This window comes from Rhinatrema bivittatum, unplaced genomic scaffold, assembly GCF_901001135.1.
Source record: "Rhinatrema bivittatum unplaced genomic scaffold, aRhiBiv1.1, whole genome shotgun sequence".
Classification (NCBI taxonomy): domain Eukaryota; kingdom Metazoa; phylum Chordata; class Amphibia; order Gymnophiona; family Rhinatrematidae; genus Rhinatrema; species Rhinatrema bivittatum.
In genome coordinates this window covers 455-72,543 of record NW_021820828.1, presented here as the reverse complement: position 1 = coordinate 72,543, position 72,089 = coordinate 455, and the positions used below count along the sequence as shown (strand labels likewise).

The window sequence follows — 72,089 nt, the reverse complement described above, 5'->3', positions numbered from 1 at the left end:
CACTGTACAAGAAAGAGCTTTATCTATTGCCGGTCCCAACCTTTGGAACTCTTTACCACTACAGCTGAGGATGGAAACGGATATTGGACTTTTTAAAAAAGGAGTCAAAACCTGGCTTTTTAACCAAGCCTTAAACAACAAGGATTGATTTCTTTTGTTTATAATTTTTAGTGATATACTTTTAATGTTACATTTTGTATTTTAAGATGTGTTTGATCTATAGTTTTATTTGTATTTTTAAGATGTCTTATGTTGAGACAGATTTTATATTTTAGATGAACCGTTTTAAAAGTTACCCTTCTTTAATACTCAAATGTAGTAACTAACACTTGATTTATGTTGTAAACCAACGTGATATGTATCAACATGAATGCCGGTATACAAAAATCACTAAATAAATAAATGAATGCATTTCCTCAAATTCCAAAGAAACGTGAAGCACTTCTGTTTATGGGTGAGGGAGGGCCTGAAGTGGAATTCACTGTATAATGCCCTAAAAATACCGGCTTCCAGTGGCTAATGACTAAAACACATCAAGTCTCTGAAGAGAACCAAGGAATCTGTCTCTTCTTAATCATTAGGGTATTCCTCAAAGGAGCAACCGTATCCAAGACTACTGCCAGTGAACCGGTCAAAGCCTCAGACAGAGGGCCTATAATTATCACTCTTCAAAGTGTCCTTCAGATCTTGCCAACAAGATTCATGCGTTTATGCCACATGGTTATCGATAAGTACCAGAGTGGTCTTGAAGGGCTTTAAGGAGGGATTTCTAGTACCATTTGCTGTGAACTGAGACAGATTGTCATTCTGGGAAGAAGGTGGCGGGGCACAGTGTCAACAGGCGAGGCTGAAGGACTGAGTTGCACCCCAATGACTGGCCAGGGATGCCACGTTTAATTCTAAACCAAAAAAACGTGCGGAGGAACCCTACAGCTGTCACAACCAGATCTGAAAGTAAGAGCCCTGCGGAAGGTAATCTTGCCTTCACAAAAGCTAATTGTCAGTAAAAGGCACCGTAACAGCTGCTAGTGGGTGCTCTTTAAGTGGCAAAGCAAGGAGAAAATTAGAATTGCAAAGTCAACGGCCATCTCCAGCACTTGTTTGTTCCCAGGAAAGGGAGCTGGTTGTACTGTCTAGTGCCCAATTTGTGTAAACCTGTTACTTTATTTCAAGTGCTAATTATCTCACTGCACATACACAGCCTTCTCCCTAGCAATTATTGGCCTTACAATAGATCATCAACAGCAACGTCTGCCAAGGAGCAAGAAAGGGGTTGCCTTGGTTACATAACCCAAAATACCTTAGCCTGTTTTACATGTTTCTAACTAGTATCCCGACCAGCCAAAGCGCTGTTCAGAAAAGTCAAGTTACATTAATTCTTCTTTCCCTGCTCAAATATAAACAAAAGGCACAGACACCAAGTGTGTACATTAGGAAGAGACAGTCAAGGACGCAAGCATCCATTTTACAAGGCGGTAGGGTCTGGGCCACCGCGCTTTGAGCAGAAAATACTGTTTTCCTGCGGGGGGAGAGGGAAGAGGGACGGTCATTAATAATTAGTAAAGACAGGGCATGCATACATTGTGTTCCCATTTCCCCACTCGGATAGGTCTCAAGCAGCTATTTACCAAACAACAATTATTATTACACAGAAAGCAGTGGCACAAAGGGACGTTATACTTCAAAAATGGGCATAAGATGGCCTAATTCATGTTTAGAACTATTTTGTGCCAATAATGTGTCCATTTTGCAGTGATAAAGCAGCATAATTTTAAACTGAGCTGGAATGTCAGCATTGGCAAGAGACCAATTTAGTTACATTTTATTCATCCGGATTCCTTGTAGGTTACCCCAGCATAAGAATTACCCAAAGTCTGAAGGCAGTGTTCAGAGCCCCTTGTTTGGGAACGGGATTTCAGCTGTTGCACACTCGTGCACCTAGTGGCCAGATTCAGGGTTTATGTGGCCCAGGTTGCAGGAGATCCCCAGGCTGTGACCCCTGGCCCCTGGCAACTACAATGGCTGAACTAGATGGAAGGGGCAAGAAAGCTAAAATGCGTAAACAATTCAGGCACATGCGAATGACGTCTTGGAGGGTTGTAAGCCCCAGCAGAGGTCGGTTCTGACTGAGCTGTCAGCCCAAGAAAGCAGAAAGTTCCCAGGACAATCAGAAAAAAATCACGAGGTCCTTTCCTTAGGCTTTGCTGGGATTGAGTGGCTCCAGATCTCCAGGTGTAAGCATAAGGAAACTCACTGTCTGTGGGAATGTGCGTGCATCCTCCATCCTAAACCCCTCAGCAAGATTCTCTCTCATCTCCTCTGTCTCCTGGATGTGGTGACTGACTACGAGGATGGATAAGCAAAAATCCCCCTGTTTGTCTCCCACCTCTGTTTGCCTCTAGCAAAAATCAAGAGTTTGGATATTTCCAAGCAACTTCTTTTAAGGCCATGTGAGCCATAAAGCAACAGGGCACCAGTGAAAATCATGCAACACAGCGGTAAGTGGAGAAATGCAAATGTGGCTTATATTACATGTTTTGTTTGGATTTCTCTTACTTTTTTTACCCCCCAAAACTATGCAGAGCAGCAGGGTAGAAAGGAAGGAGAAAAGCAATCTATCTGCCCCTGCGTTCTGGGTTCCATACCATGAACATAAGACATTAATAATGGAGAGGGCAATTCTGAAACTATGCAGAGCTGCAGGGTAGAAAGGAAGGAGAAAGGCAATCTGCATGCCCCTGCCTTCCTGGGTTCCATACCATGAACATAAGACATTAATAATGGAGAGGGCAATTCTGAAATTATGCAGAGCTACAGGGTAGAAAGGAAGGAGAAAGGCAATCTGCGTGCCCCTGCGTTCCATACCATGAACATAAGACATTAATAATGGAGAGGGCAGTTCTGAAACTATGCAGAGCTGCAGGGTAGAAGGTAAGGAGAAAGGCAATCTGCGTGCCCCTGCCTTCCTGGGTTCCATACCATGAACATAAGACGTTAATAATGGAGAGGGCAGTTCTGAAACTATGCAGAGCTGCAGGGTAGAAAGGAAGGAGAAAGGCAATCTGCGTGCCCCTGCCTTCCTGGGTTCCATACCAGGAACATAAGACATTAATAATGGAGAGGGCAGTTCTGAAACTATGCAGAGCTGCAGGGTAGAAGGTAAGGAGAAAGGCAATCTGCGTGCCCCTGCCTTCCATACCATGAACATAAGACATTAATAATGGAGAGGGCAGTTCTGAAACTATGCAGGGCTGCAGGGTAGAAAGGAAGGAGAAAGGCAATCTGCGTGCCCCTGCCTTCCTGGGTTCCATACCATGAACATAAGACGTTAATAATGGAGAGGGCAGTTCTGAAAGGTGTTGGCCTGACTGAAATTTTATTTTTATTTTATTTATTTGTATTTTTCTATACCGGCATTCAAGGAGTTCGTATCATGTCGGTTTACATAAAACAAGGGGTGAGAAATACATTATAACGTAAATAACTAATAACATAAGAGTATACATTAAAAAGTAAAACAAGTGCATGGAAGAAAAAAGTTACAATAAAACGGGGGTCATTCTAACTGGGATTAGAGTTAGAGGAAAGATAAAAAGTTTAACGAGAAGTAAAACATTGTAATGATTGGTAGATAGAGACTGTTTCAGTTTAATAGGAAATGTTCAGTAATGCTGCATTTGATGGTAGTGAATCTTTAAGGGTCCGGAAATGCTTTCATGAACAGCCATGTTTTCAGTCTTTTCCTGAAGGTTGGAAGACATGGTTCCTGTCTTAGTTCTAGGGGGATGGAGTTCCACAGTGGGGGACCTGCTGTGGAGAAGGCCCGATCTCTCAATGTTATATGTTGGGTGGTATTGTTGTGTGGTACCTGTAGATATTCTCTATATGCTTCTCTGATGGGTCTGTTGGAGGAGTGTTTTTTAAGAGCTATTTGTAGATGGAGTGGAGCCAGTCCATGGATATTCTTGTAGATTGTGGTGAGGGATTTATGAATTATTCTGTAGTGGATTGGTAACCAGTGTAGGTCTTTAAGGACTGGTGTAATGTGATCTCTTCTTCTTTTGTTTGTTAGAATTCTTGCTGCGGTGTTCTGTATCATTTGGAGAGGTTTAGTATGTGATGATGGGATGCCTAGTAGGATCGAGTTGCAGTAATCAATTTTCGCAAATATTATTGCTTGGAGCAATTGCTTGGAAATCATTTGCAGATTGCATTACAAAGACGCATTTCCATGGGGCGGGTTTAAGTTGGGGAATAAAAGAGCAAACGTACATTGGATTTTCAATTGTCTGGGCACCGTTCTGCCCCTGCTCTGCCTCCCACGCATTAAGCAACGTGTTAAATGTGCTGGTTGTAGTTGAGAACTTCCCCTACACCGTATTATTGTGGCTTATTCTAATATTTATGTAAACGGCCAAGTCCCTTCTGGTCTCCTTCTCCTGTAGAGATGTATTAGCATATCCTTTACTTTGTAGCACCTGTTCAAAGCTAGAAAAACATATTTTGGGGGTTTTCCCCAGCATTCTTCTACCTCTCTTTCACAATTGCTAAGCCTTCCAAGAATGTAACAGGGGGAATGCCTCACGGTGTGATTTTGAGATGCTAAAATAGCAGCCAGAAGCAGAAACAGCGTGTGCTACAGCGCTGCCATCTAAGTGGACGGGTGGGCTACGTTTGGCTTGTGAGAGTGAAGGCTGTGTGCAGTACTCGTGAACGTCAAGGGAGGCCCAACTTGCCATTAGTAGATATCAACAATAGACTCCTTAAAATCATAGAGCGTTATCATGGTTAATGCAGCGTTAAAATCAGGGAAACGCTGACAATCCCCGGTAACTCACACAGCATGTGAGCTAGGAGCCTGCCTCACACATTTAAGCCAACAATGAATTGTCAAGGCCAGAGCTGCCTGGAGATGGCCTTGACGAAGACAGAATATCGCTGCCCTGGTCACGAGGTACGTCTTCTACCTCTGGCATTACTAATGATCTTTAGCAGGGATAATAAAACATGATTCCCCCCATAACCACCCCCTTTTAATCAAGCACGTGCAAAATTATCATAAAACAAAAGCCGTTTCCCTTTGTGTCTGAGTGTTCTCCAGCTGCACTCAATTAGAGGAGAGCCAGCTGAGAAAGCTACCTGGCAACACTTCGTAATTACTGGATGCAAATGAGAACAAAATAATAGTGCCGCTCAGTGTTATTTAAGCAGAGCCACCTTCGGCTGCTCATTAGGCTGAATATCCACAAGCCTCAGGTGGGTTTGGGAGCCAGCAGCCGAAGCCTGGTGCTCTCAGAGACAAGCAGGGCCCGCTCACAGGTACGACCACTGGCACGTTCCTGGAAACGTCAGAAGCTTTTAAGGAAACATTGTCTGGCATGCCGGCCCTCCAGCTGACCCTGCTCACATTTCCTATGTGAAACGTACTAGATAGAGCAGCTTTTAAACTAAAGCAAGGTGGAAAGCCGACAGTCGCTCAGCAGCGCATGGTTCGGAGGGAGGTATCTTCAAAGGATACTAATGAAACAGGAGAGTTAGGGCATCCCGACAGTGAGGTTCCAATAATAAGAAAAGTAATCCAAGTGCCTATAATTAAAAACTCATCTGAGCTAAAAGATTTCACATTATCCCTGTCAACTTAAAAGCAGGTTGTTAATACAAGCAAAACACACACTTTGAAATGTCTGTATGCCATTGCCAGAAGTCTAAGAAGTAGAGATGTGAATCGTGTGCCAGATCGTCTTAACGATCAGGTTCGGCTGGGGGGGGGGGGGGGGGAATCTGATCGTTAAGATATGTGAATTGGAATCGTTTCCGATTCCAATTCACATCATTAATTTTTTTTTTTTAGGGAGCGTCACTAAAAAAAAATCCACCCGACCCTTTAAATCGACCCCACCCTCCCGACCCGCCCAAAACCTTTTAAAATTACCTGGTGGTCCAGGGGGGCCTCAGGGAGCGATTTCGCGTTCCCAGGCATCAGCTGCGCTAAAATAAAATGGCGCCGATGCCCCTTTGCCCTTACCATGTGACAGGGTATCCGTTCCATTGGCCGGCCCCTGTCACATGGTAGGAGCACTGGATGGCCGGCGCCATCTTTAAAGATGGCGCTGGCCATCTTTACTCATCAGCCCCTATTATACTATACTCTATAATTATACTATACTCTATAATAGGGACTGATGAGTAAAGATGCCTTCCTTCCACCTTTCTTAATGTGTGGAATACATGTGGACTGCGCCTCTAGGATTGTATTTTTAAACAATGTCCAAGCCTTTTGAACACTTTTAACCTTTGCAGCTGCACCTTTCAGTTTTTTTCTAACAATTTTTCTCATTTTATCAAAGTTTCCCTTTTGAAAGTTTAGCACGAGAGCCTTGGATTTGCATACTGTTCCTTTTCCAGTCATTAAATCAAATTTGATCATATTATGATCACTATTGCCAAGCGGCCCCACCACCGTTACCTCTCTCACCAAGTCCTGTGCTCCACTGAGAATTAGATCTAAAATTGCTCCCTCTCTCGTCGGTTCCTGAACCAATTGCTCCATAAAGCTATTATTTATTCCATCCAGGAACGTTATTTATTTATTTATTTATTTATTTATTTTTGGTTTTTATATACCGATCTTCCTACATTAGATGCAAATCAAACCGGTTTACATAGAACAAGAAGAAACTTGCTAAAAAGGCATTACATAAAACAATGAACAATTATGCAACATTAAATAACATTGTCAAGAGAGTCAACTAATTATACAAAATTGAATTAAATGGTAATCAAAGTGAACATTTGATGTCCTTGTGTTGAACTTAGATAGGTTGAGAGTAACTGAAGGATTCTTCCAGGGAACTAAAATCACCAAAATACAATGCAGCTATGCTGTCTTCTTCTGTTTCTTCTTTTCATTTTCTTCCTTTTCTTTCTCAGTTTCTGCAACATACTTCTCAATTTCTTCCACGTTAAGATCTTAAGTGGCTGATCTCTTCTCATGACCGCTAGTTCTATGTTCTTGCCCCCTGACTGTACAACTTCAAGAAGACCCTTGATAACGAGTTTAATACAGAGATCATCCGTTTCGATAGCTTCGTCAGTGTAATTTTTCTCCAGGAATTCTCGCACGGATTTGGCTCCTCTGCCAATGGCATTAGCCTTCCACGCGTGGTATGTGCCAGAGGGGTCCGTCTGGTAGAGCCTGGGAGTCCCATCAAAGTCAAACCCTACAATCAAGGCAGATATCCCAAAGGGTCTGCGCCCATTACTCTGGGTATAGCACTGCTTAAGGCTGGCAATGTAACGTGTGATATATTCCACTGTGACAGGATCTTCCACGGTCAGCCTGTGACTCTGGCATTCTACACGGGCTCTGTTTATAACTATCCTGGCATCAGCTGTGAGGCCTGCAAAAGCCATGCAGACGTTTTCATCAAGGGCACAGATCTTCCGTACTGTTCTCTCATCCTGGAGTTTAGCTACCGATTTCTTCTCAACTCCAAGGACAACTATTTCTTTTCCTCGTACGCCAACCGCGGTGGAGCCTTTCTTCACGGCCTCCTGCGCGTACTCCACCTGGAAGAGGTGCCCGTCCGGGGAGAAGACGGTGATGGCGCGGTTGTAGCTCATGTCCGGGCGGCAGGAGGAAGCGGCGACGGCGATGCTACACCGGCGAAAGGGCCGGAGCAAAAGCGAAAGCTCAGACTCTCTAGCGTGTCCCGATGATACATTTACCCAGTCTATATTGGGGTAATTGAAGTCTCCCATTATTACTGCATGTTAGGATCTGTGGGTTAGTGGACCCTTGGCCCGAGGTGAGAGTTGGTACCGCCCACGGGGAGGAGCCCCACTGGGTATCACTGTTAGGAGGCGAAGTCTGTAGCAGCGGGAGAGTGTGGCACAGTCTCTGAAGTACACGAGGCGCTGCCCCGAGGAGAGGGGGAGCGTGGCACAGTCTCTGAAGTACACGAGGTGCTGCCCCGAGGAGGGGGGAGTGTGGCACAGTCTCTGAAGTACACGAGGCGCTGCTCCGAGGAGGGGGGGGAGTGTGGTACAGTCTCTAAAGTACACGAGGCGCTGCTCCGAGGAGCGGGGGAGTGTGGCACAGTCACTGAAGTACACGAGGCGCTGCCCCGAGGAGGGGGGAGCGTGGCACAGTCACTGAAGTACACGAGGCGCTGCTCCGAGGAGCGGGGGAGCGTGGCACAGTCACTGAAGTACACGAGGCGCTGCCCCGAGGAGCGGGGGAGCGTGGCACAGTCTCTGAAGTACAAGAGGCGCTGCTCCGAGGAGCGGGGGAGCGTGGCACAGTCACTGAAGTACACGAGGCACTGCCCCGAGGAGCGGGGGAGCGTGGCACAGTCACTGAAGTACACGAGGCGCTGCCCCGAGGAGCGGGGGAGCGTGGCACAGTCACTGAAGTACACGAGGCGCTGCCCCGAGGAGCGGGGGAGCGTGGCACAGTCTCTGAAGTACACGAGGCGCTGCCCCGAGGAGCGGGGGAGCGAGGCACAGTCTCTGAAGTACACGAGGCGCTGCCCCGAGGAGCGGGGGAGCGTGGCACAGCCTCTGAAGTACACGAGGCGCTGCCCCGAGGAGCGGGGGAGCGTGGCACAGTCACTGAAGTACACGAGGCACTGCCCCGAGGAGGGGGGAGCGTGGCACAGTGACTGAAGTACACGAGGCGCTGCTCCGAGGAGCGGGGAGCGTGGCACAGTCTCTGAAGTACACGAGGCGCTGCCCCGAGGAGCGGGGGAGTGTGGCACAGTCTCTGAAGTACACGAGGCGCTGCCCCGAGGAGCGGGGGAGTGTGGCACAGTCACTGAAGTACACGAGGCGCTGCCCCGAGGAGCGGGGGAGTGTGGCACAGTCACTGAAGTACACGAGGCGCTGCCCCGAGGAGGGGGGAGTGTGGCACAGTCACTGAAGTACACGAGGCGCTGCTCCGAGGAGCGGGGGAGTGTGGCACATTCACTGAAGTACACGAGGCGCTGCCCCGAGGAGCGGGGGAGTGTGGCACAGTCACTGAAGTACACGAGGCGCTGCCCCGAGGAGGGGGGAGTGTGGCACAGTCACTGAAGTACACGAGGCGCTGCTCCGAGGAGCGGGGGAGTGTGGCACAGTCACTGAAGTACACGAGGCGCTGCCCCGAGGAGGGGGGAGTGTGGCACAGTCACTGAAGTACACGAGGCGCTGCCCCGAGGAGCGGGGGAGTGTGGCACAGTCACTGAAGTACACGAGGCGCTGCCCCGAGGAGCGGGGGAGTGTGGTACAGTCTCTGAAGTACACGAGGCGCTGCCCCGAGGAGCGGGGGAGTGTGGCACAGTCTCTGAAGTACATGAGGCGCTGCCCCGAGGAGGGGGGGAGTGTGGCACAGTCTCTGAAGTACACGAGGCGCTGCCACGAGGAGGGGGGGAGTGTGGCACAGTCTCTGAAGTATACGAGGCGCTGCCACGAGGAGGGGGGAGTGTGGCACAGTCTCTGAAGTACACGAGGCGCTGCCACGAGGAGGGGGGGAGTGTGGCACAGTCACTGAAGTACACGAGGCGCTGCCCCGAGGAGGGGGGGAGTGTGGCACAGTCTCTGAAGTACACGAGGCGCTGCCCCGAGGAGGGGGGGAGTGTGGCACAGTCTCTGAAGTACACGAGGCGCTGCCCCGAGGAGCGGGGGAGTGTGGTACAGTCTCTGAAGTACACAAGGCGCTGCCCCGAGGAGGGGGGGAGTGTGGCACAGTCTCTGAAGTGCACGAGGCGCTGCCCCGAGGGGCGGGGGGAGTGTGGCACAGTCTCTGAAGTACACAAGGCGCTGCCCCGAGGAGGGGGGGAGTGTGGCACAGTCTCTGAAGTACACAAGGCGCTGCCCCGAGGAGGGGGGGGGAGTGTGGCACAGTCTCTGGAGTACACGAGGCGCTGCCCCGAGGAGGGGGGGGAGTGTGGCACAGTCTCTGAAGTACACGAGGCGCTGCCCCGAGGAGGGGGGGAGTGTGGTACAGTCTCTGAAGTACACGAGGCGCTGCCCCGAGGAGCGGGGGAGTGTGGCACAGTCTCCACAAGGCGCCACTCCGAGGAGCGGGGGAGTGTGGCACAATCACTGAAGTAGAAGGGCAATGGCCCGCAGAGCGTGGTACACCAATGCTGAGTGTCCAAGAAGCAATTTAGTTCCTGGAGCGACCCCAAGGAAAGGGAAGCTGGCAGGTAAGACTTCCGAGGCGCAGGGCTTTCCAAAGAGTGGATAGCCAGAGACAAGAGAAAGCCCCCAAGGAGCGGGTACCTTGAGAGTGTCTCACTCCAGGAAGTGCAGGACACGAGAATCACGGTCCGAGGAGACATCAGCAGGGATGGAACTCATTGCCAAGTCGATTAGAGCCAGGCCCCGGTGGTGCTTAAGAGTCCAGGGCTAGTGATGTCATCAGGAGGAGGCGCCCCTGAGGTCCTGCCCTAGCGTCCTTAAAGGAGGGCTGAGTAGCGAGCATGCGCCCCTAGGGAGGCCCAGAAGAGACATGGTGGTCGGCGGCATCCTTGCCACCATGTGGAGTCCCAGACCAGGGCAATAAGCGTCAGAAGCGACTAGCCATAGGCATGAGTTCACCCAAGGAAGAGAGGGCGGCAGTACATGATGTGAGTAAGAGCGGTCGCAGCCATCTGCGACCGAAGGTCATAACACTGCACTGCCAAACTGGTTTGCGTCCCTGATTTCTCTTAGCATTTCATCATCTGTCTGACCATTTTGTCCAGGTGGATGGTAGTATACTCCTGTCACTATACTCTTACCCAACACACATGGGATTTCTACCCATATAGATTCTACTGAGCATTTAGTCTCTTGTATGATCTTTAGCCTGTTGGACTGTGTGCTATCCCCCACCGAGCTGATCCTCCCTATCATTGCGATATAATTTGTACCCTGATATAGCACTGTCCCATTGGTTATCCTCCTTCCACCAAGTCTCTGTGATGCCAATTAAGTCTCATTCACTGCTATACATTCTAATTCTCCCATCTTACTTCTTAGTAGGGATGTGAATCGTTTTTGAACGATTAAAATTATCATCAGATAATTTTAAAATCGTCCTAAATCGTCAGAGTGCACGATACAATACAAATGCCCCCGATTTATCGTCATAAATCGTCCTAAATCGTTAATAGGGCACGGGAATTATTTGGGGGAGGGCGGGAAAACCGGCACACCAAAACAACCCCTAAACCCACCCCGACCCTTTAAAACCAATTTCTTACCCTCCCCCACCCTCCTGAACCCCCCCAAAATGTTAAATTACCTGGTGGTCCAATGGGGGGGTCCCGGCGCGATCTCCTGCTCTTGGGCCATCGCTGCCATTTTGGCTGCCACTAATTAAAATGGCGCCGATGGCCCGATAAAAAAACCCCCACCCGACCCTTTAAATTGACCCCCCTTAGCCTCCCCCACCCTCCCGACCCCCCCAAAACCTTTTAAAATTACCTGGTGGTCCAGGGGGGGCCTCGGGGAGCGATTTCCCGTTCCCAGGCATCGGCTGCGCTAAAAATAAATGGCGCCGATGCCCCTTTGCCCTTACCATGTGACAGGGTATCCGTGCCATTGGCCGGCCCCTGTCACATGGTAGGAGCACTGGATGGCCGGCTCCATGACGATTACTGTCATGGTTAAAAGGTGAGGTGAAAGAGGCTATTTTAGCCAAAAAAACATCCTTGAAAAATTGGAAGAAGGATCCAGGTGGGAGGTTACATTGTCCAGGGCAGCAGAGGTGAAAATTAATTTGGGCCCATAGTAGAGACTGGTTCCCAGGAGCATGGGCAGGATGAGCTCTCCTCCTCAGGGGAACGCTCCGGATCTGGATTCTTTCGCTGTCTCAGCCACCGTCAGTGCCCAGCGGTCGAAGAAACCTTCATGGAACTCCTGCCTGAATGGGAACTCAAGCAAGCCCCCAGGCTAGAGGCCTATTTGGACCACACATGGACTGCAGCCTACAAGTCCCACAAGTCTAGGGTTGCCAACTGCCGGGTTTTGAATCAGACGGTCCGTTTTTCTGCTCACTTATAGAGAACTAAGGCAGAAGAGCCGCATGGATGGAGTTGCAGCCCTGCCTTATCTTCTCTCCCCGTGCTGTGAGCGCACTCTCCTTAGCAGCTGCTCTGGGGCTCTTTCCCCCACTGTGAGGGGAAGCTGTGGGGAGAGGGCATGGGAACACAGCTCAATCTCTCCCCCCTCTCGGCTGCTCTGCACATCTCAGCAATGCCTGAGGAGAGAGAGAGGCATAGAGGAGGCAAAAAAGACGGGAGAGAAAATAAGAGGATACAGGGAATGGAGAATAGAGATCCAGGCTGGGGGACGGGAGAATACAGAAGGAGATGCACAGGCTGGATGAGAGAGCCGGAGGAGAGACATGGAAGGAAGGAGGAGGAGAGAGGAGGCACAGGGAATGAGAGAGGGAGAGAGACGAGGAAGGCACGGGGGGTGGAGGAGGAAAAGAGTCAATAGGGCTCAGGAGAGGCTGGAGGAAGAGAGAGTAGGGGCAATGGGGCTAAGAATGAAAAGAGACAGGAGGGCACAGGAGATGAGGGGAGCGAGAGGGGACACAGGGCCTGGAGGAGGCTGGCACAGGAGACAGGAGGGAGAGGGATGAGGGGCAGTGGGAAGTGAAGGAGAGACAGATGAGGCACAAGGAACAGAGGGAAAAGAGAGGAGACGTGAGCAGGGCACCTGTCAGAAAGGATGGGACATCCCCCTCCTCGCAATCCTCAAGTGCCCACTCATGGTCTGTGGAAACGTTGGTGACCTTACAGAGTCACTGAGAAAGGCACAAAAAACCCCCAGATGATCTGAAGGCGAGGACAACTCGAGCAAGCTGCAGGTGCAATGCTCTTTACGAAGGAAGAAAGAAATCTGTGCCAGGCTGCACTGTGCACTAGGATCCCTAGTCCTGGGGGAATTCTGCGCAGAAATCGGCAGAGGAGACCACGGCATGCCGCAAATGGAAAGCCCGAAGATGAAGGCCCCTGTGTGCTGCGGGATGCGCTCCTTTCACGGCGACGATGAAGGAACTGGTGAGAGTGAATGTATGTGTGTGTATGAGAGGAGAGGGAGAAGGATGTGAGAAAGGGGAGGGGGTGTGAGAGGAGAGAGGAGAGGGGTGTGGAAGAGGGGAGGGCTGTGAGAAAGAGGAGGGCTGTGGGCGAGGGGAGGTGAGAGAGAGAGCAGGGGGGTGAGCAGGAGGGTGTGAGAGAGAGCATGGGAGGTGAAGAGCAGTGGGGGAATGCTTGCGTGTGGGTGCCAAAGAGAGGGAACCTAGATGAGGAGATTGTGAAGGAGTGTGTATGTGTGTGAGAGATAGGGAGCTCATGTGTATGAAAAAGGGATTGTGTGTACGTGAGGGTGCAGGCCTGTGTGAAGGGATTGTGTATGTGTGAGAGGGAGCCTGTGTGAAGGGGTGCGTGAGAGAGAGGGAGAGACATAGGTAGCCTGTGTGAGGATGTATGTGTGAGAGAAAAAGGGAGCTTGGGAGAGTGTGTATGCAAGAGAGAGAGGGCCCTGTATGAGGGGATGTGTGTGAGAGTGATGGAGCCTGTATGAGGGGGTGTGTATGTGTACTAGAGAGAGGGAGCATGTGTGTGAGAGAGGGAGCCCGTGTGAGAGAGAAAGGGAGCTTGTGTGGGTGTGTATGTAAGAGAGAGGGCCCTGTATGAGGGGATGTGTGTGTGTGTGTGTGTGTGACAGAGTGAGGGAGCCTGTATGAGAGTTTGTGTATGTGTATTAGAGAGAGGGAGCATGTGTGTGAGAGAGGGAGGGACAGAGGGAGCCCGTGTGAGAGAGAAAGGGAGCTTGTGTGGGTGTGTATGCAAGAGAGAGGGCCCTGTATGAGGGGGATGTGTGTGAGTGTGTGTGACAGAGTGAGGGAGCCTGTATGAGAGTTGTGTATGTGTATTAGAGAGAGGAAGCATGTGTGTGAGAGAGGGAGGGTCAGAGGGAGCCTGTGTGAGGGGCAGTACTGAGAACGGGGTCAAACTCTGGGACTGGTGATAGAGTGGAAGGGGTTGATCCTAGAGGTGGAGGGGAGAGATACTGGCAGGTGGAGGAATTGGGGCCTGAGAGGGTAAAGTGTCCAGTGAATAGGGACAGCAAGTGGAAGGGACACTCCTTACAGTGAATTTCTAGGGAACTTCTGCTCTAAATATTTAAAATTCTGCATCTTTAAGGAATAACATTTTTCTGTATTAATCTAAAATGTAATTACTTAAAGACTGTCATGTAAATTGTGTTATTTTGACCAATATAAAGTTTGCAGAATTTTAAATTTCTTTGCGCAGAATTCCCCCAGGAGTAACTAGGATCCACCAAGCGGCCGGCAGAGAGAAACCTTGAAAGAAGCGGAAAACATAAAATAAACACAAACTACCTTAAGGTATATAAGGAAAAAAACAACAAACTGGGAGGGCCCTGCTAGAAAAAAAGGAGAAGAGCAAAGAACCACGTCTTCCAGGCTCTGCGGATAACTCGCAGCGCGACCGCTCGGCCCCACAGAAAAACGAATCGCTGCGGAGCTCTGCCTGGGAGGCAGGGAGGCGGCTGCACATGCTCAGTAGGGCAAGCTGAAAGCTCTAGAATCTTTGACATCAAGGTTCCGTGCCGGGCTCCGTCGGATGACGTCACCCATGCTTGAGGGCGGCCATCCTTGCTTGTCCTCAGGGGAAAAAAAACAAATGATTTATCAACGTGGGAAGTTTTGCAAGAATTCCTTTCGCTAGTAACGCTCATTAAGCTTGGGATAAAGAGGTTACGGATTTCTCTCTGATGTACTGGGTCCACTTTCTGGGTTTCCTTTTCCTCTCCCATGCCCAGGTTTGCGGAGAGCTTCTTGAGTGAAGTGTCTCCTCTCTGACTTCTAACACTTCTCAGGCTTTGCTGTAAGAATACTGCAGGTTTTCGGTTCCTCCATTTAATAAGATTTCATCAGATGGGAACGCCTCCCGCCCTCGCCCTCATGGGAAAGTCAGATCTAATTAAAATGATGTTTTCCCGCTTACTTTATATTTCAGCCAGATGTTACCTCTGGTCATTTCCTCAAAGAACCTTCACATAGTTGTAGAAACTTTTTATTGATTCTCCTCTTGGGAGATAAGAAACTGAAATTTACAAGGTGCAGGAAGTGCAGATTTATCTTTTGCCAGGCTTAACCTTTCACAGTATTGCTGCTTGCTGGTTTAAACATGCCAGCGATTGCAGAATGCACGTCCTCTGGCCTGCTTTGCGTCCACCTTCAGAACCTTTTTTTTCCGTAGAACCTCCTCTCATTCAGGGGGTCCCCAAGACACAACGCAGTCCTGTTTCCCACTCTGTCTCGCACCAGCCTATCCCAGACTGGATTTACAGTGGCAGGGGCGAGTATATATTATTGGCCATTGGTAGGGATTTATTGACGCATCGCTGTTACGGTCCATGCCGTCGCACCGCGCCTGCAGGGAGGAATCTCCAAACTGGGTGCGCACGTTACCTGTGGCTTTTGCTTTACTCCTCATGGGTGCTCACTATGTGGAAACCGCTGCACCGCGCAGGACGCATGGTCTCTTGGGGGGTGGGGGGAAGGTGTTTGCCTGGAAAGTCCACCTGTAGATTTGAAAATGTGATCTACTTGTGACCTCCAGATGCCCCCCCATAACTTCTCCTAACGTGGCTGAAGTCTACGGTTCTGCATGGCGGGGACTTTTGCGCAAGCTGCAGGTGGGACGATTTATGAGGGCCAAATATTTTTTGACCCTTGGCAATTGCTTTGAAATTTGGCCTCCCTGGCTCCAGACTCTTACATCTCACGGTCCTCGACAATGGAGTTTTATTTCTTTTGATCCATGTTGATGCCTCTTCTGGGCATCCTCTCCCTTCCTGGCTGCAAACTTCTAGACCCGGATAAAGTTACTTGGGAACCTTTAGGACAGGTATTCTTCTGACAAGACCCACCTGAAGAGCAGCGCTCACTGCCTATAACTTAACCCTGCTCCCAGAAAGCCTCATCGCTGCCTCTTTTTATGCAGCTACATTTTGTGACAAAATCTAGCTCACATTTCCAGTTTTGTGCAGGGAACTCTAGACTTCACCCGGACAACGCCCGATGGCAGGACGGTTCTTGGTCTCTCTCTGGAGAGGAGCTCCAGACTCCTGCTGGAGTTTTCCGCTGCAGCTTACATCGTTAGTCAACAAGGCACATTAAAGGAAACACCAAACTGTTAGTAACTTCCATCTGTATTTTTAAAACCAGGAAGAGGGTGAATAGCATTAGAATTAGCATGGACTGGGCTGGCCCAGCCCTTTGGCCATGTGAAAGGCTCAGGTTTGACATGGGAACCCAGCCTCTACTTTCTGGGCTGTGGTGAGGGTGGCGCAGGCATCGCACGGCAGCCAGATTCAGCACGCACACGTACCAGGCTCTGGGGGGGGGGGGGGGGGGCGTAATAAAACGTGAAAAATCCCAGGGAGTAGCGAATGAAGATTATTGCAACGTAATCCAGAAGAAGACGGTTTTGACTGCAGCAAAAGGGAACCGCTGGGCTAGGAAACAGAAGTAACAACATTGTTTAACCTTTGTGATTTTATGAGCCTGAACCGAGTTTTGCATTCCCTACGGGGAAGACGTTTCTCCACCCACGCGGCCCTGCGTGACTCACATTCACGGCCACCGCCACCAGGGCCATCTTCGTGTTCGGAGGAAGATGCTGATTGCTCTAGAGCCACAGCCTCCATGGCTACTTCCAATGCGCTGACCTTACAGATAGTTTTCCAAGAGGAACTGCCCGGGTGCTTCCTTGGGCGAACGACGCGCACCCACGCTAACGACCCAGGCACCATGCAGGTGGTTGAATGAGGGGTGAAGCCGCACACCGACTCCCCTGACCTAAACCCGCCCTGGCAATGCCTTTTTTTTTTTCTTAAAACCCTGCTGAAACTGCACACGGGCTTTTAGCCAGATAGGAGGGCAATTCTCAGACTCATGTACCTGAATAAATGTCTTTGAAAATTGCCTTCACGGAGTGTAACGAGACAGTGCCCGGAGCTGCCACGTCTCCATCTTCAGAAGGAGAACGTCTCCGTGTCTTGCCAAATTTATTTCGTAATGAACTCAAAAACTATTGTGCTCCTTAGGCTTATAAATCCTCTCTATTTAAATCTACAACTAACTAACCCCCATGTTAGAGGAACCTGTCATTCACACTTTCTTGATGTAAACAATCTGAAAAATATTGGTTCAGTGTAAGAGCACATTGTTTTCTGATACAATACCCCACAAATATTTTGGAGATTGCTTACATCAAGAAAGTGTGAATGACAGGTTCCTCTAACATTGTGGTTAGTTAGTTGAAGATTGCCAAATTTATTACATTTCCCATTTTACCCCTCTCAAAATATTCCCTGATTGATGTTTTCCTTTTCTCTTCTTTCTTCTAAATTTTAATGGTGGTCTTGTGTGACCCTCTGCACCCATGATCATCTGGGCCAGCCCCTTTTCACTGCCTCTGAGAGGTGCCACGTGCTGCTGCTGCTACCCATGGACCAGCCCCTTTTCACTGCCTCTGAGAGGTGCCACGTGCTGCTGCTGCTACCCATGGACCAGCCCCTTTTCACTGCCTCTGAGAGGTGCCACGTGCTGCCGCTGCCACCCCTGGGCCAGCCCCTTTTCACTGCCTCTGAGAGGTGCCACGTGCTGCTGCTGCTACCCATGGACCAGCCCCTTTTCACTGCCTCTGAGAGGTGCCACGTGCTGCTGCTGCTACCCATGGACCCGCCCCTTTTCACTGCCTCTGAGAGGTGCCACGTGCTGCCGCTGCCACCCCTGGGCCAGCCCCTTTTCACTGCCTCTGAGAGGTGCCACGTGCTGCTGCTGCCACCCCTGGGACAGCCCCTTTTCACTGCCTCTGAGAGGTGCCACGTGCTGCTCCTGCTACCGCTGGGACAGCCCCTTTTCACTGCCTCTGCAAGACACCACGTGCTGCTGCCGCTGCCTCCCCCTGGGCCAGCCCCTTTTCACTGCCTCTGAGAGGTGCCACGTGCTGCCGCTGCCACCGCTGCTGTCTTATTACCATTGCCTCCATCATAGAGAATACCACACAGAGATGAAGATGAATTTTACGCCGCTGAGATTTTTTTTTTTTTTTAGCATTTGTTCTATATGAAAACATTACTAAATTATGTTTTTAAGCTACTTTCAATGAAATCTCATTTTCAGAGCATGAACTGAACATTATGGATTGTAACCAAGAATCCTGTTCTATCACAAACAAATGAGAGGACGCCGAATACCTTTCCAGACATTGAAAGATATAATTTAGATTTTGACAAGTAAAGCAACGCCACCTTCATGCTGATTTCTTCACCACAGCTCTGAAATATCATAGCCGAGATGACAATTGGAAATGCATTTTTATTTGCTGTCATGTTTTAGTCTGAGTGGTGGAGCTTTCCAGGGTCAACAGCAGCTTCCAATTTTTGGAACAGGCTGATCCAGGCCTGGTTTTACAACCATGCACGCAATGGGGCTAAGCCAGGATTGAGTCAGCCTTTCCTGGAAAAACGGGGCAAGCTAATAACCCCAGGGTTTGCTAACTGGCTATGAGCATAGGACGCAGTCATTACTGCACACATTTACAGCACAGGATGCGCCCATTCCATGACAGGCAACCTTCTGCTGTACTTTACTACACCAATAAAATGTTACAGCTACAGCGTTTTACTTTAAAAAAAAACCAGATTTATTACAGTAATTCTGGAGGCATCCATCTTCTGACATTCCCCATCTTAGGAAAGGCATCGTAGTCCATGTTTCAGCCTCACCCAGCTTCACGCTGTGCTCCTCTCTCTCTCTTATTTTGAGAAGAGTGCCTCTCTTACAAATAGTAATAGTAATTGTAGATCTTTTTTGCCTCTTTCCAGAAAGACGACAGGCTGTAGCTGGCTTCTTGCCACTCTTCCGTGCTTCCGTTGGATCTTGGGTTTTTCACGCCATAGGTAGGTCATGGTGAGCTGCATATCTCCCAGTCACGTGATGATAAAGCTGGAAGAAAAGAAGGCTTTGTGTATTAAAGTTTATTCCACCTTAAAACTGCGTGGCTTAAGCTTCCTTAGTAACGCTGGTTCCTGCTGTGGAACTGCCACGCTACAACACTTTCCAGATTTGAAAGTTGCACAGTCACATAAGAAGAAGAGGCCTGCGAGGTCGGAAACTTCACAAACATCACATCTTTTGATTGTCCTTTAACAGATGTCACAACCCTCAAAAGTTGGATTTGAAAGCAGCGATGTGAGTTAGTGATCAAGTCCCCACTGGACAGGAGTTCCTAACCAGCACTACACAGCATTACTGGCTGTCAAGCTTTCAGTCACCATGAAGTCCATAAGAAATTGCCATGCTGGGTCAGAACAAGGGTCCATCAAGCCCAGCATCCTGTTTCCAACAGAGGCCAAACCTGGCCACAAGAACCTGGCAATTACCCAAACACTAAGAAGATCCCATGCTACTGATGCCATTATTAGCAGTGGCTATTCCCTAAGTAAACTTGATAAATAGCCATTAATGGACTTCTCCTCCAAGAACTTATCCAATCCTTTTTTGAACCCAGCTACACTAACTGCACTAACCACATCCTCTGGCAACAAATTCCAGAGCTTTATTGTGTGTTGAGTGAAAAAGAACTTTCTCCGATTAGTCTTAAATGTGCTACTTGCTAACTTCATGGAATGCCCCCTAGTCCTTCTATTATTTGAAAGTGTAAATAACCGAGTCACATCTACTCGTTCAAGACTTCTCATGATCTTAAAGACCTCTATCATATCCCCCCCTCAGCCGTCTCTTCTCCAAGCTGAACAGCCCTAACCTCTTCAGTCTTTCCTCATAGGGGAGCTGTTCCATCCCCTTTATCATTTTGGTTGCCCTTCTCTGTACCTTCTCCATCGCAACTATATCGTTTTTGAGATGCGGCGACCAGAATTGTACACAGTATTCAAGGTGCGGTCTCACCATGGAGCAATACAGAGGCATTATGACATTTTCCGTTTTATTCACCATTCCCTTCCTAATAATTCCTAACATTCTGTTTGCTTTTTTGACTGCTGCAGCACACTGAGCCGACGATTTTAAAGTATTATCCACTATGATGCCTAGATCTCTTTCCTGGGTGGTAGCTCCTAATATGGAACCCAACATTGTGTAACTACAGCAAGGGTTATTTTTCCCTATATGCATCACCTTGCACTTGTCCACATTAAATTTCATCTGCCATTTGGATGCCCAATCTTCCAGTCTCATAAGGTCCTCCTGTAATGTATCACAGTCTGCTTGTGATTTAACTACTCTGAACAATTTTGTATCATCCACAAATTTGATAACCTCACTCATCGTATTCCTTTCCAGATCATTTATAAATATATTAAAAAGCACCAGTCCAAGTACAGATCCCTGAGGCACTCCACTGTTTACCCTTTTCCACTGAGAAAATTGACCATTTAATCCTACTCTCTGTTTCCTGTCTTTTAACCAGTTTGTAATCCACAAAAGGACATCGCCTCCTATCCCATGAATTTTTCTCCAATGAGCTCTCCAGAATAAAGCATTCAAAAGAAATGTGATTTTATTTTAAACAATATATATTGGGGGGGGGGGGGGGGAGGGTGTTATTTGTTGACTAAGAAGGTCAGGTTCTGAAGCAAGTGTGGTTTTCAGCTGAGTCCCAGAGACAAAGGGGAACAAAGTGACTTGCCCGAGGAGGAGGAGGAGGAGGGTGTCAGGGGCAGAGAAGCGTCTTAGACTCAGGTTGCAGCTCCTCTCCTGAATTGTTCACTGATGTTCTAAGCACTAAAAACACTCATGATCCTAAGGTTACTTTTTGAGACCTTTCATGTAAGGCTTCAGTGCCACCCCTAACACCCGTTCAGGGTAACCCTATGGCCACTCGGAGGGTCCTGCCCAGGTCCCCCTGCACCTGCACAACATCTCTTACACTGGCAACCTCCTGCCTGCCTCTGGGCAACTTCCCCGCCCGCAATCTATGTCCTGGTGGTTTCTAGGGACACTCAGACCCCTCACCACCAAGGGTCACACCACAGACCAAATACACAGACAATACCGGGATCGATAGTCAGTCCAAGAGAGGCAGAGCTAACAAACTAATAAGTTTATTAAGAAAAAGTAAGAACAGTGCACGGATGGAAGATTTAAACTACAAACAGAAACAGGTAAAACAACAAGGATTAAACAGTAGAAACTAGCTAAACGCTTTTCACTACTTGGTTAGTGCCTGGGGAGGTCAGGAAAAAGGCTGAACAGGTCCTCAGCACAGAGCTCTGATCCCTCTGTACTCCCGGGCAAGACTGGAGAGTTTCAGAACCCTCAGGGCAAGTTCTCTGTCTCCAGGGCCAATCAGGGCACACAATACTAACGGCTTTATGGCCAATGGCACTGCAGGGTGTTTCAGTGTTGCGTGCACTCAGGGCTGCTGGGATGTGTATGCTGATCAAGCCACCTTCCAAAGCCTCTGTTTGAACGACAGTGCAGAGGTCAAACACCACCTGCAGACAGGAAATGAGCTCGCTGGGGGAAAAGGGTCACAGGCAGAACAATAAACCACAGAGCATGCAAAACCTCTGTTTCACCACAGGGCCTATACAATAAAACCTGTGCTAAAAATCTTAACGAGTGAGACGGTAAAAATGTAATGTGGAAGGGAAACAGCACTTAAGATGGAATCCACGTTTCACCAGCTGCACGTTCGGAGCAATTTAGAACAAAGTCCGCAGAGACTTTCTACTCTCGGATGTTGCCCCGCCATTCAAATCGAAAGAGCGCGTGTGCTGTCACTTTCACACTTGCCATGGGTGGAGCAGCTGCTCACTCTGCGGACATGTGTTTCATGCAACTGAAAACGCAAGCTGCGCACACTCGTTCCCTCTCCTGACCAAAGTGCACTTATTGTGAGGGCACGCTTTCAGCCCCATTAAAGCCAGGGATTTTCAGATCCCCCTTTATACGGAGAAGTTGCTTCTTACCCACATAAAACTGCCTGTAAGTTTCTGCCACACCAACATGGCCGCAGCTGTAACACACGCCTGGCAACAAAACAAAATCTACCAGGCTCACTAATCACCTCCTGAAATCCTCCCCCCACGCTAACCGGTCCCGCTTTCACTCTACCACAATGTGCAAGGTCCCCTCACACACACACACACACACCTGCCCGGCACCAAGAAAAATGGGCCTCCGAGCCCCGATCCTCCCCCAGCCCTGCTAATCCTGGAAGGCCCCCTCACGGTCTGCCCCGCACGCACGATCTGTTGCGGCTGCACTGCACAGACCGCTCCCCTCTGCACGCACCAAGACCCTTAATGTGCGGGTCCAGCTCTACTGAAGAGGCTCCTTAGCCTCCCTGCACTCGCCAGAATGATGGCTACTGCCTGGAGTCAATACCCTTATTCAATAAACATACACATGCTTACTGTGACTCCAACATCGCTCTAAGCTTCAACAGCAAGAGGTAATGGAAAAAAGGATTTGCACTCACAAAGAGGGGAGTAGCTGGCTTGTTACGGCGGTTACTACCCCAAACCAAATAAGCCTGATACTTCACTTTCAATGCATATACAGCAAAGTTCTCTGCTTCAACGGCAGGGGAGAAGAAAAAAGGGTTCGCACTCACAAAGCGGGGAGTAGCTGGCTTGTTACGGCGGTTACTACCCCAAACCAAATGTGCCTGATACTTCACTTTCCATGCATATCCAGCATGGTTCTCTGCTTCATCGGCATGGGAGAAAGACTGATACATCACGCATTTCCAGCATAGCTCTCTGCTTCAACGGCAGGGGGAAAAAAAAAACAAAAACAAAAAACTGATGCTTCACGCATATCCTGCATAGCTTCAACGACAGGGGTGAAGAAAAAAAGGATTCGCAATCACAAAGCGAGGAGTAGCTGGCTTGTTACGGCGGTTACTACCCCAAACCAAATGTGCCTGATACTTCACTTTCGATGCATATCCAGCATGGCTCTCTGCTTCAACGGCAGGGGAGAAGGCTGATACATCACCCATTTCCAGCATAGCTCTCTGCTTCAACAGCAGGAGAGAAGAAAAACTGATTCTTCACGCATATCCAGCATAGCTCCCTGCTTCAATGGCAGGGGAGAAAAAAAAACCTGATACTTCACGCATATCCAGCATAGCTCCCTGCTTCAACGGCAGGGGAGAAGAAAAACAACCAATAAGGGCTGTATAACATAGTCTGGGTAAAACAAATAAGCATGGGTGTAGCTTGCTTATTGCGGCGGTTACTGCCCCTACTACCCCTAACTAATCAAGCTAGATATTTCACTTGGATGCAGCTCCATCACTGCTCTCTACATTAATGGTGGGGGTGGAAGGGAAATAGAACCAAGAGCTAAGAGAAACAGATAAGTATGAGAGAAAAGATGTGTGAAGCTTGCTGGGCAGACTGGATGGGCCGTTTGGTCTTCTTCTGCCGTCATTTCTGTGTTTCTATGTTTCTATGCACAGCATTCAGGCAGCGCACGCACGAAGGAGTCACCGCTTCCGACAGGCGGCAGGCATCAGGACGGGCATTTAGCAGAACACCACACCGCATCTTCAGAGAGGAAGAGGGAAGAGGAAAATACTGCTCGCGATCTTCAGAGAGTTTAACACGCACAGGCAGCTTCCTTCCCAGGCGCGAGAACTGCCGTGCATTGTTAGAGCGGGCACAATAGAAAGAGAATCGCTTCACTGACTCCGTTGTGAAAAATCTTTTCACAGTTTGTCACAGGTCTGTCTCTTTAGTCAAAATAAGGGTGTTAAAAAGAAAATGATGAGTGCGAAGCTGCAATAATGCTCTCGCTGGGAGCTCACGGTGAATTTTAATCTTTTCAAAAGGATCTTTATGACATATTAATTGTCCCACCTACTGAATTTTCGGCTTCTGACGTGTTTACAAAATCCTGAGTGGAAAACCTGGATTCTCTCGTAACGGGGGCAGGAAAACGCTGGGAACGCAGATGCGAGCGAGGACAAGATGGTGGTTGAATTGGTTTCACCTCTTTCATAAGCCGTGGCAAAACGAACATGTGGTGACTCCAAGACCTCTCTCTCCCTGCCCCCGCTAATTTAGAGGTTTTGGGTAATGACTGAAACACCAGGACCTGCTTGTGCTTTGCCCCCTGCCATCTCTGACTGCACAATGCATGAAGTTAGGGACTCGGGGAGTGAGGGAGGCCCTTCAGCCACGCAAAGTCTACACGGCCTGGATTTTTAATCACATTCCAGGAAATGCCTGAAGCAGACGCAAGGTTTTGGGTAAGACACTCATCTCTAAATATTCATCCGGTCAAATCTCTCTACTTTCTAATCTACAAGGCTTTTCCATTCCTTTTTTTTTGTTGTTTGTTTTTTTAAAGATAAAGCCCAGTCAGCTTTACAGGGGTTTGTGCATCAGTAGGAAAGATTGATCCCGCAGATATGTAACGTAAGTAATCTTTGGATTCTTGGCAACCAAGAGGTTTAGCTGAATAAATTGGATTTGTATTTCAGCTATTAACAGATTTCAAATTTGACTCTTACTTTGATAAGGAAATCAGAGGTTTGGATGCAGTCAGCATCACATGATCTCTGTGATGTAAAAATAACCACTTTTTCAAGTACATTTCAAGCAAAACGCCTGTGAGGGAGCCAGCCGGGCCGCCAGATGACCGAGGGGTATAAGGGTGCTGAAGGAGGTCGGCAAATAGCAGAAGAACAGAATTAATTCTTTGCCTCACTCTTTACTGAGGACGTTGGGGACAGACCCACACCTGAAACATTCTTGGGGGGTGATGATTTTGAGCAAATTAAACAGATCTGTGCGATAAAGGAGGATGTAACAGATCAAACTTGACAAACTAAAGAATAACAAATCACTAGGACCAGATGGCAATCACTTCAGATTCCTCAAAGAACTAAAACAAGAAATTGCAAATCTGTAACCTATCATTTAATATAGCCATGAAGACTGAACACTGGCCAATTAGCACCGTTCTTTAAAAAGGGCTCCAGAAGTGATCCAGGAAATTATAGACCAGTGAGCCTGACGTTGGTGATGGGCAAAATGGTAGAATCTATTCTCAAAAACAAAACATTGGCCCTATAAATAGGCCTGGGTTAATGGGGGAGAGTTGACATGTTTTTAGCAAGGGAAATTCTGGTCTTACAAATCTTTTAGAGTTTTTTTGAAGGTGTAAATGTACATGAAGGTGATCCGGCTGATATTTCAGAAGGCAGAAATAAAGTCCCATATGAGAGACTCCTCAGGAATATAAAAAGTGATGGGATCGGACTCTGAATCCTTCGATTAAAAGGCTGGAAACAGAAGCTAGGCCTAAATAATCTGTTTTCTGAATGGAGAAAGGTTGCAAGGGGAGATTGGGACCTGTGCTATTTAACACACTCATAAATGTTCTAGAAAAGGGAACGACAAGAGGTGAATAAATCTGCAGGTGAAACAAAATTATTCAGCGTTGTCGGAGACAGGATGCTGGGTTGATGGACCTTGGTCTGACCTAGCATTGCACCTCTTATGGCCTTCCAGTGGAGGTGGTGAAGCCAAACACAGTAACAGAATTCAAGCAGCCTCGGATAAGGGCAGAGAGGATCTTTAGTTGTGAAGAAGTGAGGGGAAAGCCAGAGATCAGCTGGGGTCGATAGCACTGCCACACGCCTGACATTGGGCAGATCAGATGAGGTTGTCGGTCCCGATCTGCATGAAGTGGATATAGTTCTACACTAAGGTTCACCCTGTTAGGCCTCCTGGCCCACCTGTAAAATCCTCTTCCCTGCCCAAGCTTCAGGTCACAAATCATCAGCTGACCAGTTCAGCATCACTTCCTTACAGATCCTCTGTATTTGTCCCATGCTACCTGAATTCAGATACTGGTTTGTCTCCACCACCTCCACTGGGAGGCCACTCCATGCATCCACCACCCTCTCTGTACAGAAATATTTCCTAAGATTACTCCTGAGTCTACCCCCCGTCACCCTCATCTCATGACCTCTCATTCCAGAGCCTCCTTTCCATTGTAAAAGACACCTCCTGTGCATGGAAACCTTTGAGATATTTGAATGTCCTCATATCTCCCCTCGCTCACCTTTCCTCCAGGGTGTACAGGTTTAGATCTTTAAGTCTCTCCCCGTCTGCCCAGTTTAGTAGCTCCCTCTGGAGCGACTCCATCCTGTTTATATCCTATGAAGGTGGGGTCTCCAGAACTGTGCTCAGTATTCCCAGTGAGGTCTCACCAGGGACCTGTACAGGGGCAGGGTCACCTCCCTTTCTCTGCTGACCCTTCCTCTCCCTGTGCAGCCGAGCATCTTTCTGGATTTTACCATCACTTTATCCTCCTGTTTGGCCTCCTTAAGATCATCAGATACAATCACCCCAGATCCTGCTCTTCCTTTGTGCTTAGAAGAATTTCACCTCCAATACTGCACCTCTCCCTTGGGTTTCTGTGCATCCTGAATGCATTACTCTGCATTTCTAGCATTAAATCTTAGCTGCCAGACCCTAGACCATTCCTCGAGCTTTGCTGGATCCCTCCTCATGTTCTTCACTCCTTCCTGGCTGTTCACCCTGTTACAGATTTTGGAATCATGGATAAAAAGACAAACCTTCCCAACAATCCTTTCTTTATGTCACTCACAAAAGGTTAACACCTCGCTTAAAGTTTCCAGACTCTTGCAGTTTCTTTTTTTCCATGCCAGCATCTGATGCTTGCGTAGCTGGAGTCATGCAATGCAGCTGAGGGCAGCCCTGTGCCTTTTCGCCTTTCATTAACTTCAAACGTGATGCCCAGCTTCATTTAAAAAAAAAGCAGCAGTTATGTGGTTTCTTGCCTATGTAACTGGGCACCTACCCAGGACACCCTTACAGGAATTCAAAAAATATGATGAAGCTTACGTAGACGGTAGCTGGTTACCTTCCGAGGCTCACGGCCTCATCTTCCCAACACTGCCCTAGGGAGACGGCTTGTGCAGATATCAACAGACAGACAGACAGGTGTAGCTGCCTGCAGACCGTAAGAGAAACTTTTGGTCTAACTGCACATCGCGCTCCCTCAAGCACTGCATTTGTGACTGGTTTTTATCAATTTGTAAGGAATAAATAGGCAACGGGGAAAACCCCCCAGTAAATAAGGTCGTTCGTGCCTACCTTTGTATCCTCAAATCAAATCACCACAACACGTTGCAAACTGCATTCCTCTGTAATCCCAGAATGCCTTTCTACGGGATTTGGGCATTTTAAAATGTTGACATTCTAATTACGAAGGCAAAACCTTAACGGACGCGAGATGGGAACCGTGCAGCGTGTTTAGGAGTGCATTAAATGCGTCACTATTTGGTCTACGAAGGTTATAGAATTTGTGCGTATTTTGACTTGAAAGAAAGTGTTGCAGCCTGGAAAACATTAAAAGCAGGAGCTTCTGTTTAATGCTACTTCTAATCCTTTCTGGAGCAGAGCATTCACTGCACGGGTTTAGTGCAAGAACTCTGCTTTCTGAAGACAGGACCTGTGAGGCTCCCTCTATTACAGAACCTCTTCCAGGCTGAACGCGTTTATAACCAACCTGTCTCTCGATATCTCCCAGCAAGGCGCTGGCTCCCAGGCGAAAGAGCTCCGGCTTCAGCCACTCGCATCCAAGCTCTTCCTTCATCAGCGAGAGCCAGGCCAGAGCCTCCTTTGCACTGCGAATGCCTCCGGCCGGCTTAAATCCAACCTAGAACGACAAAAAAAGGAATAAGGGAACAGAGTCAGCCGTGTTCCTGCTTTCTCCTGGACAGAGGTGTCTCAGACCACGGCGCTGTCCCCGACCATCGTCAGGCTGCTGCGCCGGAGTGCGCATGACGCTGCGGCTGCTTGCAGATTCGTCACCTCACCAGGCCGTCGCTGCAAGCCTTCCATGGGAACACAGGGCTGGCGATCCCTTCGCGGGTCTCACAGGGACCAGCAGGCGGGATGTCACAAGATCCCAACGGAGCCGCTCTGAAAATGCAGCCCGCTGTGACTTGCATTGTGCCTTTGAACCTTTTTTCGGCGGCCGGCTATCAGAGGAGAGGACGACACATCCTCGCCGGACCCGACTCTCAGAGCTCCAGTCTGGTACAGACAATGGGACCCTGCGGAGCCCCTTGGAGGCTGCACTCAAGTCCCCCCTCAGTACCACACTGCCCACCTCCACGGGAGCATCCCTGCTGCCCGTCAGGATGGTCCCGTGGGGGCGTGAAGTCCATCCTCCTCCGCGGTGGCTACGTTCCCACCCTCTCTCAAGACGAAGACTCTAATAGGCACTGAAGTCGGAGCAAAGCTTCGCCGTTCTGCCCCTTCTCCAGCGCGCCCTGATCACACCAGGGACTTTGCCGGCGATACCCTGCCGACATGCAGACGCACAGATAACGGATGGGGGCTCGTCACCGCAACACAGGATCACATTTCCCGGCTCGCCCCCAGTTTCTATACAAGCTTCATGGACGCCTAAAAATAAATATTTGTCAAATCGTCATCATCATAAACACCAGGAGGTCAATATTGAAAGGTCGGGGCTCAGCTGGAGAAACCCTGAGGTTTCACTTTCCAGCCCTGCTGAACGGATAAAAGTTACCGGGATATAAGAGAGGGGGGTTCAGGGGCGGGGGGTTAAATTTAGCCGGGGCACTGCCCGGCCAGGAGACAATAGTCACCCAGGGCAAGTTTCCCGCTGAATATCCCGGTTAGCTTGACCTGCTAGGGTCTGGGGCAGCTAAAGGAGGCCGGCGTCCACGTTTCGCGTCACGCCGGCGCCCACGGGGGCGGTGCTGCTAGAGCTCCTTCACGCTCCTGCACTTTAGAAAGGCCCATGCAAGGCGGGGGCACATTTACGCCTGGGCAGGGTGCGCGCAAAACCTTTCAGAACCGGGAGTCTGCATGGAAACGGGAAACGGGATCGCGCACAGCCCCTGGGGGGGATTTCCAAAAACCCCAGGTGTGCCTACAGGTTTTTCCAAATTCTTCCCTAAACGAGAGGCGCTATTAACCGAAGGGGGTGGGGAGGAGGGCCCAGCAGTTTCCTCCGGCTCGGGTCAGAACCAGGACAGGGACCTGGCGGCAGCAGCCTTCGTTCATAAATACCCGGGGGGTTTATTTCCTCTGTCCCATGCCCTCCCCCCCTTCACGTCACCGGGGATCCTTCCAGATCCCTCCAGCCACAGGACCTCGCCATCGCACAGTGGTTTGACTACACCCAGGGGATGCGAGTGCCGCCTCCGCAGCCTCGGGAGGACCGAGTCTGCTTCACCTCCAGAAAGAAAACTTGATTTAGCCACTGTCAGAAACAAACACCATTAGGTCTTATCATTTCTACTTTGCTTCGTTTTTCTTGTTTTCTTTTTTTTTTTTAAAGGATCAGGACCGCAGTGTCTGTCACCCTCCTCTGCTGGAGTCAGAGAAATACTCAGGGATCGCAGGTGCCACACCAGTGTAAGAGAGGGTGCCTTTTCAGCTTTTTTTCTCTGACTCCATCTGCTGGAAGGGAGACACAACCAGCGGTCTGGACCGATCCTGTTACGTACAGGGAACACCTATTTTCCCCATCCCTGACTTCAGAGGCGCTGAGAAGATGAGATGGGATCAGGCTAACTCCATCAGGGGACTTTGCAGATTCTGAATCTTTCCTCGGCCGTCGTGTACTGGGGAAGCAACGATACCACCGATAGCAAATGTCCCCCTAAATGGAGCTCCGACCTCCATGTCATACGAGCGGTCTCAGGTGCCCTTTCAGTGAAATCAAACATCGTGACCCTAAAGCTCACCTCGCAGCCTTGCACCTGGAAGGTAAAGCGGACGACACTCTGAGCATCAGAAGCGACATTTCCTCTCCACAGACCGTCAAACCACCCAGGGTCAGGCGGCCGAGGTGAAATCCAGAACCAGGCTAACAGGGATGAAGGCAAAACTTCCAACGCGCCCCCCCCCCCCCCCCCCCGTCTACCCTAAGGGGTGCCCTTCCCCCACATCAATAGACCGTGCCACAAAACTAGCGTCTGAAGCCAAGACCAGAGCCAGGTCACCGCCTCCGTCATCCACGGAGCACATCCGGCTGCTTCCGCCAAAAACGCGAAAACTCGCACCGCACCCACTTCCCACGGCTCCAGAAACTCTCTGCCTCCTCCCCACAGCCTTCCCTCGGTGTGCTTAATAAGTTCACCTCCCCGAGGATTCGCCTTCTCCTGCTCAACGTAAGAGCGCTCTCTGGAGCTGGGGTTTCCCCCACTGAAAACCGACGTGTGTGTGTGTGTCCTCGAGCGTCGCTCGGGCAGGATTAAGCTCCCACCGTGCCGTCTGCTTCTCCTGCTCCAGCCACAGCTCATCATTCAGTCCCACGACTCGCCAGCCCTGGCCTTCCTGCTTCAACGTCCCCTTCTCTATTAAGCGAGGACGCGGCAGAAAGCCGTCTGCTCATTAAAAAGAAGCCTTCCATGCACCTCCACTCGGAACAAGGGGGATGGGGATGTCCCCTCCCACCCACTTCACAGTCACTTCCCGCTAACAAAAGATCAGAAATTCATTCTGCGAAAAGTAAAATTAAACATTTATCTTAATCATGCGATTCACTTGCGCTGTGTCTCAGAAAAGCCATCTCTGGTAATAGGGGGTTAAGCCCGTATCTTAAACTGGATTATCTCCATTTCCAAGAAGATGCATGGGGTATTTAAAAATACATAAATATATATATATATATCTACCTTAATACCAGTTTTCTGGTGGAAGTCCCTGATGGCTCGCACCATTACCAACGCCACAGGGAAGATTGCATTCACCGCTTCTTTCCCTGTGGAAGTTTTGATGAAATCAGAACCTGGGGAAGGAAAGCAGAGGGCCGGTCACATAAGGAAATATTCTCAAGTTTTACCCGCTCCTTGTAATGTCATGTGCAGGACTAGGAGGTGGAGGGTGGCACGTGGAGCCCTTCCCCGCACCCCACGGGGTAAGGCCAGGAGCGGGCTCTGCTGACCCTGCGCTCACCCCCTCCTCCCATCACCCTAAGAGGTTACGCGACCTTCCACCGCAGTCTTCCTGGCAACAAAACGAGGCCTTTTAAATCCTCCCTGGTAGCAGGGAAGAGATGCTGCCAGCAAGCCAGCGGTTTCCTGCTTCGGACGTTTAATAGGTGGAAGCGGGGGCAAGGCCTGCTGTTTCCCGGGAGAGCTGCTCCTGCGACGCCGAGCGGGGAGGGGGCGGGCCTGACACAGGTTGGTTTCTGTTTCTCACTGAAGAACCGGTAAGAGGAGGACAGGGAAGGTCAAGCAGTACCCAGCGCACTGGTGAAACAAGGCAAGCTGTGCAGACACACAGTGTGAGGGGCGGACGATCGGGGCGCATCCTCCCTTAGCAATGCATTTTGCGCCTTTCAGCTGGTCGGGAGCTTTTGTACATCCTGTAATTACAAGTCTCATTAAAACTCCCATTAAACAACAGCTGCCCTTGTATATGGTTTTTCTAATCAATTTGGCCAAACAGAATGACTTTTAATCAGCTGTTGATAAAAATAGAAGATGAAATTTTAATTCTAACAGATTAACCACAAACTGAAGACGGTCTTCAAAATCCATCTCCTTCTATTCTCCAGTGGATTTAATGACTATTCAGCAACTCATTACTAAAGAGAACAAGATGAACATTTTCCAGTTCATTAAAGAAATGTACTATGTATTTTTGCATTGTCCTCATGATTCGTTACAGGGAGTCTTAATTACAAGATAATGGATAATGGTTATTAAGTGCAGACTGTGGTAATGAAGCTTCTATTCATTTGTGAGCCTCAGAGACTGCGAAGGGGGCAAAATAAAATTACTAGCTTCAAAAGATTAACGAATCAAATTATTATTCAATTTTCAAAATCTCATTCAGATGTCGCCGAAACAAGCAGAGATTAAAAATGAGCACTTCTTGTAAGCAGTGCCTTCACTTTCCCGGAACAATATCTTCTGCCATTACCAGAATAATCAGCTTAAGCTGCGATTATTAGCAAAACGTATCGTCAGCTCGGCATTCTGCTCCAGAAACGGCAGAGAGGTGCGTTTCTGGGTTTTTATTTCAAGTAAGGCGGCCTTGCTCAGCGGGTCTCCCCAGGTAGGGAGCAAGCAGCCGCGGGAACTCGCTCACGGCAGACATCAAACTCCTTCGGTCTATAAGAAGGAGGAGAGGGTGAGAGGCAGGGCCCCTGCCCTGAGAATGAGAAGACGGGGGGGGGGCGAGGAAATCTTTCTTCCATCTTGTGACTGCGCAGCCGCGTCCTCGACTACCGTCGTCCACCTTCCTCCGATTTCCAGAGCGACTCTGCTGGGAGGGGGTGCGCCGAGATTTTGGAAAGGATCCTGGTCTTACGCTGGTGAGCTCTTCCCCCGAACACAGGGGCGGGCGACTTTTTTCGGCAGCTAGAGACCCCCAAGCTTTCTCCTGCTTCACGGTGCTCCCGTCATCAGCTTCGCTGCGACTTCTGTGATAAGGCAAACGTGTGCGAGAGCAAGGGGGAGCCTGGGATGCACAGCAGGGCACGGTGACAGAAACTCTGGAGGGAGCCTCTCCCTTTCCAAACCTGTCACCCTACACAGAACGGACAGAGGCACCGGGGAGAGAGGGGGGCACTTCAGATCCCAGTTTCTTGTGAAAAGCACGCGACACGTGTGAGCACGCCACCAGTGCGTAATCTGTATGTGAGCTAACGTGGCTTACACTAGTGAGAACTCCCAGCTCCAATACTCGCCAGCGCAGCGCCCGGAAGCTTCTACGTAAAAGCTTGCACGCTCTCGCAGTCGTGGGTGGATCGCACCCAATGACTTCCATTCTTTTTACTCCGAAAACCTCCCGGGTAGAACTCCTATTTTAAACATTTTCCAAAAACCCAGCCCGCACACTTGCTTGTCACTAGATCCAAACTGCTGCGGCTGCTGGTGCGGTCGAGCTCCCAGCCAGCGCCCACATAAAGCAAGAGAGAAACGTCCCGTCCCGTCCCCCCCCCCCATTTCCCCCCAGCAGCTCGAGCGGGTCCAGGGACAATGCAGAAAGCCGATTATTCCACAGCACCTGTTAGGAGGAGCCTCTGGAGACCGCTCGGCAGCGTTGCAACTGCTAATTATCTTTAAAGTGACTGAATGCCAGTCCAAATTTGCTTTTAGCTAATTGCCAGGTTTGAATGCGAGCTCCATCTTCATCACTCGTATCCTGCCTGACTTGGCGAGAACAGAGGCTGCACCGAGTCTACGGCTGGTCCCGTCCGTCCCGTCCCCCCGGCTGTAGGACAACCCTGGAGCCAGAACACACGGCCCGAACGCTTGCATTCCCAGCGTTGGGGCCTGCCTTGCTCAACGATGGCCCTTGGCAGTGACAAGGCCTAGAGAGCTAAACGCCTTCCCCCCGGCACAGAGAGCACAATCACCTTGCCAGAAGTTAGTGGCTGTTAATCTTGCAGGATCCGTCACAATGCCCGCCACGTTAGTTAATAATATCCCTGTCTTGAGAACTCATTAATAGATAACGTCTGCTCGCCACGGCTCAAGCTATTCCGTAGAAATCTCTCTCTCTCCATGAAGGGAAGTTTGATGCCTTCCTAGAAATTGATGTCTCCTTTATAAATCAATCAATGAGGCAGATCGATGTCCGAGCTCGGCGTCTTATCGACCAGTGGGGTAACGCCTGCATGGGGGGGGGGGTGTGGACGTCCAGCGCGTGCTGAATCGGATGAGAGAGAGACGCGCGGGCTCGACGACCGATGGTTTGAAACCGTTTCAGACATCAGCTCCGTTCCTTAGAAACCCTTTCCCCGCTGGAACCACGGTGCGTCAGGGCCCAGCGCTTCAGGGAAGGAGGAAGTGCCATCCCCACCGCCGGGGAGAGCAGCGCCCGGCGCGCAAGCTTCAGCGGGGGCAGCTCTGCTCCATGATTTTCCCCGCAGGGTTCACCCCTTATTCACTTCTGTGCTACTCTGCAGATAAAGGCAGAAAAGAAAAGAAAAGATCTATCCACACCTCAGTAAAAAAATGTTTAACATTTCCACTCTGCAGTTAGAAAGTTATGCCCCAAAAAATTCAAAATGAAGAACCGTGGAAAAGATAACGCAGGTCCTCTGAAGCTCCTTCACAGAGGCGCCGATGGAATAAAAGTGAGAGAAGCGCGTATGCTAAGCATCTCCCGGGCCGGTGCAATGGTATCAGGCAACGAAGACAAACCTGCCGCCTTGGGTCCCCACACAAGTAAAAATCTCGCATTTATAACAACAGATTTTACATGAAAAACGACATTCAAAGATAAAAATATCACTTACAGCAATGCATGTAAAGATACCTATTGTATGTCCACCAGAAAACCCTGCTAAAAAGAAAAAAAAAAGACACTTGGAGCCCATACGGTATTAGGGCTATTGTAACGCGTGTTGGGTGTAGGCTTGGCACTCAAAGCCAAGAATAAAGTGAATTACAATTACAAGACAGTAAGCCCCCCCACACCAAAACAGCACTAAGTACCAGCACTCAAAAGGGTTACAACCTCACCCATGAAAAGGCAACCAGGCCCTAAAACACCAGTACACCTCCTATTAGAGAACAGAGCAAGTCTAGCTCCCATAGAACCCTACACAGTAACTCCCCGCTAACAAAATTCCTCAAGTCCAATCATGCGTGCATCACACAGACACAACCTCACCAAATACAGAATAGAGAGACCAAAAGGTAAACATGAAAAATATGTAGACAAAAACTGAACAGGAAATCATGACATTAGATTCTGGATGCAGCACAACAATGGGAAAAAGAGAAACACTGCCATTCTTCATAAAATATCAAACAATAAAATCAAGAAATATAAAATATCAATAATAGTAAAAGCATACTAGTGAAAAGAATATTTCAAAACAGCTGATATATAGAATATCCAATAATTAAAAACTCAAAATTTTAAAATAATGTTCCAACCTCCAAAACAATATTGAAAAACAGCACACGTGTCAAATAACACCCAATAATTAAATCTAACAAGGATATAAAATCAACTACTCTCCCCTCCTGGGAACGTTTGATTTCCTGATGCCCTGAGATTGTCGAGGATTAGCTGATGGGGTGGGGAGTGGGGATTGTTGTGAACAAACTTTCTCCTTCTCATATACACACACACACAAGCACACAGGCTCTCCCATACATGCACACTACCAAACACACACACACATGCTCTTTTGATCCCACACCCACCCTCATTCTCTCAGACAGGTCCCCTCTCTCTCTCTCTCTCTCAAAGACACACAGATTCCTTGTCTCACTCACACAAACCCCCCTTCAGACAGGCTCTCTCTTAGCACACATGCACCCTTGCTCCCTCATACACCCAATCCCTCTTACTCACACACATCCACATACAAGCTCCCTCTCTCACACATACACACAGATTCCTTGTCTCACTCACACAAACCCCTTCAGACAGGCTCTCTTCTCTTACCACACATGCACCCTTGCTCCCTCATACACCCAATCCCTCTTACTCACACACATCCACATACAAGCTCCCTCCCTCTCTCACACATACACACTCCCTCATAGAGGCTCCCTCTCTCTCACAAACATCCTCATACAGGGTCCTTCTGTCTCGCTCTCTCACCCCCACACACAGACTCTATGTCTTGACCATGCATGCACACACACAGGCTCCGCTCCCTCGCTCTCTCATACACACACACACGCACAGAGGTGCCCTCACATACAGACACACACATACTTCCAATCTCTTGCTCACTCACATAGGCTCTCAGTCTCATTCTGGGCCTCCCCAGCCTCTCTCTCTGTCTTCTGCTAGGGCAGGATGGGCTCCGGTTGTAGCCCCATCTCCAAATCTCAGCTGCGAGGAGGATGGGCTCTGCTCGCAGCCCCACACGGCTGCTCTTTGCTGATCCTAATGGTTGGCACTCTCGGCAACTGCCCAGTCAGCCTAATGGAAACACCCAGCCTGTGTCTCTCATACTTTCTTTACCCACATGGTAAAAACTGAGTTAACTCCTGACACGGTAAGTTAATGTTATGTTAATGTATCCGAGGTTAACAAACCTGACACAAACCAGAAAATGCGCAGACACACGAGCAGAACCGTGCAATCAGCCTTATTACGTTGGCCCATGAGCATGGATGCAACAGGACTGATGCCCAGAAACCCTGATCCAAGTGCATAAAAATTAAAGGGAGACCTCAGCTGGGGGGTGAGTAAGGGGCAGTAGAGTCCCTCGGGCACCCAGCGCTCTGCTTGGACTCCTGGGTCAGAGAGGGAATGAAAGTGAACTCACAGTTCTGGCGGCAGTGCTTGGCCAGCGCGGCTTCTGGACTGCACAGGCCGGCACCAGCCCCCGAGACGCGCGCTCACTTTCATTCCACCTCCGAGTCAGACGTTAAACCTCCCGCAGTAAGGAAAGAGGAGTCAGGCCTTCAGAGCTTTCTGCACCGCCCCCGCATCAGGGGAGGAATAGCTAACGCTTTCATGGAGTTTGCACGGAGGGGCGTCAGACCGAGAGTAAAGTCACATGCGTGTAGACAGGAGTAAGCCCGCACTCAGCCTCGCCCCCAGAGCCACAGAACTGCGCACCGGATCCGGGCAAGCAGAGCAGGGAGGCTCGCATTTTACTGGGAAGGTTATTGCTTCGTTTGGGCTTTTCCCCTCAAGAGGTGCGCGGTAATGGTTGCGTTGCGTGAGGTTTGCTTGTGCTGCACTGTGTGCGCTGGCTGCGATCCGCTGACACTGGGCGATCGGCGGGCTACAAACTGAGGAAACAAACAAATAAGGAAGCCCGGGTCATCGCACAGCAAAGGCAGGAAGAGCGTCTCGCGTGCACGACAGCCCTGCCCGCAATACCGTTCAGCGGCGGATAACCGGCTCTGGTATCCCACCTGCTAAATCCGGGAGAAGCAAGGTGCGAGAAGGGAGAGCGGGTCACCAAGCGAAGCTGCGGGAGGGCTTCCTGCGCGGCCCAGCTCTGACCCAGGGATGCACAGACCTCATCCCACCTCCCACTCTCCTCCCCGTGCTGTACCGGGAGCAGACCTCTGTGGCAAACGGCAGGGGCTGTGCTAAAGCGATTCAAAACCCCCTTTCTTTCTTTCCAAGCTACAGTCTGGTTCTCAGCACGGCCAGAGACGGGGAGGACAGCGGCTGAGAGACTCGTGCCAACGTCACCACCTCAGTGGTAGACGACCCCAGTCCTCCTGCTCCTACTACTGGGCTGGCTGAGACCAAGGGTCCATCAAGCCCAGCATCCTGTCTCCGACAGTGGCAGGTCCAGGTCACAAGGACCCAGCAAATCCCAAAGAGTAGACGCACTATTTACTGCTCACTCCCAGAGAGCAGCAGTGGCTAATAAAGGTTTATGCAATTTTCTTCCAGGTTGTCCAACCCCATTTTAAACCCAGCTACGCTAATCGCCACGTCCTCTGGCAACAAATTACACATTTTAATTGTGCGTCGAGTAAAAAAAATAATTTCTCTGATTTGTTTTAATTGTGCTACCTATTTCCTTCATGGCATGTCCCTTAGTCCAAGTACCATTGGAAAGAGTAAATAACCATTCCCTATTTACCCATTAACCTTACTCAATGATTTTATAAATCTCTATCCTATCCCCCCTCAGCCGTCTCTTCTCCAAGCTGAACAGCCCTAACCTCTTCAGCCTTTCCTCATAGGGGAGCTGTTCCATCCCCTTTATCATTTTGGTCGCCCTTCTCTGTACCTTTTCCAGCTCCAGTCTATATTTTAGGGATGAGAGGAGCAGAGCTACATCATAGATATATCCAGAGGTATTATGATATACACTGTTTTATTTTCCATTCCTTTCCAAATAACTCCTAACATTTCAGATCTGAAGCTCAGTTTTTCCTGTGGATTGAGTTCTGGCTCAGTAAAATGAAAGACCAGGGAACTCTCACTGTCTCCTGGATCCTAAATTTCCCTCCCCCCCCCATACCTACGGATGCCAGGAACTATCCTGGCTGCTGCTCGTCGTCCTGTCTGTGTAAGGGCCGCCATTCTTCCAGTCTTCACTGGGATTACCAGAGGGCTCCTGCTCTCGTCCCGCTGCACAGGGGAAACCACAGCAGGTCCATGCAGGCAACGGAACAAGACCAGGACCGGCTCAGGCGCCTCCTGAGGCATCGAGAACGACTTTAGTTACTCAGCGACCCCTCTCGCGGGGTAAAGCAGAAAGCGGGGGGAAGAGCTTGCACGCTACCTGCCATCATGGCCACCAGGCTGGCCTTGTAGACGTTGGTCAGGGAGCCCAGGTCTCCGGTCCCTAGGATGGTTTTCATGTGGGCTTCGCCGCAGGCCTCGTGGAACTGGCAGATTTCGTCGTACAGGGCTGTGAAGGAAGCGCGTTTAGCACTCTGACCCAGGGCAGGAATCACAAGCTGGCATCCAGCGTCCCCCCCGTCACACACACACCCCCCCCCCCCCCGCGATGCTCCCTCCCCCCTCCCTGCACAGGTCAAAGGACATCGGCGGGAACGGCAAAAGGGAGGAACACGAGAAAAAGAAAAAGCATAATTTATGTATCAGCCCAATAAAATGTGCCCTGACCTGCAATGAATCCTCCCCGACACCAGGGGGCCCCAAACTTTGTAAGACATAGGGAATTGCAAATTTACGAAAGGGCCCCTTGGGGTTTGCTGAGCTGGTGGGGAAGGGGGGGGGGACACACGTTTAGCCCTTGTGTGGATTTGAAATGCTGGGAACGTGGGGAGGCAGGGGGGGGATTTCTCGGAAGCTGGCAACCCTACCCTATCCCTGGGAGTCCTGCCTCCTCTCCTCCCTCCAGCTGCCTCCCCCTCTTCAGCATCTCCTGCTCTTCTCCTTGCCTTTCTTTTCTGCTCTCCCCCCATTCTCTTCCCTCCTCTCCACCCCTGGCATTTCTCCTCATTCCTCCCCCTCCTCCCTATAGCACAACGGCACCCGATGGCTGTCGACCTTCAGGCCCAGGCCCCTCTCGCCGCACCTCTGCTAATGCCCGGGTTTCCCCCCCCCCCTCTCTGCACCTGCCTACAGCGCCCCCTGCCATCGTGGGGGGGGGATGTACAGCAGGGAGCGGGCACGGCAGCCCCTCCCTCACTCACTCCCCTACCTCAGGCGTCCTCGGTTTGTGTGTCGGGGGGGGGGGGGGGGAGGGGGGTCTGGGAGCCCCATCCAACCTTTCTGCCTTTGCCGATGCCGCTAGGCCTTCCCTCCCTGGGCCGGATCCGGCCGCGGAAAGGGAAGGGTCCCCGCGCTGCCGAGACAGGTTTTACCTTCCCACTGGCCCGTCAGCGCCAAGGTCCTGTTGATAACGACATCGACCTCGGCCGCCCCATCCTCCACGGCCAGCCTGACCTCCTCCAGTCGGGTTTTCAGGGGGGTCTGTCCTGCGGGGAATCCGGTGGCCACTGTCGAGACAGAGCGGGTCCCTCTGTTGAGCACCCCGAGGTGACATCTCCTCTCCCGGCGCAACGAGCAGCTGCCGGGGCTGGCGTAAGCCACGCAACGAGCAGCTGCCGGGGCTGGCGTAAGCCACGCCCCGGCAGCTGCTCCCCCTCCGTTCCCCCGCCCGCCCGCCCCCCCCCGATGCTTTAACCACAGGGGAAAGTGCATCAAAACTCCGTACCTGAAGCTACCGGGATGTTGCAGCCTGCAGCCCCGAGAGCCTTCACAGCGTCGCGCACTCGGGCCGGATAGACGCAGACAGCGCCGGCCGTAACGCCTGGAAGAAAAGCAGGCGCGCACCGATCAGAGAGCACCTCCACCGGCTGTGGACGTTACGTTTTTACGCCCCGCTGCATCCAGCGTGCAGCTGCATTTTCAAACCCTGCACTTAGTTTTGTAGGTTTCTTCGAAAATAACGTTAAGCGTTTTGTCTTCATTCGACCGTCTGGGCCAGGGGTGGGCAATTCCGGTCCTCGAGGGCCACAAACCAGTCTGGTTTTCAGGATCTCCCTAATGAATATGCACGAGAGAGATTTGCATGCACTCTGCCTCAGTTGTATGCAAATCTATGTCATGCATATTCATTAGGGATATCCTAAAACCTCGACAGGTTTGTGGCCCTCGAGGACCGGAATTGCCCACCCCTGATCTTGGCTAAACCGCAGCAGACAGCGGGCTCCTTCCTTTCCCTGTGGCCGTTAGTCCCGCAGCACGGGACAGTCCAGGCAGCATTACTGCGGGCTGGCCGCAGCGCGGCACGACCTCTAGGCCTGGCCACAGGCGAGGTGACATTTCTGACTTCTCGGTGACCCTCGTCTGTGGGGGCCTGTCCTTCCCTAACCCCAGAGTAAACCTTTAGTAAATCAGGCCCCGAGGTCACACGCAGAGCCGAGCGTTTACATTTAGGATTCTGTTTTCACCTGGGGGGGAAACACTCGGCACTGATCTCAGAGCTAAATTCAGGAACATTTTCAGCCGAAAACGTAAGAGCCTAAGGGAAGCGCCAAACATTTGCCTCCTAGAAACGTTAACACCTACTGATGAGCCGCCTCAGCCAGATAATTTATCCGGTCAGCCAGACAGACGTATGCGCATAACTTTAGAAGAGCGGTGCAGCTGCGCCGCTGGATATGGGCTCAGTTTATCTACCTCCAGTTTATTAAAACCTCATGAGAAGTAGAAAGCGCCAGGCCCTGTAGCTGGGAGGACCTTGGGTTCCATGTTCCAGTCATCGCCCAACAGCGACCCCTGCTGGGCGGCTTCAGGATTCCCGACTGCAGGCTTCCGGGAGCAGCCCCGCCGCACAGACCCCGGCCGAGGACTCCCACTGCCATCACTGGACTAGAGCGAGTGGGAAAGGGAGATGAAAGGGGTAACCCCCCCCCCCCCCCCCGACAGCTGCAAATGGAGGCTCAGTGCCCCACAGCCCACCCAAAGGTCAGTTCCGAGTGACCTGGAAGCCGAAAGGTGCAGGAGGAAGAAGCCGGGCCAGAGCAGCTCCTGCAGTGAAACAGGAGCTGCCGGAGGGAGTCCCGGCCTCTGCTAACCACCACCACAGCCAATCAGATTTACAGGGCACCGGGAGGGGGGCGGTCATTCCGCAGGGCGGGAGGATGCTGTAATACCACCACCACAGCCAATCAGATTTACAGGGCACCGGGGGGCCGGGGAGGTCATTCAGCGGGGCGGGAGGATGCTGTAATACCACCACCACAGCCAATCAGATTTACAGGGCACCGGGGGGGGGGGGCGGTCATTCCGCAGGGCGGGAGGATGCTGTAATACCACCACCACAGCCAATCAGATTTACAGGGCACCGGGGGGCCGGGGAGGTCATTCAGCGGGGCGGGAGGATGCTGTAATACCACCACCACAGCCAATCAGATTTACAGGGCACCGGGGGGCCGGGGAGGTCATTCAGCGGGGCGGGAGGATGCTGTAATACCACCACCACAGCCAATCAGATTTACAGGGCACCGGGGGGGGTCATTCAGCGGGGCGGGAGGATGCTGTAATACCACCACCACAGCCAATCAGATTTACAGGGCACCGGGGGGGGGGATGCTGTAATACCACCACCACAGCCAATCAGATTTACAGGGCACCGGGGGGGGGGTCATTCAGCGGGGCGGGAGGATGCTGTAATATCACCACCACAGCCAATCAGATTTACAGGGCACCGGGGGGGGTCATTCAGCGGGGCGGGAGGATGCTGTAATACCACCACCACAGCCAATCAGATTTACAGGGCACCGGGGGGGTCATTCAGCGGGGCGGGAGGATGCTGTAATATCACCACCACAGCCAATCAGATTTACAGGGCACCGGGGGGGTAATTCAGCGGGGCGGGAGGATGCTGTAATACCACCACCACAGCCAATCAGATTTACAGGGCACCGGGGGGGGTCATTCAGCGGGGCGGGAGGATGCTGTAATACCACCACCACAGCCAATCAGATTTACAGGGCACTGGGGAGGTCATTCAGCGGGGCGGGAGGATGCTGTAATACCACCACCACAGCCAATCAGATTTACAGGGCACCGGGGGGGGGGGGGGTCATTCAGCGGGGCGGGAGGATGCTGTAATACCACCACCACAGCCAATCAGATTTACAGGGCACCGGGGGGGTCATTCAGCGGGGCGGGAGGATGCTGTAATACCACCACCACAGCCAATCAGATTTACAGGGCACCGGGGGGGTCATTCAGCGGGGCAGGAGGATGCTGTAATACCACCACCACAGCCAATCAGATTTACAGGGCACCGGGGGGGGGGGGGGGTCATTCAGCAGGGCGGGAGGATGCTGTAATACCACCACCACAGCCAATCAGATTTACAGGGCACCGGGGGGGTCATTCAGCGGGGCGGGAGGATGCTGTAATACCACCACCACAGCCAATCAGATTTACAGGGCACCGGGGGGGTCATTCAGCGGGGCGGGAGGATGCTGTAATACCACCACCACAGCCAATCAGATTTACAGGGCACCGGGGGGTCATTCAGCGGGGCGGGAGGATGCTGTAATACCACCACCACAGCCAATCAGATTTACAGGGCACCGGGGAGGTCATTCAGCGGGGCGGGAGGATGCTGTAATACCACCACCACAGCCAATCAGATTTACAGGGCACCGGGGGGGGGGGGGGGGGGGGGGTCATTCAGCGGGGCAGGAGGATGCTGTAATACCACCACCACAGCCAATCAGATTTACAGGGCACCGGGGGCCGGGGGGGTCATTCAGCGGGGTGGGAGGATGCTGTAATACCAACACCACAGCCAATCAGATTTACAGGGCACCGGGGAGGTCATTCAGCGGGGCGGGAGGATGCTGTAATACCACCACCACAGCCAATCAGATTTACAGGGCACCGGGGGGGTCATTCAGCGGGGCAGGAGGATGCTGTAATACCACCACCACAGCCAATCAGATTTACAGGGCACCGGGGGGGGGGGGGGGGTCATTCAGCAGGGCGGGAGGATGCTGTAATACCACCACCACAGCCAATCAGATTTACAGGGCACCGGGGAGGTCATTCAGCGGGGCGGGAGGATGCTGTAATACCACCACCACAGCCAATCAGATTTACAGGGCACCGGGGGGGGGGGGTCATTCAGCGGGGCAGGAGGATGCTGTAATACCACCACCACAGCCAATCAGATTTACAGGGCACCGGGGGGGTCATTCAGCGGGGCGGGAGGATGCTGTAATACCACCACCACAGCCAATCAGATTTACAGGGCACCGGGGGGGTCATTCAGCGGGGCGGGAGGATGCTGTAATACCACCACCACAGCCAATCAGATTTACAGGGCACCGGGGGGTCATTCAGCGGGGCGGGAGGATGCTGTAATACCACCACCACAGCCAATCAGATTTACAGGGCACCGGGGAGGTCATTCAGCGGGGCGGGAGGATGCTGTAATACCACCACCACAGCCAATCAGATTTACAGGGCACCGGGGGGGGGGGGTCATTCAGCGGGGCAGGAGGATGCTGTAATACCACCACCACAGCCAATCAGATTTACAGGGCACCGGGGGGATCATTCAGCGGGGCGGGAGGATGCTGTAATACCACCACCACAGCCAATCAGATTTACAGGGCACCGGGGGGGGTCATTCAGCGGGGCGGGAGGATGCTGTAATACCACCACCACAGCCAATCAGATTTACAGGGCACCGGGGGGTCATTCAGCGGGGGCGGGAGGATGCTGTAATACCAACACCACAGCCAATCAGATTTACAGGGCACCGGGGGGGTCATTCAGCGGGGCGGGAGGATGCTGTAATACCACCACCACAGCCAATCATATTTACAGGGCACCGGGGGGGTCATTCAGCGGGGCGGGAGGATGCTGTAATATCACCACCACAGCCAATCAGATTTACAGGGCACCGGGGAGGTCATTCCGCGGGGCGGGAGGATGCTGTAATACCACCACCACAGCCAATCAGATTTACAGGGCACCGGGGGGGTCATTCAGCGGGGCGGGAGGATGCTATAATACCACCACCACAGCCAATCAGATTTACAGGGCACCGGGGAGGTCATTCAGCGGGGCGGGAGGATGCTGTAATACCACCACCACAGCCAATCAGATTTACAGGGCACCGGGGGCCGGGGGGGGTCATTCAGCGGGGTGGGAGGATGCTGTAATACCACCACCACAGCCAATCAGATTTACAGGGCACCGGGGGGGTCATTCAGCGGGGCGGGAGGATGCTATAATACCACCACCACAGCCAATCAGATTTACAGGGCACCGGGGAGGTCATTCAGCGGGGCGGGAGGATGCTGTAATACCACCACCACAGCCAATCAGATTTACAGGGCACCGGGGGCCGGGGGGGGTCATTCAGCGGGGTGGGAGGATGCTGTAATACCACCACCACAGCCAATCAGATTTACAGGGCACCGGGGGCCGGGGGGGGTCATTCAGCGGGGCAGGAGGATGCTGTAATACCACCACCACAGCCAATCAGATTTACAGGGCACCGGGGGCCGGGGGGGGTCATTCAGCGGGGTGGGAGGATGCTGTAATACCACCACCACAGCCAATCAGATTTACAGGGCACCGGGGGCCAGGGAGGTCATTCAGCGGGGCGGGAGGATGCTGTAATACCACCACCACAGCCAATCAGATTTACAGGGCACCGGGGGCCGGGGGGGGTCATTCAGCGGGGTGGGAGGATGCTGTAATACCACCACCACAGCCAATCAGATTTACAGGGCACCGGGGGGGGGGGGGGGGGGTCATTCAGCGGGGCGGGAGGATGCTGTAATATCACCACCACAGCCAATCAGATTTACAGGGCACCGGGGGGGTCATTCAGCGGGGCGGGAGGATGCTGTAATACCACCACCACAGCCAATCAGATTTACAGGGCACCGGGGGGGTCATTCAGCGGAGCGGGAGGATGCTGTAATATCACCACCACAGCCAATCAGATTTACAGGGCACCGGGGGGGGTCATTCAGCGGGGCGGGAGGATGCTGTAATACCACCACCACCACAGCCAATCAGATTTACAGGGCACTGGGGAGGTCATTCAGCGGGGCGGGAGGATGCTGTAATATCACCACCACAGCCAATCAGATTTACAGGGCACCGGGGGGGTCATTCAGCGGGGTGGGAGGATGCTGTAATACCACCACCACAGCCAATCAGATTTACAGGGCACCGGGGGGGGGGGGGGGGGGGTCATTCAGCGGGGCAGGAGGATGCTGTAATACCACCACCACAGCCAATCAGATTTACAGGGCACCGGGGGGGGGGGGGGGTCATTCAGCGGGGCGGGAGGATGGTGTAATAAGGCAGGGGACTGCGTGAGCTGTGCAGGGAGCTGGCGGGTCCATCACAAGCTACCATGGCACACAGATTGCTTTATGAATTAAAACAGGAAGCCCGCCCGTAAGGGGGAAGCTGCTTGTTCCTGGCTTAAATGCTTCATCCTCTGCAAACTGCTGGTGCTCTCCTGCTATGTTAATAACCAATATTATTATTCACCCTGGTGCAGGCTCATCAAAAGCCGTTCACTCCGTGGCTTCAGCCCCCGCTGGTGTCGCGGTGCCTGCTACAGACCAGGAGAAATGCGACCTTACCAGCTACAAATCAAAGGCGCCAGACGCTGCAGGTGGACAGCCCGCCCGACATCCTCCGGCCCGCCGGCGCTCCCTCCCGGCGTCATCGACGTGCGCAACGCCGGCGGGCCGGAGGCAATGGCGAGCACGCCCGAGGTAGGCGGGCAGCTACGGTGCTGGTTTGCCCACCCCTGCCACAGTGCTACACACATACATGAGAGCACGCCCGAGGTAGGCGGGCAGCTACGGTGCTGGTTTGCCCACCCCTGCCACAGTGCTACACACATACATGAGAGCACGCCCGAGGTAGGCGGGCAGCTACGGTGCTGGTTTGCCCACCCCTGCCACAGTGCTACACACCCACACCGAGGTACCTTGGTCATGCACATCCATGGCTCTCAGGAGATCCTCTCTGATTGGGCGCTTGGCTTTGAAGCACAGGCGATGAACGTTTGAAGCGGTGTCATCGCCCGACAGCGTGGTGAGGTCTATGCAGGTGACGGCCCTCAGCAGCCACGCAGCCTTTTAGCGAGGAAGAAAAACGCAGCGTTAACAGCGCTACACAATCAGTTTGCGGGGAAGCCGGGGAGGGATCCAAGACTCGTGCATTAGCTGAACGCACTTACGTCGGCCACCAAAAGCTACGTCCGTAGGCTCAGCAGCATTCCAGCAGCAGCGCGTTATGAATCTACGCATGTAACTGACGTTTTCATAAAGCGCTCACAGAACTGCACGCCGGCGCCATGAGGAACTGCCTTCAGCCAAACAACCACCTGACGTTACAACGCTACTTTATTTATTTTTTTATTTAGGGGTTTTTATATACCAAGTACGTAAAAATACATCACCGCGGTTTACAATTAACAATAATTAGCAACAGGCTTTACAGATAACAGGTATATACGATAACAGGCAGTACAGTTAGTAAACCATAAATTAATATAATGTTTTACATACAAAAAAAATGATTTCGGAAGAAACTAAAAATCATTTACGAACTAACACAACAACTTTAGAGCATAATATTCAATAATAGAGCTGGTAGAAGCCACAGGACGTAAATTGAACAAAGGAATATTCTATTATTTTGAAACTAATTGAAGGATCCTAATCAGGGATAGTGCGGGAGAACAGAGAGAGGATTAAATTTTTGGGGAAAAATATAGGGTCGTAGGGACAAGGAGCAGGGAGTTAACGTGGGTAGAATATTAATTGTCAATTCAGATTAATCAGATATCATAGTGTGAAGGCTTGTACTTATGCAGCCCCCTCGCGTTGGAAAAGTCAGGTGGCTTTTGTGAGTGCTCAAAAGTGCGCACGTAACTTTGAGCTAGGAGCGCTGCCAGCGACAGGGCCACGGGTCAGCAGTGTGGCCACAGAATATTTGGTGCCACTTAGGGCGCTGGAGCAGGGTGACTCTCTGCAGTCACCCGCCCTCTTCTCTGTGGTCACTACCTTGGGATGTATTTCATATGCTCCTGGCTCAGCTTTTGAAAATACACCCCAAAATGACATCAGAAAAGGAAAATTAGTTTCTTACCTGATAATTTTCGTTCCTGTAGTACCAAGGATCAGTCCAGACTGCTGGGTTATGCCTCCCCTCCAGCAGATGGCGTCAGAGAAAAGCTGAAAAGCACCCCCTAGATATACCGGAGTGCCACCTGCCATCCTTCAGTATAAGAATATCAAAGCAGATTGAAATATATATATATATATCACTCATGCCGTAAAATGGGTTTTGTTTTGGGGTTTTTTAAGAACCCATGACTAGAACAAATAGAACATTGCACTGAAAATACCATAATTGAACCTATACACATAATCACACTCTGCAGAATCAAAAACCGGAAGGAATCAAAATAACAGAAAGAATACGAGCAGACTCTCCCATATGAAAAAGACTTGGGCGGGCGTCTGGACTGATCCTTGGTACTACAGGAACGAAAATTATCAGGTAAGAACCTAATTTTCCTTTCCCTGTACGTACCAGGATCAGTCCAGACTGCTGGGACGTACCCGAGCCGCCTTAAATGGGGTGGGACCCGGAGAGTCCCGCTCGAAGTGCACTGCTGCCGAAGGAATCGGCCGATGGACCCCTGACATCCAACCGATAATGTCTAGCAAACGTGTGCAATGACTTCCAAGTGGCTGCAAATCTCCTGGGCGACACAAACTGACTTTCAGCCCAGGATGCCGCCTGAGCCCTGAGAGAGTGAGCTTTAAGCCCATCAGGTACAGGACGACCGTCACAGATGTATGCAGAAGCAATCGCGCCCTTCAACCAACGGGCGATAGAAGTCTTAGAAGCCTGAAGTCCCTTCTTAGGACCATTCCACAAAACGAACAGATTATCCGATCGTCGAAAATCACTAGTCACCTCTAAATACCGCAAAAGTGCCCTGCGGACATCCAAGCGTTTCAGGTCACGAACAGAACGGAGATCCTCCTCAGAGAAGGCAGGTAGCTCCACTGACTGATTTACGTGAAAAGCCGAAACCACTTTTGGCAAAAGGAAGGAACCGTCCGCAAGGACACTCCGGACTCAGAAATACATAAGAACGGCTCCCTGAACAACAACGCCTGTAGCTCCGAAACCCGACGCGCTGAAGCAATAGCCACTAGAAAAACCACCTTGAGAGTCAAATCCTTCATAGTAGCTCGCTTGATAGGTTCAAAAGGTGGAGCGCAAAGACCTCGAAGAACCGAATTCAAGCTCCAAGATGGACAGGGCGCCCTTACTGGAGGACACAAATTCTGAACCCCGCGTAAAAACTGAGCAACATCCGGGTGACAGGCCATAGAAGAACCGTCAATTTTGCCCCGTAGACAGCCCAGGGCCGCTACCTGTACTCGAAGAGAACTGTAAGCTAGTCCTTTTTGCAGACCGCCCTGCAAAAACGCGAGGATATGGCCTATAGATGCCCTCCTTGGAGACACCCCCAACTCACTGCACCAGGAAGCAAAAACCTTCCAAACTCTAGAATAAGTGAGGGACGTTGAAGTCTTGCGAGCTCTAAGAAAAGTAGAAATTACAACCTCCGGGTAACCTTTCTTCCTCAGTTGCCTCCTCTCATAAGCCAAGCCGCCAGACAAAAGCGATCCGCTAGATTGAAAAATACTGCACCCTGTCGTAGAAGATTCGGGAGATGCGCGAGACGCAAGGGACCGTCGATTGCTAGGTTGACGAGGTCTGTGAACCATGGCCTTCTTGTCCACTCCGGAGCCACGAGGATAACAAGACCTCGGTGGGACTCTATGCACCTTAGAATCTTTCCCACCAGAGGCCACGGGGGAAACAGATAAAGAAGTATGCGGCGAGGCCACGGAAGTGCTAGAGCATCCACTCCTTCTGACCCGTGTTCTCTCCTTCGACTGAAGAAACGAGCTGCTTTGGCATTTAACTGAGTCGCCATGAGATCCAAGCGCGGCGCTCCCCACCGGCGAACTATGAGTTGCATCGCCTCGGGGGACAGTTCCCATTCTCCGGGATCCAGATATTGTTGACTGAGAAAATCCGCCTGTACGTTGTCCACGCCAGCAATGTGAGAAGCTGCTATGCGGGTCAAAAAACGTTCCGCCCAGGCCAACAAACGACTCACTTATGCGGCTACCGGATGACTTCTCATGCCCCCTTGCCTGTTTATGTATGCCACAGTTGTCCTTGCGGTGCACCAATGGGAGAAATTGACACAAGGCTAGACGGATCGACCATGTGGCTTGCCGAGGGGCCATTGACCCTGCACTGCTCTGGATTGACAGACTGCTCCCCAGCCGGTCAAACTGGCATCTGTCATAACTATGACCCAAGGTGGCGGTTCCAAGTCCACCCCTTGGAGAAGGTGGTCCGGGGATAACCACCAACTGAGACTGGACCTCGCGGGCTCCAAAATTGGTAAAATCAGATGATAGTCCTCCAACGTGTGGTCCCAGCGGGAAAGCAGCGCCCCCTGAAAAGGGCGCATATGAGCAAAAGCCCAAGGAACCAGTTCCAGAGTAGACGCCATATGTCCAAGCACCTGTAAATAATCCCAGACCGTAGGCAATGGAAGGTCCAAAAGGCCCCGCACTTGAGTCATTAAATTGACCATCCGCTGCCGCGGTAGAGACTTTCCCCGCCGAGGTATCGAATCGGGCTCCCAGAAATTCCAACTGCTGGATTGGGATTAGGTGACTCTTCACAAAGTTGATTACCCAACAGAGCGCTTGTAGTTGGTCCACGACCGATTGAACCGCTAACTTGCAAAGCGCCTCCGACTTTGCCCGTATGAGCCAATCATCCAAATAGGGATGAACCAGAAACCCCTGGCGGCGAAGGTACGCTGCGACGACTACCAACACCTTGGTGAATATTCTGGGGGCTGTCGCCAGACCAAACAGCAGGGCGCAAAACTGATAATGCTCCCCCAGAACCATGAACCTCAGAAATCTCTGATGATGCTCCTGAATTGCTATGTGAAGATACGCCTCGGTTAGATCCAAAGAAGCCAAATACTCTCCCTTGTGGACAGCCGCAATCAACGATCTGAGCATCTCCATCTGAAAACGTGGGATGCAGAGGGCTCTGTTGACCTGCTTCAAATCCAGGATTGGACGAAACGTACCTTCCTTCTTTGGAACTACGAAGTAAATTGAATATCGACCGGTATGACGTTCCGCAGTAGGAACAGAGACCACCGCCCCCAGCGCTCGAAGGCGATCCAGCGTCTGTGCTATCACCTGTTGCTTCTCGGGAGGACCGCAGGGAGATATCAGGAACAGGTCGCGGAGTGGACGAGCAAAATCCAAAACGTAACCATGACTTATAATGTCGAGGACCCACTGGTCTGATGTTATCTTGACCCACTCCTTCAGAAACAGGGACAGTTGACCCCGATGCGCGGAGTGAAGGAATGGGTCGGCGCCTCTTCATTGTGTCATCTTATTGGAGGTGAAAGCATGCGACGCCCCCGAATGCTGAGGCCGTCTACCGCGAAAGGAAGGAGTCCAAGCTTGCGATCGATATGCCTGTTGCCTCTGAGGGAAGGAAGCACCCCTTCCCCCACGGAAATGACGTTGCCCCCGAAACCGGCCCCTGGAAGTGCTGAAGGGACGAGATTGTCTGGGCTTGTCTTCGGGTAACTTATAAACCTTGTTATCCCCTAAGTCCTTCATAAGCTGTTCCAGCTCGTCCCCAAACAACCATTTCCCTCGAAAGGGAAAGGACCCTAAACGGGACTTAGAGGAAGCATCCGCCGCCCAGTGTCGAAGTCAGAGGAGCCGTCTCGCGGAGACTGCCAAGGACATATTTTGTGCCGAAGTCCGAAGAAGATCATATAAGGCGTCCGCAGTATAGGCGACCGCAGCCTCCATGCGGTTAGCCTGCTCTGCTTCTCCCGGTGGGAGGTCCTGGGCTGTAAGTAATTGCTGAACCCAGCGAAGCATGGCCCGCTGCATGAGACTGCTACAGACCGCTGCCCGGACGCCTAATGCAGATACTTCAAATATACGCTTCAATAAGATCTCCAGTTTCCGATCCTGGAGATCCTTAAGCGCTGTTCCCCCCCGTTACGGGAATGGTAGTGTGCTTTATCACGGCCGTGACAGCTGAGTCCACTTTGGGAACCTTGAGGAGATCCAAGGACTCAGTAGGTAGGGGTACAACTTATCCACAGCCCTACCGACCCATAAGGAAGCCTCTGGAGAGTCCCATTCCTTCGAGACAATCTGAAACAATTTAGAATGAAAAGGGAATGTCTGCGGAGGCCCATGGAGCCCCGCCAAAACAGAATCCCCCGGGGAATTATCCCCCTCCAGCTGGGGCGCCAGAATTTCCAGTTCCTTCAACACCTGTGGGATCAAGTGCTCTAGCTCGTCCTTACTGAACAACCTAAGAACCTGAGGATCATCCCCTTCCACTGTCACTTGACCGTCCAAGTCCCCTCCCCCCACGAGAGACAGGGGGTCCTGGGAGGGATCCAAGGGCTCTGGGAGCTCAGCGTCCGCCTGAGGACGGGGACAACGAGCCCCTGCCCTCCCCTGGTCCGGGACCACCTTAGGGACCTTAGGGGAATAAGGCCCCGAATCCTCCCAGCCAGCTTCTGCCTCTAGAAAGGCTTTGTGCATCAAGAGCACAAACCGGGAGGAAAACGGGGCTGGCCTCTTTAAATCCTGCCCCGCGGGCCTGGAGGGGTGTGGGGGGATGAGGAGCCCCGAAATCGCCGACGCGCTGCGGGCTTAGGGCCGGAGGAGAGTGAGGAGGAAAGTCCCCCTCCTCCGACGCTGCTTCCTCCAGGTCCGGCGTGGCCAAGATGGCCGCCGCTTCTTTCTCGATTGGGGGCGGGGCCGGCCTCTGCCCCCGGAACGATGCGACTCTCCGCGGCCGCGAGGACGAAGACCCGCGGGCAGCGCTCGGCCCCCGAGAGGGGTCCCTCGCCCCCGGGAAGACATCGGGAGCAGAGACCCTCTCGGGAAAGTCACGCCCCCGCACTCCCGCAGGCCATGCAGGCCGAAGACCGTGGCATCCCGGCACCGATTCCAACCGAGGCAAAAACAGGAGAGCTGCCCCACAAGGTAAATCGCGCCGGGTGAGGAAGCCACCCCCTCCGGAGTCCCGGCACCCTCAAGCAGCAGGCCGGAGCTGAGCAATACGGAAGATACAGCCTGCCACCAACAGGACTTACTTGGGCTGTCACTTGCTCCTTTAAAAAGAATAATTTTTTTTTTTTTTTCACAAGCAGCCTCCGATTATAAGGAAGCCCCCTTCAGAGCCCAAGGCTCTGACATATGCAAAAACTGGGGGGAAGAGTGACCGGCCCACCGGTAAATACTCCCCCTGGTCACCTAGGGACTGACTAGCTCCGGGAATGAGGCTTTACATAGAAACATAGAAATGACGGCAGAAGAAGACCAAATGGCCCATCTAGTCTGCCCAGCAAGCCTCACACATTTTTCTATCTCATTCTTATCATTTTCTCTTAACTCTTGGTTCTATTTCCCTTCCACCCCCACCATTAATGTAGAGAGCAGTGATGGAGCTGCATCCAAGTGAAATACCTAGCTTGATTAGTTAGGGGTAGTAGGGGTAGTAACTGCTGCAATAAGCAAGCTACACCCATGTTTATTCCCTTTACCCAGACTATGTCATACAGCCCCTATTGGTTGTTTTTCTTCTCTCCTGCCGTTGAAGCGGAGAGCCATGCTGGTTATGCATTGAAAGTGAAGTATCAGGCCCTTTTGGTTTAGGGTAGTAACCGCCGTAACAAGCCAGCTACTCCCTGCTCTGTGAGTGCGAATCCTTTTTTTTTTTTTTTTCTTCTCCCCTGCAGTTGAAGCTATTCTGGATATGCGTGAAGCCTCAGCTTTTCTTATTCCCCTGCTGTTGAAGCAGAGAGCTATGCTGGAAATGCTTGATGTATCAGCCTCTCCCATGCCATGAAGCAGAGAGCCATGCTGGATATGCATCGAAAGCGAAGTATCAGGCACATTTGGTTTGGGGTAGTAACCGCCGTAATAAGCCAGCTACTCCCCGCTTTGTGAGTGCGAACCCTCTTTTCTTCTCCCCTGCCGTTGAAGCAGAGAACTATGCTGTATATGCTTGGAAAGTGAAGTATCAGGCTTATTTGGTTTGGGGTAGTAACCGCCGTAACAAGCCAGCTACTCCCCTCTTTGTGATAGCAAATCCTTTTTTCCACATTTCCTCTTGCCATTGAAGCTTAGAGCGATGTTGGAGTCACAGTAAGCATCTGTATGTTTATTTAATAAGGGTATTGTCTCCGGGCAGTAGCCATCGTTCTGGTGAGCCACCCACTCTACATTGGCTCTGCCCTGCCAAGCCTGCCTTTAACCAACCCCCTGGTAAGGCGCGTAAAACATTAAAAAAAAATCAAAGATCCTGCTTTTTTTTTTTACTACCTGACAAATGGACTAAATTGATCTAGTCAAAGGTATACCCGATCCAGTACACCCAATTTAGAATTTTTTGAAAGGATCAGGACCGCAGGTTATGCCTCTCAATCTGCTGGAGTCAGAGAAGATACTGAAGGATCGCAGGCGGCACTCCGGTATATCTAGGGGGTGCTTTTCAGCTTTTCTCTGACTCCATCTGCTGGAGGGGAGGCCTAACCCAGCAGTCTGGACTGATCCTGGTACGTACAGGGAAACTCCATTTTTCTAATATTGGAAATATTCTCATGTTTTGGGAACCAAAGAAATAGACCAATTATCAAAACATAAAGGGAAAATTATGGAAGTCAATGGCTTTTACTACATTTTTTGTCGGAAAACCACCTGTAAAGTGACATTAACAGGAGTCCTGATTAAATAGAGGGCCCTCTGCTCCCCCAGAGTAAGAGAACAGTTACCTGCCAGTCCTTCTTTACTGTTCTTCTCGTCTGAATCTGCTCTGCACGCCGGAGAACCGCTGGCTGATTCACGTGCACTCTTGAGATCCATCCAAGGTCTACGGAAAACAATCCTCACACCTTTAGCAAGCAAAAGCAGCCAAATCCACAAGGGACCCCCACAGCGGACTGTTTCCACCTTCCTCACCCCACCATGCATTAACGGAAAAAATCCTTTCCAAACAAGTCAAGTCCCTGCAGGACCTATCGACTAACACTGAAATCACATCTTGAGATTCTTTGGAAGTTCTGTAAGGTCACAGCCATGGCAGTCTCTTTTCTGAACGGAAAACCCTTGGTTCAGTCACTGTAATCAGTGCTACCCAGATGAACTATCTACATATTTGATTTCTACCCTATTATGTTAATAATGAAAACATTATTTGCCATTCTGCAGGCTAATCAAAAGCCGTTCAATTCAGTAGCATCCAAACAATTTTCAATACAATACATAAATTCAATAAAGCACATACAAAATACAACAGCAATAAGTAGCAATCAAAAAGATTAAATTTACTATATATTAATTAGTATGAAATATATCCAGTCCCACAGCAACCCAGCCTTTAAAAATCATAAACATAGTTTTCTTAGCAACCTTTCTTTCTCAGCCTGAATGTTTAATTTAACTATTCTCTGTCTATGATAGAGTAACACAAGATTTATTTTTTTAAGAAGCATTTTTTTGGAGGCTTAACAGAAGAAGAAAAGTGCAATTTGATCTGACTTGATAATTTCCTTTCCTTCAGTCCTACTAGACCAGCCCTTATACTCGGGAATTCTCGGCTCCTTAGCTACTGGAGACCTCATTACTGGCTATAAAGGAGGGGTCCAGTAGCCTTCTGCCAAAGCAACCGGACAAAGTTTTCTGTTACATGTAAGGGCACCGCCCAAAAGTTTTTGTTTATTGTGAACCGATGCGATGTGCAAACGGATATCGGTATAAAAGAGATGTTAAATAAATAAATAAAATAAATAAATAAAGTTCTAACCTAGGACACAAAGACCCGTACACTCCCACCAGAATTAACTTGTATCTTGATCCTTTGATGATAGCCACCCCCTCTCCCCCAGGGGGGAGGGATTGAAAAAAGGAGAGAAAGTCTGGATTAACGACGTCTGTGATAACTGTTTGGGCACTGCACTGGTCTAGCAGGACTCAAGGAAAGGAAATTATCAGGTAAGATCAAATTTCACCTTCTTTTTCCTCCTGGCTAGACCAGTCCTTACACTCGGGAGTTACCAAAGCTGCGGCTAGGCCAGGGTGGGAGGAAGACAGGGCTGACCTAAGGACTCATGCACCAAAGGCAACATCTGCCTTAGCTTGCATGTCCAGTCTGTAAAATTTAGAGAAGGAATACAGGGACAACCAAGTGGCAGCCTTATAGATTTTGTCTGGGGAGACTGAAGATACTTCTGCCCAAGATGATGCTTGCTCCCTTGTGAAATGTGCGCAGAGTGCCACTGGAGCTTGCCTATCATTGAGTAAATAGATTGACAAGATTGCTTCTTAAATCCATCTAGCTAGTGCAACCTTGGAGGCTCCTTTTTCCCTTCTGAGGACTCCCGAAGAGCACAAACAATCTATCTGTCTTTCTGAAGAGGGTTGGTCACCCAGAAGATGCAGCATTTCTTCCTTATCCCAATATTCATTTTCTGTAAAACCTGGAAGAGATACCACCTAGGTTAAGTGGGAGATATAACCTTGGGCAGGAATGACAGTACCGGTTGGAAGATGACTACGTGTGGAGAAAACACTAGTAGGGGTCTCTACATGAGAGAGTCTGTAGTTCCAAAATGCACCTAGTGGATCAAATAGTCACCAGGAAGGTGGTCTTTAATGAAAAGTCTTTAAGGGATGCCTGTTTTACTGTTTCAAAAGGAGTTTGGACTAGGGCCTTGACGACCAGGTTGAGGTCCCACTGAGTGTCAACAGGTCCAAAAGGGGACCTTATACGCTTCACCCCCTTTAAAAAGTGCAGTCTATCCGGGTGTGCGGCCACTTGAGTACATCTGAGGCTCGTACAGCAGGATAGGGATACAATCTGTACCTTCAGAGAATTGAAGGCCAAGCCCTTGTCTAGGCCCTTCTGCAAAACGTCTAAAATTCATGAAATATCCAATTTCCAAGAGGAAATGTTCTGCTCCAGACAGGCACCACATTTGACTATAGGCTAACGTCAAGCTTTTACATGCCGTTGGCATGTTTGTTACTCCGGGGGGGGGGGGGGGGGGCTCACTCTCAGGCATGCCCTTTTAAGGGCCAAGACATAAGACAAAATGGAGATGGGTCTTCCATTGGTATTGGGTCCTGCCACAACAGTCCATACTCCCGCCAGGAGTCTTATTAGATCTGCATACCACGGCCTTTTTGGCCAAGCCAGGGCTATCAAGATCATCACCGGGAGTGATCCTTTATCCTTTTTATTACTTGCCTACAAGGGGCCAGGGTGGATTGATATACAGAAGTCTGCCGCTAGGCCAAGACCTGGTCAGGCCATCTATTCAACTGGACCCTACTTCGGGCCGGCAGCTAAAGAACACATCAGCTTTGGAATTCATTTAGGGTGCCATCAGGCTGTGAGCAGAAGACCCCACTGGAAGGCTTCCTGGCAGATCTCCCCCTCTCCTGGATCGAGTCTGTTTCTGCTGAGAAAGTCCGCTTGGATATTTTCTTTTCCTGCAGTACAAGATGCTAATAAGAGGAGCAGCTTTCTCTCCATGGATCTGAACAGTATGCTTGTTTCCTCTGCAGGTCTGGGGCTGCGAGTGCCTCTTGTTTGTTCATGTATGCCTCCACCAAGGTATTGACCAAGAGGACCCTGACCACCTTCCTTTTTATTACCGGGAGGAAGTGCTGCAGTGCTAGCCCGATGGCCCTTGTCTTTAATCTGTTCTTTGACCATGATGTCTAGCGCCCCTGCATCAGCTGGCCCTGACAATCTGCTCCCCATCTGAGGATGCTGGCATCCATGGTTAAAATGATCCAATCAGGAGGCTCTAAATCTACCCCCTTCAGCAGGTCAGAGGGGTTCATTCACCATCCCAAACTCTTTTTCATCATTCGGAGGTGGAGATCATAGTTCTGGGAATGTAAGAGGAGGGACACTGCTGTAATAGGTACATATGCACTCTGGCCCATAAGTCTAGATTGCCTTCCAATAGACATAACAGCTGAAAGTAGGACCAAATCTTGGGTGCCCTTTGGGAGGTAGAAGACTTGCACTTGGTCTATCAGCTTGGCTGACCTCTTGGGGGCAGGACCACCTGCCCTTCCACTGTATCGATGTGAATATCCAAGAACTCCAAGGCCTAAGATGGCACTGGGTTGCTCTTTGCATAATTTACCACCCAGCCTAGCTAGAAAATGAACCACTGTGGCTGATGCCCTCTGGATCTCCTGGGCAGATTTGGCCCTGATGAGCCAATTGTCTAAACAGGGGTGGACCTTTATCCCCTGTTTGCACTAAGCTGCTGCTGTGAGCACTATGGCCTTGGTAAAGGTCCTTGGGGCAGTCACAGGCCTGAAGGGTAGCGCCTGGAACTGACGCGTTCACCTAGAACACAGAAACGTAGGAGATTTTGGTGGGAGCTCCGATATGGAGAAAGGCTTCTGCCGAGTCCAGTGAAGAAAGAAGCATTCCTTTTCTTACTGCCGCCATGATGGAGTAAAGAGTCTCCATTGTGAAGGCAGGTACTTGCAAACACTTGACTCCTGTAAGATCTAGGACGGGACGAAAGATGCTGTCCCTCTTTGGAACAAAATTAATTGAATATTTATTTATTTATAATTTTTATATACCGACATTCTTACATTAAAATGCAAATCATACCGGTTTACATAAAACAGAAAAAGCAGGAAAAAATATTTCCGTAGTCAAATACAGAGAATATGTCCCTTGTCCCTGTTTCTAGGGTGGAATGTAAATCATGGCATGCAAGTCTTGTAACTCTCGCAGGATAGTCCTTACCACTTCTCTCTTGCCTTGAGAGGTGCAGGGGGAGAACATAAAGGCACTTGGGACTGGCATTAAGCATTCTGGGGCCTACCCTATTTGTATTATAGCCAGGACCCTATGGTCCATAGTAATCTTGATTCACTCTAACACAACAAGAGGCACCCGCCCACTAGTACCACCATCGGCGGGGCCCACTGACCATCACGGATGATGGTGACTACCTCTTGTTGCCGCTGGGAAGTCACCTTGGACTTTATGGCCCCTTGAAAGGAATGGACATTACTTTGAGCGATATGTGGCAGGGATCATCTGGTAGACCTACCCTCTGCTGATCCCAAAAATGCTGGCGCCTAAGACTCTGCAACGCCGAGTGGACTGTATCCTCTGGGAACCTCTGGAGTTTGGTTTCTCCTAGTTTCTCCAGGTCTTCTCCATACAGCAACCCCCAAAAAAGGGAAGCTTGCAAAGGCATTTCTTGGATGCCAAGTCTGCTACCCAGTTCTGAGGCCGCTGCCCAGGAGGACATTCTGAGTAGATTGTACGAGCTAAAACACAACGCTCCACTAAGCCCGCTGTGTCGACACTCAGGTAACAGCTGGATCCAGTGTAAAATGGCTCGGGCTATAATAGTCTCCTCACACAGAGGCATGAATTGCCATGGCACTGGTTGAGAAGGCTGTTTTAGGATGGACTCAATCTTTTTATCCTGTGGATCCTTTAAGGCCATGCCTTCCTTTACTGGGAGAGTGGACTTATGAGTTATGGATGATACCAGCGCATCCATTCCCAGTTTCCCCATAACTCTGTGCCCATTCTGTCAGCCCCATTCGTTTCAGGGCTTCATGTAAGGGAAGGCCCTTGGAGGACTCCTTATGCCCTGCAGATAGGAACCTTCATTTTCGGTTTTTATTCTTTATTTTTCCTGGAAATTTATCAGAGTTTATGATGACAAGAAAATCAATTGAAAGAAATGACTTATTTTTCCAAGTAAATATTGGAGTTTATTTTGGTGGACAGAAGCCAGGACAATAAGACCATATTAAGCATATTCACCCACCCATCCACATAGCAGTAATCTTATCGCCTGCCTAGCATCTCCCTCTCTCCCTGCCCCTGCATTGCGAGAGCATTCATCCTCACCAGTGGCGGCTCCAGCCTTCTCCTCTTTCCTTCGGCAGCAGCTTACTGAGGTTCCTGCCTTTCTGCAGGACCAGGGAGAAGGCTGGGAAAGGCTTCTGGTGGGACAGGGCCTGTTTAAATGCATTTGCAACACCAGACAGCAGGCACTTTGGCTGGTTGGGCAGCACGGGAGGGCGAGCGTTTTCAGTGTTGGGGGGAGGCGGAGTGGATTTGAAACCACAGGCCCAGCTGCCTTCCAGCAGTGACTGGAGGCCTTGAAATGCCGCATCTGCAGCTCTGGAGCAGCTTTTTAATCAGCCTAAAATTAGGGTGAATATCAGTTTAAACCAAAATGTCACCATTGAAAAACCTGGAACGTTATGGGTGAAATTCGGTTTAAACTGAAAATGAGAGACGGTGCTTGCAGGATAGGGTCTCCTCTGACGGTGCCCGCTATCGTTAGGGCAGACCCTCGGTAATGAGGGCTGAGAGCGCCTCCCTGCAAAACACTCTCACGACTGTAGGCTCATCTTCTTCGGACAAGCAGTGCCCTTCCTCTTGGGATTTCATAGGTAAGCTCCGATCCGATTCTTGTCCTGACCATTATTTGGCAGAAGGCTACTGGCAAGGGTCTAGGGCCAGTCCCCCTTTATAGCCAACGATGAGGTCTCTGGCAGCCGAGGAGCAGGGAAATCCCGAATGTAAGGACTGGTCTGGCAGGAGGAAAAGGAAAACTATATTTTCCAAAGAGAGGGATCTGCTACAATACGCACGAGTACCCACAGGATTTGCAGCAATACAGAAGATGCAACTGATAAAAACTGCTGTACTGGGTCAGACCAAGGGTCCGTCAAGCTCAGTATCCTGTTTCCAGCAGTGGCCAATCCAGATCAGAAGTACCTGGCAGGATCCCCAATATTAGATAGATCCTATGCTGTGTATCCCAGGGATTAGCAGTGGCTTTCCTCATGAATTTATAGACATGTATCTTATCTTCTCCAAGCTAGAGACTTAACCTCTTCAGCCTTTCCTCATAGGGGAGCTGTTCCATCCCCTTTATCATTTTGGTTGCCCTTCTCTGTTCCTTCTCCATCGCAATTATATCTTTTTTGAGATGCGGTGACCAGATTTGTACACAGTATTCAAGGTGCGGTCTCACCATGGAGCGATACAGAGGCATTATGACATTTTCCGTTCTATTAACCATTCCCTTCCTAATAATTCTTAACATTCTGTTTGCTTTTTTGACTGCTGCAGCACACTGAGCAGATGATTTTAAAGTATTATCCACTATGATGCCTAGATCTTTTTCCTGGGTGGTAGCTCATAATATGGAACCTAACATCGTGTAACTGCAGCAAGGTCTTCAAACTTATCACAATTTATTTATTTTAAAACATTTGTTACTCGCCCTTCCTACATTCAGGGCAGGGTACAAAAAACATACATAATAGGTAACAATTAAAAAATCAACATTACAATAAAATTTGCAATTTGTTAGAAAATACAATACAAATCAGCACTGTTTGCTGAGAAAGAGTTTTGGACACTGGATGACGTTCAGGGTGAAAGAGGCCAGTGAACAGAGACGTTTTTAGGGGGTTTCTTTTAAAAAGAAGTTTCTTTCCTGGAGGGTCTCGGTACTCCAGAGAAGCTGAAAAAAACGCACGCTTTTTTGTTTTTGGAGGAAGGAACATCAAGGATGTTAGTGCTAGTTATTCAAATAGATAACAATTGTAATTATTAGAGGTGATTCCAGCTTAATGCAGGTGGCTCTTTGGGGCCAGAAAGGAAGTTGCAGTTTTCGTGCATCCCTGGCAGGACTGCTAAGCTTCCTCAGGACCACCGCACAGAGAGAATTACCACAGAGCTAGGAAAAAAGGCGGAATCTGCTAGACTGAGTCACTTTGTAAAACTCCCTATTTTAGAGCTTGCAGCCTACGGGAAATGATTTCACCTCATCAATTTGCATTGCAGCTAAATCCAGCTGCGATTCGGGGGTCCAGAGAGCAACAGCTCAGCTTCCAGCAGGCCAAAATCAGCCCACCGGGGTCCTCAATTTGGGACTTTATAGGAGAGAATCCGGCAGTGGTGAGGAGCAGAAGGCCCATTCGGTTACAGTGCCTTGCACCCCCAGTTGGATCTGTGGCTTTCCCGTCACTAATATTTGTGGCAGGTACCTTGTCTGACGTCTCCGTGTTCCTCACTTGTAGGGAGGAGGATGGAGCTGCAGCTTTGCCCCTGCCAGGTTAATGATGAATCGCTGGTTTTACTGGGTGGCATTACCCGGTGCTTCCCTCCTGCGGTTTCACTGCTACTCCGGCCGGGACGTCCTACCTCACTACACACACAGCCGAGACTTCCAAAATTCATATCATATTGCTAATCTGCTGCCACTAAACAGATTTTCTCATCTGGCACCAGCTGCTCAACCTCCCAGCCTTGGACTGGCTTCTAACACTGGCACCATCATCAGAGGAGATTCTTAACAAAGATGAAACAGAAATCAAAGGAAGTGCTTCAAGTTCCCAGTGCAGAGGAGAGAAAGCTCCAGGGAGGAGTCCAGGTTATCTGCCCTCCCACAACACCTTCTGCTGGCGTTCAGTCACAGTCAGAGGAGCCCTTCCACCATATGCATCAGGTGTTTCTCTCAGCTTCAGACTGCACGTGCCAGTCACAAAACTGCCTCAGCGGGTAATTATCACAAAAGGAGATATAGCCAGGCACCGCTCTAACAGCAGGAAAGGGGGTCAGCCAGGTCAGAATTAATCCAGATGTAAGTGAGACAGGACGCAGAGGGAAGTATTGGGGGCGTTTCCATGATCTTTCACTGCCTTTCCTGATACACCTCAATTCTCTGCAAACCAGCACATCCCGACCTGCCAGAATCCGACTCACCGATGCAGCTGAGCTCTGGCTCCCAGGAGGCAGACAAGAGCTAAATAATAAGGCAATATGAGAGCAGGGGTTGTGGCTGCGTGATATGGGGGTAATACAGTAATGAGAGAGCGTGAAATGTGGCTGCGTGATATGGAAGGGTAACACAGTAATGTGAGAGCAGGGGATGTGGCTGCGTGATATGGAAGGGTAACACAGTAATGTGAGAGCAGGGGATGTGGCTGCGTGATATGGAAGGGTAACACAGTAATGTGAGAGCAGGGGATGTGGCTGCGTGATATGGAAGGGTAATACGGTAATGTGAGAGCAGGGGATGTGGCTGCATGATATGGGGGTAATACAGTAATGTGAGAGCAGGGGATGTGGCTGCATGATATGGAAGGGTAATACAGTAATGTGAGAGCAGGGGATGTGGCTGCATGATATGGGGGTAATACAGTAATGTGAGAGCAGGGGATGTGGCTGCGTGCCGTGGAAGGGTAATACGGTTATGTGAGAGCAGGGGATGTGACTGCATGATATGGAAGGGTAAAACAGTAATGTGAGAGCAGGGGTTGTGGCTGCGTGATATGGAAGGGTAATAGGGTAATGTGAGCACAGGGGATGTGGGTGCATGATATGGAAGGGTAATACGGTAATGTGAGAGCAGGGGATGTGGCTGCATGATATGGAAGGGTAATACAGTAATGTGAGAGCAGGGGATGTGGCTGCATGATATGGAAGGGTAATACAGTAATGTGAGAGCAGGGGATGTGGCTGCGTGATATGGAAGGGTAATAGGGTAATGTGAGCACAGGGGATGTGGGTGCATGATATGGAAGGGTAATACAGTAATGTGAGAGCAGGGGATGTGGCTGCATGATATGGAAGGGTAATACAGTAATGTGAGAGCAGGGGATGTGGCTGCATGATATGGAAGGGTAATACAGTAATGTGAGAGCAGGGGATGTGGCTGCGTGCCGTGGAAGGGTAATACGGTTATGTGAGAGCAGGGGATGTGGCTGCATGATATGGAAGGGTAATACAGTAATGTGAGAGCAGGAATGTGGCTGCGTGATATGGAAGGGTAATACAGTAATGTGAGAGCAGGGGATGTGGCTGCATGATATGGGGGTAATACAGTAATGTGAGAGCAGGGGATGTGGCTGCATGATATGGAAGGGTAATACAGTAATGTGAGTGCAGGGGATGAGGCTGCATGATATGGAAGGGTAATATGGTAATGTGAGAGCAGGGCATGTGGCTGCATGATAATGGAAGGGTAATACAGTAATGTGAGAGCAGGGGATATGGCTGCATGATATGGAAGGGTAATACAGTAATGTGAGAGCAGGGGCTGTGGCTGCGTGATATGGAAGGGTAATACGGTAATGTGAGAGCAGGGCATGTGGCTGCATGATATGGAAGGGTAATACGGTAATGTGAGCAGGGGATGTGGCTGCGTGATATGGAAGGGTAATACAGTAATGTGAGAGCAGGGGATGTGGCTGCGTGATATGGAAGGGTAATACGGTAATGTGAGAGATGGGGATGTGGGTGCGTGATATGGAAGGGTAATAAGGTAATGTGAGAGCAGGGGATGTGGCTGCATGATATGGAAGGGTAATACGGTAATGTGAGAGCAGGGCTTGTGGCTGCGTGATATGAAAGGGTAATACAGTAATGTGAGAGCAGGGCTTGTGGCTGCGTGATATGGAAGGGTAATACAGTAATGTGAGAGCAGGGGATGTGGCTGCATGATATGGAAAGGTAATACGGTAATGTGAGAGCAGGGGATGAGGCTGCGTGATATGGAAGGGTAATACGGTAATGTGAGAGCAGGGGATGTGGCTGCATGATGCACCCCAAGTCATTGCAAACCAGCATACCCTGACCTGCCAGAGTTTGACTCGCCAGTGCCAGCTGAGGCACTTGCTGGCAAACTCAAAAGAGGGCTAAATACCTGCCTGGCATCAAACAGCTGAAGGTAAAATAAGGAAAATGGGAAAACTGCCAAGATGAAAAATCTTTCTGAACCCTTCCATACTAATAGAGACAAGTACCTAGTCATACACCCGCACGTGCCTACATACACCCTGACACACATACACATGCCTACATACATCCTCACACACACATACTTGTTTTCATACACATGTCCACACGTGCCTACATACACCCACACTACCACCCATGTACTTATACACACACACTTACGTGCCTACATAACCTATACACCCTCAGGTATCCATACATACGCCTACACACATTTCTACTTACACTCTTACACACATGTACCTTCATACACTCACACACCTAATCTCACATCCACACATGTACCCTACACCACCACGTCTATACATGCCTACATACACCCAGACATTCCTACACCCACCCTCAATATCCACAAACATGCCTACATACATCCTTACAAACATGTGAATACACCATCATATACAAACATGTGCCTAGATACACCTCACAACCTCATGCCTACATACATCCTCACATGTCCACATACATGCTTAAATACACGTTCACACGTCTACATATACCGATAAACACACGTGCCTACATACTCATCTACACACACGCCTACTCTCTCACATCCACTTGACTACATACAACCACATACACGCACACATGCCTACATACATTCTTACATAACCATAAGCATTACTATGTACACAGAGAAACTGTGTCTACATGCTGTCATGTCCACATGTCTAAATTCTCCCTCACGTCTGTCTCTAAATAAACACTAACTCACATGACTACATACACCCTCACTTGTCCACATGTGTGACTACGTACACCCTCATATGTCCACACTAGTGTCTCCATACACGTGCCTACGTATACCCTCATACACAAAGTGCCTACATACACCCTCACATCTGCACACATACATACATACATACATGAGGGTTAATTAAATCACATGTCCACAAGCAGGACTACATACACCCTCACACACATGCATACATACATTACATGTCCAAACACGTGGCTACACATTCCCTTACATACACCTGCCTACAAAGACCCTCATATGTACACACGTGCCTATATACATCATCACATGTCCACACGTGTCTACATGCACAGCACAGACAAGTATATCCTACACTAATTCATAGAAACACATATGCATGTTTTGGAAAAGAGGTGACCCTTTTAAAGGGTTAGTGTTTGGGATAAGATGGAGAAGCCAGGTTTTTTCTCGGTTAATGGTATCTGTTTTCTATGTTACCTTATTGTGATGCTTATTATGTAGAATTACCGATTTGCTGTAAATTGCCTTGGACGTGTGCACGGGGAAGAAACAAATTCCCAAGGTACCTGAGTGTAACTCGCCTGAGCGAAACGCACTGAGTGAATACAAAAAACGATGGTGAGGAAGCCACAAGTGTCCTAACCGCCTTCAGCCCTCCCCAATCAGGCAAAGTCCAGCAGCCTCCCATGAAAAATCAAACCCATCCTGGCCGGAGGGGAGGGGGCACGGCCCTTACACTCTGCAGCCAGCGCCAGACCAGCTTTGCTTTCTTACGAGAATTGCTAACCCGCTATGACCGGACTACACAGGACCCTCACTACATCCAGGCCAGCGCCGCCGGCCCAGCGATGCCTTACCGAGACCCGTGCCCGGATTCCTGGCAGACATGGTGGGAAGGGGCTCAGTCCCAGGGGCCCCACGCCGCAGCACTTCCGGCTTCCCTTCCCGGTACCGTATTCCTCCGGCACAACGCGCACAACGTCCCCTGCAACACGTTACCGTATTATCCAGATACATCGCGCACCACGTCCCCTGCAACACGTTACCGTATTATCCGGATACATCGCGCACCACGTCCCCTGCAACACGTTACCGTATTATCCAGATACATCGCGCACCACGTCCCCTGCAACACGTTACCGTATTATCCGGATACATCGCGCACCACGTCCCCTGCAACACGTTACCGTATTATCCGGACACATCGCACACTACCTCCCCTGCAACCCGTTACCGTATTACCCGGACACATCGTGCACTACCTCCCCTGCAACACGTTACCGTATTATTCAGATAAATCGCGCAACACGTTACCGTATTATCCAGACACAACGCGCACCACGTCCCCTGCAACGCATTACCGTATTATCCAGACACATCGCGCACCACGTCCCCTGAACGCGTTACCGTATTATCCGGACACATCGCGCACGCACATCCACTGCAACGCATTACCGTATTATCTGGACACATCGCGCACCGCGTCCCCTGCAACGCGTTACCGTATTATCCGGACACATCGCGCACCGCGTCCCCTGCAATGCGTTACCGTATTATCCGGACACATCGCGCACCACGTCCCCTGCAACATGTTACTGTATTATCTGGACCCATCGCGCACCACGTCCCCTGCAACACGTTACCGTATTATCCGGACACATCGTGCACCACGTCCCCTGCAACACGTTACCGTATTACTTCTGCACATCGCGCACGCACGTCCCCTGCAACACGTTACTGTATTATCCAGACACATCGCGCCCCTCGTCCCCTGGAACACGTTACCGTATTATCCGGACACATCACGCACCACTTCCCCTGCAACACGTTACCGTATTATCCGGACACATCGTGCACCACGTCCCCTGCAACATGTTACCGTATTACTTCTGCACATCGCGCACGCACGTCCCCTGCAACACATTACTGTATTATCCAGACACATCGCGCACCTCGTCCCCTGGAACACGTTACTGTATTATCCAGACACATCGCGCACCACGTCCCCTGCAACACGTTACCATATTATTCGGACACATCGCGCACCACGTCCCCTGAGAACACGTTACCGTATTATCCAGACATATCGCCCACCACGTCCCCTACAACACGTTACCGTATTATCCGGACACATTGCGCACCACGTCCCCTGAGAACACGTTACCGTATTATCCAGACACATCGCGCACCATTCCCCCTGCAACACGTTACCGTATTACCCTTACATGTCATGCAGCCACATCCCCTGCTCTCACATTACCATATTATCCTTACACATCACGCACCCACATCCCCTGCTCTCACATTACCATATTACCCTTCCATGTCACACAGCCACATCCCCTGCTCTCACATTACCGTATTACCCTTCCACGGCACGCAGCCACATCCCCTGCTCTCACATTACCGTATTACCCTTCCATATCAAGCATCCACATCCCCTGCTCTCACTGTACCATATTACCCTTCCATATCATGCAGCCATATCCCCTGCTCACATTACTGTATTACCCTTCCACATCATGCAGCCACATCCCCTGCTCTCACATAACCGTATTACCCTTCCACGTCACGCAACCACATCCCCTGCTCTCACATTACCGTATTACCCTTCCACGTCACGCAGCCACATCCCCTGCTCTCACATTACCGTATTACCCTTCCATATCACACAGCCACATTCCCTGCTCTCACATTACTGTATTACCCTTCCACGTCACGCAGCCACATTCCCTGCTCTCACATTACTGTATTACCCTTCCATATCACGCAGCCACATCCCCTACTCTCACATTACCGTATTACCCTTCCATATCACGCAGCCACATCCCCTACTCTCACATTACCGTATTACCATTCCATATCATGCAGCCACATCCCCTGCTCTCACATTACTGTACTACCCTTCCATATCACGCAGCCACATCCCCTACTCTCACATTACCGTATGACTCTTCCATATCATGCAACCAGATCCCCTGCTCTCACATTACTGTATTACCCTTCCATATCATGCAGCCACATCCCCTGCTCTCACATTACCGTATTACCCCCATATCACGCAGCCACATCCCCTGCTCTCACATTACCGTATTACCCTTCCATATCATGCAGCCACATCCCCTGCTCTCACATTACTGTATTACCCTTCCACGGCACGCAGCCACATCCCCTGCTCTCACATTACTGTATTACACCCATATCACGCAGCCACATCCCCTGCTCTTACATTACCGTATTACCCTTCCATATCATGCACCCACATCCCCTGCTCTCACATTACCGTATTACCCCCATATCATGCAGCCACATCCCCTGCTCTCACATTACCGTATTACCCTTCCATATCACGCAGCCACATCCCCTGCTCTCACATTACCGTATTACCCTTCCATATCATGCACCCACATCCCCTGTGCTCACATTACCGTATTACCCTTCCATATCATGCAGCCACATCCCCTGCTCTCACATTACTGTTTTACCCTTCCATATCATGCAGCCACATCCCCTGCTCTCGCATTACCGTATTACCCTGCCACATCATGCAGCCACATCCCTGCTCTCACATTACCGTATTACCCTTCCATATCACGCAGCCACATCCCTGCTCTCACATTACCGTATTACCCTTCCATATCATGCAGCCACATCCCCTGCTCTCACATTACCGTATTACCCTTCCATATCACGCAGCCACATCCCTGCTCTCACATTACTGTATTACCCTTCCACGTCACGCAGCCACATCCCCTGCTCTCACATTACCGTATTACCCTTCCATATCATGCAGCCACATCCCTGCTCTCACATTACCGTATTACCCTTCCATATCACGCAGCCACATCCCTGCTCTCACATTACCGTATTACCCTTCCATATCATGCAGCCACATCCCCTGCTCTCACATTACCGTATTACCCTTCCATATCACACTACATGCTCACAACTGACAGCATCCCAGCCCTGTGCCCCCAACTTGCACATATGGAGAAATGCCATATACAAGTGCATGCACATACATTGTAGATATCCTAAAAACCAGCCTCAGCTGGCTCTGCATTGCCAGCAGGAGGATTGTTTGCGCCTGTATTATAGAGTGGGGGTTCTTGAGGCTCTCCTAGTCAGTCAGTTTTCCAAGCTGTCTAACATAAATATTCATGAGATATATGTGAACGCAATGGAAGCAGCTGTTTAGATCTGTTCATGCATATTTATTCTGGATTGCCTGAAAGAGTGGTGGGAGATCAAGGATTGATTTAAGAAAAAGGACACCTAGCATCAGCTTCCCTCTTTCCTCACTGCCCAGCCTGGTCCGCAGCTGCCTTGGCAGTGCAGGGGATGCTCATTCAAAAGGTTGCACTGTGCCTCTTAGCAATCAGCTGCAAGGCAGGCTGCCGCCTCATCTAGATTAACCACAAGATAACCAGGCCTGGCTTTGCCCCACTGCATGCAGGGAAATGTAGTTTTTACCTTAATTTTATTTATTTTTGAGAAATCAAAATTACAACTCGCTGCATGCAGTGAAGCACAACCAGTACTAGATCAAGGTGGCACCCCCCACGTGCAAGAGCTTTAACATCAGGATATAACCCCCCCACCCCCCCCCAAGATGCAAGAGCTGCAAACCCAGGAGTGGATTAATGTAGAACCCCCACCCTCCCATCCCCCAACATGCAAGAGTTACTAGCAGAAGATCCCCAGATCGTGCAGATAAAGTATCATGCTTCCAGTGTAAGAATAAAATTACAGGTATTGTTCTGTAAAGACATTGAATGAAAGTGCTAGCCAACATTTCTGATCCCAGAGTGCTATAGACAGATCTGGTTTTCAGAATATCCACAATAAGAACATAAGAATATAAGAAACTGCCGTGCTGGGTCAGACCAAGGCTCCATCAAGCCCAGCATCCTGTTTCCAACAGAGGCCAATCCAGGCCATAAGAACCTGGCAATTACCCAAACACTAAGAAGATCCCATGCTACTGATGCAATTAATAGCAGTGGCTATTCCCTAAGTAAACTTGATTAATAGCCGTTAATGGACTTCTCCTCCTAGAACTTAGCCAAACCTTTTTTGAACCCAGCTACACTAACTGCACTAACCACATCCTCTGGCAACAAATTCCAGAGCTTTATTGTGCGTTGAGTGAAAAAGAAGTTTTTCCGATTAGTCTTAAATGTGCTACTTGCTAACTTCATGGAATGCCCCCTAGTCCTTCTATTATTCGAAAATGTAAATAACCGATTCACATCTACTTGTTCAAGACCTCTCATGATCTTAAAGACCTCTATCATATCCTCTCTCAGCTGTCTCTTCTCCAAGCTGAACAGCCCTAACCTCTTCTGTCTTTCCTCATAGGGGAGCTGTTCCATCCCCTTTATCATTTTGGTTGCCCTTCTCTGTACCTTCTCCATTGCAACTATATCTTTTTTGAGATGCGGCGACCAGAATTGTACACAGTATTCAAGGTGTGGTCTCACCATGGAGCGATACATAGGCATTATGACATTTTCCATTTTATTAACCATTCCCTTCCCAATAATTCCTAACATTCTGTTTGCTTTTTTGACTTCTGCAGCACACTGAGCCAACGATTTCAATGTATTATCTACTATGATGCCTAGATCTTTTTCCTGGGTGGTAGCTCCTAATATGGAACCTGACATAGTGTAACTACAGCAAGGGTTATTTTTCCTTATATGCAACACCTTGCACTTGTCCACATTAAATTTCATCTGCCATTTGGATTCCCAATCTTCCAGTCTTGCAAGGTCCTCCTGTAATGTATCACAGTCTGCTTGTGATTTAACTACTCTGAATAATTTTGTATCATCCGCAAATTTGATAACCTCACTCGTCATATTCCTTTCCAAATCATTTATATATAAATATATTGAAAAGCACCTGTCCAAGTACAGATCCCTGAGGCACTCCACTGTTTACCCTTTTCCACTGAGAAAATTGACCATTTAATCCTACTCTCTGTTTCCTGTCTTTTAACCAGTTTGTAATCCACGAAAGGACATCGCCTCCTATCCCATGACTTTTAGTTTTCGTAGAAGCCTCTCATGAGGGACTTTGTCAAACGCCTTCTGAAAATCCAAATACACTACATCTACCAGTTCACCTTTATCCACATGTTTATTAACCCCTTCAAAAAACTGAAGCAGATTTGTTAGGCAAAACTTCCCTTGGGTTAATCCATGTTGACTGTGTTCCATTAAACCATGTCTTTCTATCGGGCCAATACAGTAAAATTTGCGGGAGAGCGGGTGAGCGCACAGGCCACTCTCTTGTGCGCGCGATTCAGTAAATACATTTATTTAAATTAGGCCCGGCGGTAAAAAGAGGCACTAGGGACACTAGCGCGTCCCTAGCGCCTCTTTTCGGACAGGAGCGGCGGCTGTCAGCGGGTTTGACAGCCGACACTCAATTTTGCTGGCGTCGGTTCTCGAGCCCGCTGACAGCCATGGGTTCCGAAACCGGGCGCCGGCAAAATTGAGCGTCCGGTTTTGAAGCCGCGGGCCTATTTCAAATTTTTTTTTTTTTTTTTTTTTACTTTTTTAAACTTTCGGGACCTCCGACTTAATATCGCCATGATATTAAGTCGGAGGGTGACAGAAAAGCAGTTTTTACTGCTTTTCTGTGCACTTTCCCGGTGCCCGGAGAAATGAGTGCCTACCTTTGGGTAGGCGCTAATTTCTGAAAGCAAAATGTGCGGCTTGGCTGCACATTTTGCTTTCTGAATCACGCGGGGAATACCTAATAGGGCCATCAACATGCATTTGCATGTGGCGGGCATTATTAGGTTCGGAGGGGTTGGACGGGCATTTTGGACGCGCTATTACCCCTTACTGAAAACACGCGTCCAAATGCCGGCTATGTTATGATCACTGTTGCCAAGTGGCCCCTCCACCGTTACCTCTCTCACCAAATCCTGTGTTCCATTAAGAATTAAATCTAAAATAGCTCCCTCTCTTGTTGGTTCCTGAACCAATTGCTCCATGAAGCAGTCATTTATTACATCCAGGAACTTTATGTCTCTAGCAAGTCCTGATGTTACATTTACCCAGACATTATTGGGGTAATTGAAATCTCCCATTATTATTGCACTGCCAAATTGGTTTTCTTCCCTGATTTCTCTTAGCATTTCATCATCTGTCTGACCATTTTGTCCAGGTGGATGGTAGTATACTCCTATCTCTATACTCTTACCCAACACACATGGGATTTCTACCCATATAGATTCTACTGAGCATTTAGTCTCTTGTATGATCTTTATCCTGTTGGACTCTATACCCTCCCAGATATAAAATACCACACCCTCACCAAGTTGATCCTCCCTATTGTTGCGATATAATTTGTACCCTGATATAGCTGTTATCGTTTGTAAGGTTTTGGGTGGACCCTTGGA

The 72,089-nt window shown here is 50.2% G+C and overlaps 1 protein-coding gene and 1 pseudogene across 2 annotated transcripts; both read right to left on the bottom strand.

Moving 5' to 3' along the window:
• Positions 1 to 6,835: 6,835 nt before the first annotated feature.
• Positions 6,836 to 7,692, bottom strand: LOC115082182 (annotated as a pseudogene).
• Positions 7,693 to 18,374: 10,682 nt separating this feature from the next.
• Positions 18,375 to 65,676, bottom strand: LOC115082181 (deoxyribose-phosphate aldolase-like). 2 transcript variants are annotated; one of them, XM_029586435.1, is made up of 9 exons: positions 65,530 to 65,676; positions 53,903 to 54,000; positions 45,938 to 46,085; positions 39,662 to 39,757; positions 39,309 to 39,443; positions 38,258 to 38,386; positions 30,750 to 30,862; positions 27,599 to 27,748; positions 18,375 to 19,024 (listed from the first exon to the last, which is right to left on the bottom strand). In XM_029586435.1, exons 1-9 carry the CDS (start codon positions 65,558 to 65,560, stop codon positions 18,968 to 18,970), a joined length of 957 nt encoding a protein of 318 aa, XP_029442295.1. In that variant the 5' UTR covers positions 65,561 to 65,676; the 3' UTR covers positions 18,375 to 18,967. The 2 variants fall into 2 exon arrangements, with proteins under 2 accessions (XP_029442295.1, XP_029442296.1); XM_029586436.1 differs by lacking the exon at positions 38,258 to 38,386.
• Between the last annotated feature and the right edge of the window lie 6,413 nt (positions 65,677 to 72,089).

Excerpts from the sequence above, each read along its gene's own strand:
- LOC115082181 (XM_029586435.1), bottom strand. The coding sequence starts at position 65,560 with ATGTCTGCCAGGAATCCGGGCACGGGTCTCG. Across the intron at positions 30,863-38,257 it reads CCTGGTGGCCATGATGGCAG|GTTCTGATTTCATCAAAACT; the intron begins GTAGCGTGCAAG and ends TTCCTTCCCCAG. Across the intron at positions 27,749-30,749 it reads ACCAGAAAACTGGTATTAAG|GTTGGATTTAAGCCGGCCGG; the intron begins GTAGATATATAT and ends TTGTCGTTCTAG.